Below are 72089 nucleotides of genomic sequence, written 5' to 3'. Positions count from 1 at the left end.
AGAAGGTTGCCAGTCTCGGGGCGGAGGGGGTGGAAGCAAAAAGAAGGGGAGAGCCTTGTTGCCATCTCCAGAAGAGGGAAAGGAAAGAAAGGATGAGGAAGGGGAGACCCAGGCCTGAGCCCAGGTGCTCCCAGCTTTGTGGGTGGATGTCATGGAAATTTAGGTGCTGGGTTAGCCAGTGAAAGTCCAACCTTCCCTTGAGATGCTCCTACTTAAGACAGAGAGATGAGCCTTATGGACACTCCCTTGCACTTGGCAAGACAGAGAGAATCATTGCATGACCCTGAATTCTCCTGGTGACCTCAGGATCCCCATCTGTACCTCAAAGTGTCAGGTGACTTAGCCTGGGCTGAGAGTATGTCTCAGTGATCCCTATCTTTGTCATCTGAGAACAACTGACTTCAGGGCAAAGGCTAGACTGTTCAAGACCTCATCTAAAACTTGCTGCCTTGGTTAGAGGGAAATAAATAACATGCTTCTTGAGTTTGGGGGGGAGAATGAAAATGAACTGAGAGGACCCCAAATTACACAGGTATTGAGACTTACTCAACTTGGAAGGACTTCCAAACAGGAAAGATAAAAAGACTGTGATTTTTTTTTGTTAAGAAATTCACAATGGGACCAGAGAGATACTACTACAAGGGTTAAAGGGCTGACTCTGGTCCTATACCCTGAGCACTTCCAGGAGTGATTCCCAAGCACAGACCCAGGAATAAATCCTGAGCACTGTTGGGTATGCCCTCCTCCCCCTGACTCCCAAACAAACAAGCAAACGAACAAACAAACAAACAAAAACCAACCCCAAACAAAAACAGTTGCACCAATAGAGAAGAGATAACTCTGGACGCTGAGAAGTTCCAGCAAAAAATTTGTGTTGGAAGTTTCACTTGGAGATTGTCCATCTGGGAGTTTAGTAACTATGTTGATGGGGACCAGGAGCCCATGGGTCAGCAAGTATGACCCCTCTCCCTGCATGGTGTACATAATCATAGTATCACATGATGTAGTAACCCACAGGATGTGACCCCAATCAGTAGGTTCCATGATGTGAGCTGTGAATGAGTAGGCAGAGGGTGGATGAATCAATGGACTAGGGGATTATGGGATGCTATGTGAACTGGGGGAGCCCGGCTACCTTCTGTAAGAAGATAACACCGAGGCCATAAACCATTTGACAGGACAATAAAACAAAACTGAAATCCTTGGTTCTTCTAACTCGTGCTCATGTGCGTGGCCTGCATGGCCACTTCCATGCCCAATTCACTTTCTCCTGTTGCAGACTCAGCCCTGCCTGGCTGTCACCCGCGTCTCTTTGGAAATTCCAAGCCAGTTTTCTACCTTAGACTCATTTCAGTCGATCTGTATCTCTGTGGCCCTTGGGAGATATCTTCCCTTGCAGATAGTCCCATCACTGTCACCAAGTGCTGCCGACTCCATTGCAACTTCTTCTCAGAAGAACTCAGGCACCGAGCACTGATGGGGTTTCCCCAGTCTGTGTGTGTGTGTGTGTGTGTGTGTGTGTGTGTGCACTCCCAATGTGTGTGTGTGGGGGGGAGGGGGCACTCCCAGTGCCCAAATGACCTCACAGTCTGGGCTTGTCCAACCTGAGTTCTCCACTCACCTCTTGGTTTCCACAGCCTTGGTAGGCTGGATTCCAAATGCAGATTCCAAGTGAACTTTTCTGTTTCACGGATGTTCATCTTTTCTAACTTTGTACAGTGCATGGCATAAATGCTAATTTTTTTTAGGTGGGGAAAAAGTTCTCTCCCTAAGTTTTTACAATTTTATTAATAATGTAGCCAATGGGATGATATATTCAGAGGGCTTGGTCCATCCCAGGGTGGTAGGCTGAGTCTCAGAGTGCTGGTACTCTCCTCCTGCCGACTATGTCTCTCTCTCCTGTGACTTGCAGAGGCACCAAAGAGCAGAGGGCAGGGGGAATTATGCATGAGCAGAGAGAGGAGACGTTGACCTTCTGTGTTTAAAGGTTAAAACGATTTCTTGGGAACTGGAGCAAACTCACTAATCAGACGCTGTTCTGAATTTTTCTGCAAAAATTAGATCCAGTGACTCTCTTTGCAGGCTGTGTTCGGGAGGAGAGATGTGCGTCTAGGTGCCCACCAAACTCAGGAGCAATCTACCTTGGTTGGACAGTGACTCAGTTCCCATGTGTAGGAGGGAAGCCCTGCAGGCCCACCTAGCTGTCAGCTGAAACCTCTCCCTCAAACAACCAGGACATGCAACTGGAGATATTCCAGCTCCACACTCCTTAAAGGAATATGATGGTTCTTATTCCAGGGAGTTAGCAGTAAGGAAACCGAGCCAGGGGACACCACGGTGAATGCCATTCCCACTGCCCTGATGCTGGGGCAACGCCATGCTGGGGTGAAGGTTGTGGCATGCCGAGGCTGCACTAGTTGCCTGGCTGAATGACAGAGGGACAGGAATGACAGAGCAAAAGTCAAACACGCATGAAAGTATGGTCTCCGTGTCAAGTGTTGGGGGGGGGGGTCGCTTGCCATAAGTGGCTAAGAATCAGCTTTTTCGAGAGAGAGATAGAGTCAAACTCCTTCTCTGCTCTATTCCCCGACCCAGGAGCCTTGTCTGACACTCAGTAGAAACACCGGGGTGTTTGAAGAGGGAATGAATGAGCTCATAGGAGAGAGCGAGGCAGGCATAAATGCCCTCACTCTCTTGAGGTTTGTTAGAGACCTTGAGTCCGTGGGTCTGTGTGTATGTGTGCATACACATGTGGACTTTGGGGGCATACGAATGAGATGTCTGAAGAGATTTCACAGGTCTCTCAAGAAGAATTCTGACTGTTAGGTAACAAAATGAACTAGATGAAGCAGAAAATGAAACTCGGGAAAGAGCAGGGGCTCTGCAGAGCTCTAGGAGTGTAGAAATGCAAGGTGTGATGCTATGGATAAAGGAATCAGGATCAAGGGTGCTACAGAGTTATGCAGTACACAGAAGGCTTTAGTGACAGCCGAAGGACCCTGGGTCCCAGAGCCTGGACATCATTGCTCCCATCCCACCCGTGCTGCAGTGAATCCTGTGCTGTGCCTCTGTCTTCATGCTTCTGGCTGCAGATTAGTATGGGAGTCAGGTTCACCTGGCCAAGGAAGTTGAGGTCAACTCAGGCAACCTGAACTCTAACTATAAGGGAATTTTAGGAGAACACCCTGGTTGGTAATTTCCCAAAAAGTCAAAAAGTGAGGGATTTGTGGGACCTGTGGGGGGGGTATTCAAAAGTGTTCAAGGTTGGGAAGAAAAAAATGAGTGATCATTGTGGTAGATGGATGGTCTTTCATGCCCAGGATAAAGTTGAGAATATGGCAGGGAGAGTTTTATGTGTCTTGTTCAGAAGTTAGGACTGTTCCCGAGGAACAGTTGGGAGCCATGCCTGGAATTTAGTCAGGGGACTGCAAGGTGAAACTTTTATTTATTTTTTTGGTTTTGGGTCATACCCAGTGGTACTCAGGATTTATTCCTAGCTCTGTGCTCAGGGTTCACTGGTAGGGTCAGGGAATCATGTGTGGTACAGGGCATAGAACTGGGGCTGATCACTTGCAAGGCTAGTGCTTTACTTTACTTTCTGTATTATGTCTCTGGCCCAAGATTTATATTTCAGAAGATTGCTTAGGGAATAAGATAGTGTGGGGAGTTTGTGTAAGATGGACGAGAACCTGGGTCGAGGTGCCTAATTGAGGATGAGATTATGGAGAGCTGGTTTTGGGAGGCGTGGATATAGGCTTGAAATATGCAGAAACAGAGAAAATCACATGGTAGAAAGGCTATGTAAAAGGTGCCTATGGGGCTTGGAAAGAGGAGAAACAGTAATGTGTTATGCTGGGTGGGGGATGATGCAAGAATTCTAGTGACAGGGACCTAGTAAAGAGAGGAACTGATACCAGGAGTGATCCCTGAGTGCAGAGCAGTTTTGTGCCACACGGCATGTGGCATAAAACCAAAAATTAAATAAAAATAAAGACAAGAATTAGATTCAAAAAGAAAAAAAAACAACAAAAAAAGGGGACTGAGACTGTGAGAGAAAAGAAAGGGAAAGAGAGAGGGTGTGTGTGAGAGAGAGAAATAGAAGAGATAGTGTGAGAGAAAAAGTGTGTGTGAGAGGAATAGAGAGAGAAGAGATTGTGTGAGAAAGATTTTGTGTGTCAGAGAGACAGAGGGAGAAAGGAAGAGTGTGTGTTTGTGTGTGAGAGAAATAGAAAAAGAGATAGAGTGTGTGAAAGAGAAATAGAGAAGAGATAGTGTGAGAGAGAAAGAGTGTATGAGAGAGAAATAGAAAGAGAAGAGATTGTGTGTGTGTGTGTGTGTGTGTGTGTGTGTGTGGCGGGGTGGGGGGAGAATTGGGGTGTGGGAGGCGCATTCTGAGGATGGAATCCTTGAAGCGAGGAAAGTGCAGCCTTGCAAGGTGGCACGTGCCTTTCTTCCGAGGCTAGAGAAAGGAAATGGAGCTGCTGCTCTGTGTGGGTGCCTTTTCAGATGTGGGTCAGACGTGGTGCGTGCTGGATGTGAACTCACATTCCAAGTTCAGCCTTCCATCTTCCACCCTCTGCCCGAATTCTCTCACTTTCTCTCGTTCCAGCCCAGGGCTCAGCAAACCTTCTTTGTCTTTAATTAAAATGCTATTGATTTCCTATTGACCCACCGTGCTCTCACATTCCGGGAGCCCCGCTCCAGCACACCCACCACCCCCGTCCCACCGCCGTTCCCAGGATCAGATTGATCCCCTCTTTGCTTTGCCCCTTGCCCCTCCCCGCCTCCTCTGATAGCCACACACTTTTCTCTATGACTAAGTGGTATTTTTTTTATTGTGATTTGTTTGCTTTCAGAACATTTTAGTTGAGGTAGTAGATACTTTGGGCTCTGTGCATCCCGTGAGTGCTGCTGAATCTCTGGGTTGGGGGCTCAAAGCCAGCCTCGGGGGGACGTGCTCAAAGCCCTGCTCACCTCTAGTGCTTTTTCTTCATCCAAACCCAACAGTCGGTCCTGCTGTCCTCCCCGCCTACCCATATGGAAACCCAGCTTTGAGGTCTAACTGGCTTGAAGTCACACAACTGGAAACGGAGGGGCTGAGGCTGAGGGATTCTGGTCCTAAGATCAGTCTTGTGTCTTGAGCAAGTTAGAAGTCCAGTTCCTCAGGTGGTACAGAGCATCTGGCGGCCGGGGTGGGAAGGGGGTGGAGCGGAAGGCGACCTGAACTCAGTAATGCAAACTTGACATTGGCCCATAGGTTAGGGCAGGGTGCTGGCAGTGGCTGGGTCAGATTTTCCCCATGGTCCCCAATCACCTCCAGGTATATTTCTTCCACTCCACTCACGCCACCAAATTGAATGTGTGGTACACAAGCTGGGTGGAGGACCCAGGGGTGCACCACTGGTGGCAGTGCTCCCACTCTTCCAGGCTGCAGCTGAAAGCAGGGCAAAAGCACGTGAAGTGTTATGGTTTGTCTCTGGGGTCTGGAGTGAGCAGCTTTCTGCACGTTGTTGGTATGTGATTCACATTGCCCTGGAATCAGGTTCTGTTTTGAGTTTTTACTAATCTTCTGATAGTAACACTTCGAAATAGGCACATTGCTAACTTGTCTGGATCTTAACTTCCTTCCTTCCTTCCTTCCTTCCTTCCTTCCTTCCTTCCTTCCTTCCTTCCTTCCTTCCTTCCTTCCTTCCTTCCTTCCTTCCTTCCTTCCTTCCTTCCTTCCTTCCTTCCTTCCTTCCTTCCTTCCTTCCTTCCTTCCTTCCTTCCTCAATTTGCAGTTACCAGAAGGGGAGGGATGGCTAAGTTGGCAAAAAGGTCAATTTTATGGTGAAGGACAGACCTGCAATATTTTGGGGTTGGGGTGTCCTCAGGGATCACTGCTGGTACTACCTGGTGGACCATAAGTGGTGTCAAGATCAGACCAAGTCAGCTGCATGAAAGGCAAGCACATTTATCACTATTCTATCTCTCACATCCAGAATTGCTCTTTTAGTGGTGAACATAAGATAATAAATACATGTTGATTTATAATAATACATACTTAAACATATGTTATAATGTAATGATACTTCAAAAATATTTAAAAACAGAAGGAGGCTTGAAAAAGAGTGCAACAGTTACTCGATCTTGCCTTGTATGTAGCTGACACAGGTTCATATGGTCCCTGAGCACTGTCAGCAATGATCCCTGAGAACAGAGACAAGAGTAAGCCCTGAGCACTGTTGTATATGGCCAGAAAAGGAAAGAGAGGATAGGAAAGATAGATCAATTGTCAAAGTGTGTGCTTTGCATGCAGGAGATCCGGTTTCAGTCCCTGGCACCATGTGGTCCCTGGGCATCATTGTGAGTGAGCACCTGAGTATAGAAGCTAAGAGTAGTCCCCAACCACCTCCAAGTATATTTCTTCCACTCTACTCACTCCACAAAATTGAATGTGTGGCACACAAGGTAGTTAGTTCTCAATCTATCTATAGCAAACTATCAGATACTTCATTGATCTTGATAACAAAAATTTTAAAATGGTATGTGAAGAGGCATTGATAGAAAAGGAAGGTAGCCAAGTGGAGTAAGGAGTTGCAGTACAGTCAAGAATTGTTTTCAATGATTTGTATAGATCGGAAGTACTTAGGCTTTTGTGCATTCTAGAGAACAATCTTAGGACTGGTGCAGAGAAATATCATGGTGAGTGATTTGGTTGGGTTCAAGTGAATAGTTTTTAATATGTGGGACTGCAAGCACTGTTTTGCGATGTTTTGGTGGGCAGTGAACACTTATCAGCCTGTATTGTAAATTCTTTAGAAGGAAGTCTTTACTGAGTTTCCAAGTAGCGGAAACACTCTTGAGACTCTTGTGTGTGTGTGTGGTTTTTGAAAATCAATGATAAACCCCATGTTTGGAAATCCATCAGCTGAGGGACTTTGCTTGGGACTGTTTGAAGAGGCATCACAGTGATGCCTCTTCAAGTGAAAATGCTCCTGGGAGTGACATGCCTTGTCACTGATCCGAGAGCTCACATCAGGACCACTGCCATGGATTAGAAAGATGCCAATGGGAGTGTGGATGGCATGAGGAGACAGTACCACCCTAGGAAAAGGGCCCAAAGCATTTCTCCTCCCATATTTATGAAAGTTTCCCTTCTCCCCAATTTTTCCTTCTCTTTAGCTCTATGCTTTGCTCACCAGAATATAGCAATTTCATGTGTAGTGTGTGATATTTGCAGAGGGAATCGAATACACATTTTAATATTATATTTTTATAGATGTTTCCCATGCCCAGAATACCAAAGAGAAAAAGAGAATCAGGTGTCCACTCCCCCAATCTCTACCCTGAATTAGGGAACCAAGAAACCTCCCTGGATTTGTGAGGAACTGGGGGGCAGAGTGAGAGAAATAGAAGAACTTAGTGCTGGAGTAACTTCAGGTGAGAAGGAAACTGGTGAAAGAGGGTCTTAATAAACAATCACTCTGAGCTTATGGTAACTATTCTCCTTGAAAAATTTGAGGAAAGAATAACATTAATTTTTGTTGAAAAAAATCTTAAACTCAGTGGTTCTGGGATGCTTGGATCCAGCCTCAGCAGCGCTGGAAGGGGTGGAAGGAGTGGTTCTCGAAGTGTCCCTGTCACTCAAGCCATTTCCTGGCCCTGAAATTACTTTTAAGTTTTCTTGGTGGTAAAAATTTGATAGCACAGTGGGTAGGGTGTTTGCCTTGCACGCGGCCGACCTGGGTTCAATTCCTTCACCCCTCTTGGAGAGCCTGGCAAGTTATCGAGAGTATCTTGCCCGCATGGCAGAGCCTGGCAAGCTACCCGTGGTGTGTTCTATATGCCAAAAATAGTAACGACAAGTCTCACAGTGGAGACGTTACTGGTGTCCGCTTGAGCAAATCGATGAGCAACGGGATGACAGTGATACAGTGATACAGTGAATTAGACTCATTTGGAGATAGAACCTTCTGCTTCCAAGTAATGTAGAACATGTTATCATACCACACATTATGTGGAGATGAACTTGATTTCCAAGGATGGTTGATCGGGATCAAGGGAAGATACAACATGGTAGAATGTGTGTGTGTGTGTGTGTGTGTGTGTGTGTGCATGTGTTCCCAAGCACAGCAAATGTCAAGAGAGAAATGGTTGCACATCTCCAGAAGGAACCTGAGGCCTCTGATCCAGCCCCCAATCTCTCTGAGAGATGTCCTTCCTTTACCGAGGCTTGCTTCTGTTCTACAGAATGTTCTTTACAGAGACTCAGCCTGCAGTGATGCGTGGCGCAGGCCTCTCTCACTTCCTGGCTGAAGTCCCACTCATCTCTCTTTGGCGCTCACCAACTGTGGTGCTACCTGACACTCACTTCCTTATTTTCTCTCGTCCGAGGCTCCAGGTCTCACAATGAGGCTGATTTCCTGAATGACCAAGACATAGTTGCAGCATCACATTCCTCGATGAAATATGTATGATGGATCTGAGACGCCAGTTTCCTTGCACGCATCTCCAAGTGTGTGTGGGGGGTGATATTTGGAAAGCATGGCACACATCACCAACGGTGTTAGCTTCAGTAGGGCTACAGAGGTGCCTGCGGTGGGGCCAAGCAGGGGGAAGACAGCAGCAGGGAAGAGAGAGAAGCAGAGCCAGAGAACAGAGGCATTTTATTCCAGTAATTTTCAAGCCAGGCTGCTCGTGAAAATCTCTTGGGGAGACTTAAAAAAAATACCATTGCCAAGTCCTCCTTCAGACCAATGTATTTTTGAATAATTTATGTCTTAGAGTGAACTAATTCAATTAGATTGCTTCCCTTCTAAACTAGAATTGGGACCACTGAATAAACAGAAGTTTTGCTGGGTGGAGTTAATTAACCTCGGAGCAAGTATTGTTTCATTAATTAATTAATTAATTAATCGAGCAAGCATTGTGTATTCTATTTCTAGGCACTGTGCATGAATGAGATTAGGGAGTCCTGGTCCCATACTTTGAAGTACTCACCCACCAGTGGAGAATACATATGCAAATAAATAAGCATATATTTTAGGATTCTTCTCTAGTCTCAAACAAAAGTTAATTCTCTATCCCAGGAGAACCCTGGGTCCTTCCAGTGTGCTGCCTTTTGCAACTGACCTATCTGTTTTTTTGAATGACTCTTGAACACAAACCGTCATCCTTGAGTTTTGAAGGGCCCTGTTCTGATTAGATGGAGTGAAAGCACTGAGGGCCTTCACAGAGGTAGGGCAGTACATTATGTTTTGAAGAAGGAATGAAGCCAATTGCAGGAACTTGAAAGCATCTGACAGTCAAAATGAACATCAGAGAGAATCAGACTGTGGAGAACCTCTTCCAGTGGAAGATGGGGTTCTGTTTTTTGTTTATGTTGGGGGTTGGGCCACATTTATGGTGCGTAGGGGCTTTCTGGCTCTGAACTCAGGAATGACCGATGGTCGTACTTATTCCTGGGACTCAAACCAGGGTTTTAGCCACCATGCAAATACAAGGCAAGTGCCTTGTACTTTTTCTCCAGCCTCAGGATAAAATGACTTGTGAAGGGGGACTGCTGATGTCAGCAAGGTAAAATAAAAAAGCTAGAGATATTCCTCTATGTTTTCTCCTCCTAACTTCTGGCATGGAATTGTCAGGCACGTTTAAAGGGCTGAAATATAAGGAGCTTGAATTGCCACGTTTGATAACATTGTCTCCTTGGGAAAATGCTTTTTGTATTAGGAAAGAAAGTAAGGTGGAAGCTAAAGACATTTCGATTTATAAAAAGGTGGCATTATTAATACTTTTCTGTTGCTTCATCAAGTAAAGGGAATGACAAGGTACCACGGTAATATGATTACTTGACTTTTCTGCTCATAGGCAAGAAAAAGAGAACTCATTATTTCAATTACCATTGGAAATATTTCAAGAATATGTTAATCTACTGTTCTGCCTTGGTAATGGAATGTAGTGGATAAAATAGAATATTTGTTTCTCTGATCCTCAGCAACCTCATATTGATGTTCAATTCACATATCTTCTATGTTATTATTGCATATGAGTTTTGTCTTCTTGTTTTGATATAAATTTTTGTATTCCAAATTCACATGCTTAAATCTTAACCTTCAAGGTATTATAACTTCAGGAGATGAAATCTTTGGTAGATGATTAAGACAGAGCTATCATTGTAATTTATATTGATGCCCTTATAAAAGAGTTACCAACAATTAGTTGGATACTCACACTATGTGCAAGAACATCAAGAAAAAACATTTGTGCATCAGAAAGAAGGCCTCACAAGATACCAAAACTGTGAGAGTAGCACAAGGTACCCAAACTACTATAATCTTGAGCTTCCCAGACACAGAGTAATGAAAATGTTGTTTCTTGCCCATCCAGTTTATAGTATTTTTATTAAAGCAGCCTGAGTGGATTAAGACACTGTCCAAAGTAGAACATATTTCTTATACTTTCGCCTCACCCACAAAATCTAGTTCCTTGACTTGGATTTTAGTAGTGACCCACAAAGAATTGTGAAAGGAACTGGAATGGCCAAGGAATGCCAATCCCTTGGTTCTTGCTTATAGTCCGAATGTTTGTAATAACCCCTGTTTCCTGCATACACACATGTGTGTTGAAATTCTAATTCTACCAAATACTACTCATAGGAGTTGACTAGGAATTCACATGGAATTCTCCTGACTGAGATTAATGCCCTTATAAAAGAGTTCTCACACAGCTCCTTGCCCCTCCCACTTTGGGAAGCACAAGGAGAAATCTATGATATGATCTGGTCCAGTGGTGTCCTGTTCATGCTGGCACTGTGATCATGGTCTTCCAGTATCCAGAAATGTGAGCAACTCATGCCAGCTAATCACTGACTCTATAAAATTTTATTTCAACAAACAGACTAACGTAGCTGTTTTAGTTTCTTTACAAGTGAGGATATTTGTCAAATAAGGATGGTCTTCAGTGAAAGGGGGTGGAGCTAGTGCATTAAGCATAGTAATCACCACACATTAAAGACAAAAGTTCCTTGTCAAGTCATGAGGAGTGTCTCAAATGAGTTTATTATCTGATCGACATGTGTGTTTTTCTCCAGTTTGAATTCACGTCTCTGAAATCTGTAGACAAAAGAGCTCTACATTCATAGGTGAGCTACAGTCATTCGTGATTGCAAGCTAGTGACTAAGAACTCAATCATTGTGCAGTTATGACCCACCCTGAGGGAGGCCACTTCCTTTCCAGGCTGAGGCTCACCTACTGCAGTTCTGTCACTGCTAACATTAGAATCAGTAGCAATGTGAGACTCGTGAATCTTAAAAAGGGAGGTTGTTTGTGAAGGAACCATTTAGCTTTCTTTTTTCCCCTCCTTTTAATTGAGGTAATATTGATTTACAATAGCACAGTGGGCAGGGCATTTGCCTTGCACGGCTGACCCAGGTTCAATTCCTCTGCCCCTCTCGGAGAGCCCCGCAAGCTACCGAGAGTATCCCGCCCACATGGCAGAGCCCGGCAAGCTACCATGGTGTGTTGGATATGCTAAAAACAGTAACAACAAGTCTCATAATGGAGACGTTACTGGTGCCTGCTCAAGCAATATTGATGAACAATGGGACAAATAGCACTGTCATCCCATTGTTCATCGATTTTGCTCATTGTTCATCGATTTTGCTCGAGCAAAATGTATATATATATATATATACATATATATTTATTTCAGAGTCCAAGTTCACATTGCTTCAAGTGTATCTTATTCCACCATTCCTACCAGCACAGAACCAATGTTCTTTTATCACCAGCTCTTGAAAACTATCCCAGGTTTTCCTTTCCACCTCTAAAACCCTTGGTTCTATGGTAAGAACCCAGGAGTTTATATTGGTTTGGTTTTGTCTCTTGCCTGTCTTTTATTGTGTAACATCCACAACTGAGCTAGATCATTCTTTCCTTGTTTTTCTCTCTTCACATTTCACCTAGCATCACCTCCTCCAGTTTCATTCATGTGGTCATACAGAGTATCTCATATTTTGTTATAGCTGTACTAAGCCTTTCATGGTGCATCTGAAGACCACATTTTCTTTATCTATGTAACTGGGTACTTGGATTGTTTGGTAGGATATTTTTAATGTAAATTCGAATGTAAATTTTTACATTAAAATTCTTCTGGTGAAAGGAAGTGGACAAGTGTAACTGACCTGCTCAAGTGAAAGGTTTGGTCACTAATCTGTGTCACAGACCATGTTGTGCAGGGCACAGAAAGGACACACTCTGTGGGCCCATGCATAAGTACACAACACAGGCACATTTTCTCTCTAGAGTGAGTGTGATCAAATTGTCTTTGGCTATAGGCAAGAATTGCACTATGGCCTGGCCTTCACTAATCTGTTTGCCATTCCTTGAGTAAAGGCTTCAGCTGTTCAATTTAGTTTTGTTTACTTGAAATGTTGTGTTTGAACTTTGCCTGCATGCCTAGAGGCAAGAAGGCCAAGGAAAATGTGCACATTCTAACTTCATTCAAAAGCCCAATCGCATCAACTCAGACACAGACAGCTAGGGAACTTGGTTTTATTCTGAGAAATAAATTAGAAAGCTCTTTCCACACATGAAAGGTGAAAAAGGAAAAAAAACATGTTTAGAAGTTAAAATTCACAAAACTTTCCATCCAAAAATACAACACAGTTTCCTCTAGAACACCATAAGTCAGCATACTTTTGCCTAGTTTCATTTCAAATTATTGTGTGTGACCTTATACAGTTGCTTCCTAGCTTTAGTTTTTGTTAAATTAAGATTATCTTTTATTCCCCTTGGCTTTAAGTGAGAGGAATCGGTGCTTTAATTATACCGAATGAAAATTTATTGTGATGAAAAGGGAGGGCAATCAGAGAATCTGTTTGTTAGAAACATTCAAAAGGATTGGTTCTTCTATCTTAACAGCATTGCTGAGACAGTGTTCCAGCTGAACAAAAATGATTAGCTTTATCCTAAAATGCTTTAAACAGTTCCTAGAGTTTGAGAGTGCAGATTACTTTACGAAGTGATCATAAAATGACTGCGGTTTACCAGAAGAAAAGCTTAATGTAAAGAAACATTAGTTTTTGGTTTCCATAGTGTAGAAAACATGGGGAAGATTTAAACCCATTCTTGAGAGGTAAAGCAAATCATTAGAATGCAAAAACAAAGACAACCAGTGATAAAATATTTTAGATTTGATGGACTTGGTGCAATATCTAGCAAACCAAATATACTTAATTTTTGAATGGTATCAGCACTATTCTCTTGGTGCTGTTAGAGAATTAATGGTATAATTTTGAATGGTTTTATTAACCCTTTAACTATGATTATTTCATGGAGTGAGGAGGAGAAAGGGGACACTGCTTTGTAGCAGCGAGATTGAAATGACACTTGTTCCCACAATGAACAGATGCCTTGCTTCTCATTGGGATAATCGATTCTAATAGTATTAAGCACAAGCCCAATAAATCTACCCTTGTATTTTTCTGATACAAATACAATATACCTACCACTGCTCAATATCTTTCATATGTGAAGTAATAAAACTGATTCAATATGAAATCTTGTACTTTACATGTAAATTGGATTGCTATGGGCCATTAGATTCTTTACATAAACAATATATTTTGTTTAAAAGAAAACTGCTCAGTTTAACATTCTGAAAGTTCATAATGTGCAAAACCACATTAGCAGAGTAAATGGGGTCGGGAAGGAAGCCGGCATGGCCATCAGAAGGAGAAAGAAGAAAGGAGCTTTACTTCCATTCCCCCATGGGTGGTTTGAACAAGATGGCTGCCAAAAGGGTCAAGAGTATCAGATGTCATTATAAACCTTAAACCCAGACCCCTTTGCTAAAGCATTTTCAGCGTTGCATGCTCAGGGGCCGAGGCAGGGAAGTCTAACCCAAATAGCAGATGATTTGCTTTTCCAAGAAGATAGAAGACGGTCATTGCAGCATGAAAGGTGATGACATATTGAGGCCATGTCTGACAATAGAATATGCTGTCACAGTATCCATTTTTGATATTAGATAATAGCCTTCATTCTGGTAGGTCAGTAGCTCATTCCTCAGCTTATTTATCTCCATTATGTACAAAATCTGCAAACCAGAATTTGTAGACAAACCTTACCCAAGTGTACTGCGATATTTGCATCTTGGCCTCCTTTACAGCACTGTTCCTCGTGCTCTGCCACAGCTGTCAGAGTAATGGCTTTTTTCCCCCTTTTTATCTGGGTTGGCTTTATTCCCAGATTCCAAATGAAAGAGACAGCATTTTACTTGACCACCCCATTCCAACCGTTAAATACTGTGCCTTCAGGCTCCGATGCTCTAATGGTCGATTAAAGTTGATAACAGTCTGTCCAATTTCCATTTTTTAACATTCAGCCTGCTGAAATTGTAATATTGTGAAAATCTGAAGTCTACAGGACCTGCCTGAGAATCTGTCTGGATGTCAACACATAATAATAAACAAGGGGGTGGGGGAATAATGGCATCAGGCCGCAGCATTTGCAGAGCTAGGGTTGCTTCACAGTCCCGCCAAGTTTGTGTAGACTAAGAGTAGACAATAGATCAACTGGTCTCTTAGACAGGACGGAGCCTGGAGTCTTTCACAGGCTCACTTGTGGCTGCAGAAGGCAAATATGCTCAAAGACTCTAAGCTGCTCAACAACATATGCACATCCTTCCCATCCTCGCCTTACCAAGTGCTCAGTCCTTCTCAGCCTGATTAAATATGCTCGTTAACTTGTTTGGCAGACAGAAAACTCACAGCTCTTGACTTTGTTGTAAGAGTTGAAAGGTAACCGGAGTGCAAAGTGAACGGGAATGTATTTGGAGATCTGATTTCTCCGGGGAATGGAATAAAGTCTTTGGAATGAATCATTTTTTCACACTAGTTATTGTCTTGATTGAGTCTCAGAAGAGCAGTATTTAAACCAGCGCTTCCAAGATGGATTTGTAGACCAGTAGAATTCACAGACAAGCAATTTGGTCGTAGTCCTCTAAGTGCTAGAAAACCAAGACTGCTCATAAGCTCTGTTTGACATAGGCAGCATCCTTGGTTCCTTTCATTGTATCTGTCAGCTTGCCTTTCTTAACCATGCTTGGGGTCTTTCTCCAAATATGAATGATCTCCCAGAGTTCTCATCTTTGGTAGTCTCATCTCATTTTTTACGATCAATTGCTCAGCTCTGGGATGTTTTTATCATGTTGAGAAGCAATTGCCCATTTTCTTACTCTTTGCTGTTAAAGTAAGTGCAGATGAGTTCTTTGGAGTCTGAGAAATTTATCACTGTCGATAATATGACATTTCTGGGAATGTGGCTTCAATCTCCTTTCTCCTAGGCAGGCTAAAATGAAGTCTACAAAGTAGCAACTGTAGCAACTGTCATCCTGTTGCTCATCAATTTGCTCAAGTGGGCACCAGTAACGTCTCCATTGTGAGACTTGTTGTTACTGTTTTTGGCATATCCAATATGGGTAGCTTGCCAGGCTCTGCCTTGGTAGCTTGCTGGGCTCTCTGAGAGGGACAGAGGAATCTAATCCGGATCAGTCAAATGCAAGGCAAACTCCCTACTCACTGTGCTATTGCTCCAGTCCATCATCACTGTGGAGAGGAATGAATTTACTATTCAACCTCTGGAAGTTTTATTATTTAAGTCAGGTAGCATAAAGAGCAGACATGATTTTTTTCATTTCTCATCTTGGCAAAAAGTTGAGAAAAGTGAGTTCACTGTGTATCTGGGGTGATGTCTGTGACTAGTCTGTACTGTCCTAAGAAGGAGGCCATAGGGTCGCCTGGCCTCTGGCATTTTATTTGGTAGGCCCCTATTTCTTCCTCTGTGGGCTCCCGGGTTTCACAGACACTATTGTACGGCTGCTTCCTCTCATCGATCTGCATGATCTCCTTGACATGAAGAAGGCGGACCTCCTTGGCATTCAGAGTCTTCTTTAGTTTTTCATGTTTCTTTTCTTCATCATCACTGTCTGAACTACTTTTTCGATGTGTCTTCTTCCTTTTCTTTTTTCTCTTCTTTTAGTTTTTCCTGATGTATCTCAATAAGGGTTTGAGGAATTTTCACTGATTCTTCTTCAGTTGTATCATTTAGAATGTATTCCTCTGAATTAGCAACCTCCTTCCCAGCCTCTCCAGAATAGTAGGAATACTTGAAGGAGTGACAACACTTGTATCCCTATCTGCCATCTTTCCAGTAAGATCCCCAAATATGAGTGTGATTGTAGATCTTCACATCCTCCTTGTACCTGGAGCAGGTGACTGCCCATTCCTGCCCTTGGATGATGTTCCCATGTCTTGAGTTTTCTACGTAGTCTTCTGTTTGAGCTAAGAGCAGTTCTGCTGGAGGGGCATCCAGGTGTTCTTGGCTACCATACTTCTCTAAGATGCTTGCTTTCTGCTGCTCTTTGAAGTCTTCTTTTTTGACTTTGAAGGACTTATACAACAGTTCTAGTTTGGTAGGGTCAGCTCATAGATACACTTCTGATCCTTTGTCAGAGGCTTCCCAAGCAAACAGCTGTGTCTAAGCCATTGAAAGGGTATCACCTGGGTACCTAACGAAGTTATCGCCTGCATAGCTCACTTCGTCCAGAATCTTTTCTGCATTGGAATGGGGATTCTCTTTCATTGCTCTGGTTTTGGGATCATAGTAGGCAGAATTTGGATCTAAGTTCCCCAAATATTTTGCAATATCTTCTCGAATCCTGAGATTCCGGACAGTGATCCATCTCTTGGAATCAAAGTTCTGTCCAGCATGTCAATGTCATCTGCATATTTATCTTCATCCTCCTCTCTACTGTTACGATCCTTTTCTGCCTGAGAATTTGGTTCCTCTTCTCCCCGCTGGTGTTTTGGAGAATTAGCCTTTTCCACTAATTTTCCCGAGGGTAATTCTTCTTGGAGTTTTTGCACTTCCAGTGTTCGCTTTGCTAGATTCACTTTGGCATATTCTTCTACGATTTTCATGTGTTCCTCTGGCTTGTAGCCATTCCACCAATCCCGCTTTCCATCATGATCAAATATCAACTGAGGCTGACTATGTTCATTTGGAGCTAGATTAGTCCCTGTAAATTTTGCTCCAACTAGCCTCAGTCTCTCAAAGCAGTCTTCTTCTTCTTCTTTTTTTTTTTTTGGTGTGTCATGGCCCCACAGTTTTCACATACTCCCTTGCGGTATTTGGTAGTTATGGAGTTCTCTTTTACACCCTCTTGTACCATTCTCCAGATGAGCTATACTGCTTCTGTTTCTCGTTTCTCTGACTGTGGTCTCTGGTGCTTTAAAGTAGGTCTTTTTGCTGGATCAGTATACCATGGCACTGAAGATATGTACTGAGGAATATGAAGGTTGATGTCTTTTCCTTCTTCATCAACTTTGGCAGGAGCATTACCCAGTTTCCATTGTTCTTCCAGCTCCTTCTTCTTTCTTCAGTCCTCTCCAGTCATTTTCTTTGGTTCCTCCAAACTAGGAAGTAGAAGACCCAAATATTTAATTCTACATGTTTTTACCACATCACAGAATCTGGGCTTACTTTTCTAAAAAAATCACCCTTTAATCTAAAAACACGGATTTTTTTAAAATAGAAAAGGACTCATCCTAACCCTCTCTGACAATCTGAACTTTAACTTTTGGCCACTTCTTCTTGGATGAGGTTGGGGGGAGTTGAGAGTGGGGGTGCTCTTCCACGTAAGGAAACATTATCTTCTTGTATGCAGCAAGATAAAAGGAGAACAAGTAACAATTCAGCTTTGCAGGGCCAGAGATAGGACAGCAGGTAAGATGCTTGCCTTGCATGCAGTCAACCAGATTTGATCCTGGTATCACATAGTTTCTCAAACACTGCCAGGAGTGATTCCTGAGGTCAGAGCCAGGTGTAACCTCTGGGCATCACTGGGTGTGGGCCAAAACCCAAAAGCAAAAAGAAAGAAGGAAGGAAGGAAAGAAAGAAAGAAAGAAAGAAAGAAAGAAAGAAAGAAAGAAAGAAAGAAAGAAAGAAAGAAAGAAAGAAAGAAGAAAGGAAGGAAGGAAGAAAGAAAGAAAGAAAGAAAGAAGAAAGGAAGGAAGGAAGAAAGAAAGAAAGAAAGAAGAAAGGAAGGAAGGAAGGAAGGAAGGAAGGAAGAAAGGAAGGAAGGAAGGAAGGAAGAAAGAAGAAATGAAGGAAGGAAGGAAGGAAGGAAGGAAGGAAGGAAGGAAGGAAGGAAGGAAGGAAGGAAGAAAGATGTTTTAAAAATTCACCAAACATACATACTTTTTCTTCCTTCTACTTTTTCGACCATGGCAGCATATCAGGTCATCATAGCAATAAGCTCTGGTGATATTTCTCTTTATTGTTCTTTTTCTTTCTATACTGAATATGTTGGTGCTTAATTTTTATTGCTAAAATGTTTATGAACTCTGGGAAGACATACTCCACAATGTTTGTGAATTAGAGAGAAATACTCCATTTTCCAGTACTGTCCACAGTCTCCAGCATTAGCTATTGATGTTTGCCTGGTAGAAGCTTTAGATCATAAACTTTTTGCTTCAAAAGTCCATTATTATTTACATATTTTCTCTAGTTTTGTCAATTTTCTCATACCTTTCGAGAACTTTATAAAAATCCAAACACATTAGTTGATAATGATTATGATGATGGGGATAATAATATTAATAATAATAATGATAATAATAATAGCATCAACTAGCACTTGTATATCACCTTATCATGTGTCGATAGTTTTTAAAGGATTTTATAAAAATAAGCTTTAAAAATTTTATAACACCACCATAAAGTAAGGCAATTAACTAGACAAGAAAAAGTGAGGAAATGGTTCCTTATGTTAATTATCCAAAGTTATATGTTTAATAAAGGGACAGGTGAGATTTGAATCCAAGAATATAGCTTGAAAGTATTTCAATGATTATGGGGGGGTAAATATATTCACTTGTTTAAATTATCATAACAAAGAAAGACAGAATAGCTTATTTAAAGCAGTGTTTCTCAACAGTTTCTCAACAGATGCCCCCTTTAAGCCCCCAGGATACTCCAAGGGGGAAATAGGTGAAAATTATATAAGTGGGAGATAAACCATGAAAGTAGGGTGTCAACAGGAGGATGGGTGGAGCAACAGGCAGGAGACAAAACCGGAAGGGGGCCATGGTCAGAGTGGCATCACTGAAGGGACTTTTTAGTTCTTTAAGGTAATGCTTGATAATGCAAAGTGAGTGGGGAAAAGAAAAATTACAAGAGGTTGGAAGACAATAGAAAACAATTAGAATGATAATTAGAAGAAAGCCCCCCAAAAAATAAAAGAAAAAAGAAAAAGCCTATTTTACACTATGTCTTCTGGATTGGCTAATTCATTGACAGGTGCTTGCAAAGCCTTCAGTGCTCTCCTGTGGGAGGTGGCATTATTATCATTATTATTATAATTGCTGCATTTATTTTATTATTCTTACATCAAAATTTGTATTTTTGTATTAGTTGAACAGAGAACTAAATCAGTAGGTGGATTGAAAATCTGGAGCACAGAGGTAATTTGTTGAACAACTGTGGGCTTGAAACTGTTTTCTTGGGGTGTCTTGTCCAGGGAGCACCTCGAGGGGCCAGGGAACATTCTCTCCAGCCCACTGAAGGAGTAACCGGAAGCTGAAGAAAAAGAGATGATAGTGCTGTAAACAGGGTAAGCGAAGGGCCAATCCCAAATCAAGGCAGTGAGGATTCCTTCAGGCTTCAGAGGGAAAAAGTACTGGAGCTCCAAACAGGACCGTTTCAAAGGGATAAAAGAGTTACAGAGGCTTGAAAACAATGCTGCATATGCAGCAGGGAAGGAGGAGAGGCTAGAGAGAAAGAGCAAAAAAAAATAGGCCAAGCCTTAAGTGCAAACGGGAATTGAAGCTACTAGTGACTCAAAAATGGCTGAGCTACTGAACGTTTGAAAATATCCTCTTAAAAACAGGAGCAGAGAAGAAAAGTACCATGCACAGGAGTGGCACAGGGATGACCTTGAAGAATAATTAAACCCAAACCAAGTGAAGGGCTCTATTGCAGCTCGGAACCAAAAGAAATCAGTGTTGGATGGCAGGATTTCGAAAGCATTAAGGGAGCTTGTGCTCTCTAAGCTAATTAGTTCACACACTTACAGTTATTTTTGGGAAAAGTAATAGGGATCTAAGGATGCTAAGAAGAGAAGGAAATATAAAAGCTGGTTTCCCTCTTGAACCAAGACAGAAGCCTTATGGAAATGCAGTTCAACAGGGCTGATGTCAACATGTAGTGGGGGATATGAAGAAGGCACCCCTGCACCCAGAGGGTAATGGGATCATTGGCAAGAACCATGATTGATTTTTTTTTCAAGAACAAAGCAGGCCTAACAATTGATTTTTTTTCCTTGTGCACAGGAATTGGCCGAATTTTCAAAGGTAGTATAAATCTTTGAACTTTACTCATATGTTTGGCACCAGAACTCACATCATTTCTTTTAAAATTGGAACTGAGTAACTTGCTCACTGGGGCCTTTGTGAGGAAGACTGGAGCAGCCAGAGGAGATACTCTTATGCAAGGGAAAGGCAGGCAGCAGTTTATGTATCTCACGGTTGGGTGGGGAGTAAATTATTCCTGTAATGAAGCCTGATTTTCAATGGGAGGATTCTGATAGTTCCCTGGAAAGGTGACATCCTGCACAATAAGAGTATGAAAGTGTAAGATTATGGCGGTACGAGGCCAAAACTAGAACCTGTTTATTATGTAGTTGAGTTTGAAGAGTCTTGCCTTTAGACAGATGACGGGTCTATGCGAATTTGTACCTGTGGGGTGGGTGCATCAGAGTGTGATGGTGTCTTTAGGCTTCCTGATACCCCCAAATTGTCACTGTGCCTCTGGCTGGATCACAAGAACTTGGGACCAAGTTTCCCAAGAAATTATATAGCCAAATGTTAGGTATGTGGGAGCCACGCCCACAAATCACCTCTGCCTCATGGTAGCAATAGCGCAGCCTGTAGGGCGTTGGCCTTGCATGCAGCCGACCCGGGTTTGATTCCTCTGCCCCTCTCAGAAATAAATAAATAAATAAATAAATAAATTGAGATTCTGTGGTTTACAAGTCACCTCTGGCTCGCTAAACAAGCACATGTTCCTTATCTACTTCACATTTTATAATTCTACGGATGCTCATTATCATAAAATGTGCATAGTGGGAAGTAACAAGAGGCAAACCAACCATAGGTTAATTTTGACTCTCAAGGGAAGAGGAAAAACAACAATAGAACATGTAGTTTCTATTGCCCCTGCTATTTTTGGGCCATGTACTTTTAATCCTATAGCCTGACTGATTTCCAAGTACCTCTGTTGTTATTCCTAGCAAGCCTGTGTCTATTTAGATGGAGTCTTCACTGTGAAAATAGAGTATGTAAAATGCTGAGGTTATAGAGACCAAGAGGAATGTGCAATCTATGATTTGGATGCTTAATTCAGAAATCTTCATAGACAAAGATTCACAAGTCTGTAATGTTCTTTTTCACATCTCATTATTTTTCGAACCAAACTTGATCGTGCTCAGGGGCTTTTCCTGGCTCCTTGTTCAGGAATGACACCTGATGGTGCTCAGGACAGTACATGATGCTGAAGTCTGCTGCATGCAAGGACATGCATGGTGCTGGGGCCTGCTGCATGCAAGGACCACACATGATGATGGGGTCTGCTGCATGCAAGGCAAGTGTCTTACCACCTTTACTATCTCTATGGCCCTTCTTCTGAAAGATTCTGAGTGCAGAGGACAAATTGCATCCAGCTTTGGTCAAGTGAAGGACAGGCACACAGAAAGTTCTTTCCACAGTCTTGAAAGTTCTTTCCTAGTATCATTTAACTGCTTTTGAATTATCCAGGGTAAGTTTTTTTACCCATTTTTCAGATGAGGATATTGAAACATAACACAAAAGAGACTTCTATTTTTAATGTTTACATATAAATAAATGGGTACTAATCATTTCAAGTCTTATAGTGAGAAAAAGTCAGAGCAAACTAAAGAATTAATTATTGGTGATTGATTATTCTCACCAATTATTCAAAGAATGAGAAGATAGGAAAAAAACACCACTTCAAAATCTAGAGAGATAGGTAAATGCAGAAAGCTCAAGCTGAGGGGTGTGGTGCCTCGAGCAGGTCAAACTGTACCCGGGGGGCTCTAGTGCATCAGAAGCCCGATGGTGTCTTTAGGCTTCCTGATACCCAAAATTGACACTGTGCCACTCTAGCTAAACCATGACAACTTAAGACCAAGTTTTCTGAGAAAGTGTGCCCAAAGTTGGGTATGTGGGAGCCACACCCACAAGCCACCTCCAGCTCAGCTATACAAGCTCATTTATTGGCCTTGCTGCAGAGACCCATAAATAAATTTCAAAAGAGATAAAAAGCCTGTACAGTTAATCTTGAGCCCACACAAGGCTGAACAGGACCAGGGTAAATTGGAGTGGGATAGGTCTGCTGGGTGCCCACCCAAGCAGAGCCCCCAGTAGTTGCTTGCATTCACAATCCAAAATTGCTGCCATCCCTCGGCTGGACTCCACCATTTCAGAACGGACCTCACTGAGAACATTTGCTGGAAATTTGGGTATGCAGATTTAGTGATTGAAATCTCCAGGCTTTCTCGGGGCCAGGATGGGCTATCTTCCCCACCTTCTTGTACTTCTGGAAGCCTTGGCAGTCACATCTACACTTCAAAGCTGCCACTCAGATAAAAAAGCTACTACAGTCTTACCTTCCCGATAGAAATACTGAATCCCCTGAACAAACACCATGACCTCTTAGTACCTGTGTTGCAAACCATAATGCATAAAAGAAGAGAAAGAAAAAGGGAATAAAGTAGCTAAACAAAAGAGGCAGGCTGGGGTGGGGGTGGTGTGGGGTGCTGGGAGATAGTGGGAGGGAAAAGGTGACATTGGTGGTGGGAAATGTACACTGGTGAAGAAATGGGTGTTGGATCAATGTATGACTGAAACCCAATCATAAACAGCTGTGTGTGGTCTATCTCATGGATAGTCACTAAAAAATTTAAAAGAAAGAAAGAAGAAAAACTGGAAGAAAGAAACAAAGAAAGAGGAAGGAAGGAAGGAAGGAAGGAAAGAAGGAAGGAAAGAAGGAAGGAAGGAAGGAAGGAAGGAAGGAAGGAAGGAAGGAAGGAAGGAAGGAAGGAAGGAAGGAAGGAAGGAAGGAAGGAAGGGAGGGTGGGTGAGAGGGAGGAAGGGAGGGAGGCAGGGAGGGAGGGAGGAAGGAAGGAACAAAGAAAGCATAAGAGCAAAAGAGGGACAAGAAGATAGTATAGGTGTTTGTGCCCAACCGCCAGCTTGATGTCTGGCACCAAATGATCCCCCAGGCATGGAGCATAGCCCTGAAGGCATCTGTACGGCAAGGCCATGGTGGTTTCCTGCACCACATGACTGCAGTGGCACCACATCCTTGGACCCTCACATTGAACCACCAGCATTGCTTGAGAGGTATCCCCTCAATCTCTAAAAAAGAAGGAAATACAAAAGATCAACAAAACATACCATTTTATTGAAAATAAGATCATACAAGAATACTGTGGACAACTTTATGTTACTAAGTTGGAGAAACTTGAAAGAAAGTCTAAGTTTTGAGAACCCTATAGCTTTCTAAGACTGAATTAGAAGAGAGTGGAATACCTAATTTAGACAAGTTTGTTTCACAGGCACTGTATCTGAAAGTCTCCAAAAAATAAAACCCAGGCTGAGATGAGTTAAAAGTGTATTCTCCTAAACCTTCAAAGAGGACTTACTTCCCATCTTTAAGCTCTTACAGAAAGCTGGGAAATAGGAATACTTCTAAACAGGTTAGACAAGGCCAATATTAACTCTGGTGCCAAAAACAAAGATATCACTAGAACACGAAATTATAGACCAGGGTCCAGAGAGATAGTACAAGAGGTAAAGCAATTCATACAACTAACCTGGGTTTGGTCCCCGGCACCCCAAATGATCCTTTGAGTCCCACCAGGAGTTATCCCTGAGCACAAAGTCAGAAGTAAGCCCTAAGCACTGTTGGATTTGGGTCCCCCCAAAAGAAACAAAAGTTATAGACCAGTAACTCTGATGCGCATAACTGCATAGATCTTCTAAAATCTTAGTGAATAAAATTCTACAATACATTATAAAAAGATCATTCAGTACAATCATGTGGGATTTATTCCAGTGACTTAAGGATGACTCACAGGTCAATTAATGGGATGCACTACATTATTATAAGAAAAGATAAAAATCACATGGTCTATCAATAGACACACAGAGACAAGTATTCCTATAAGATATGAGATATTTATGCTCTTTTTAAGATAGAAGAAATTTGACTCAATATATGAAAGAGTACCACAAACATACAGTTAACATCATACTAAATGGCAAAAGCTTAAAAGCCTTTCCTCTAAGGTTCGGCATAAGACAAGGATGTCCACTCTCACTAGCATTATTGAACACAGTATTAGAAGTTCTTGGCACAACAAGAATGAGAGACTGAAAGTACCTAAGTTGGGGGGCCAGAGTCATAGAAAAATAGATAGGGTACTTGCCTTGCAGGTGGCCAACCCATTTATCCCCAGCACCCTACATGGTTCACTGAGCCACACCAAGAGTTTTTCCTTGAGCAAGCCCTGCTGGGTGTGACCCAAAAACAGAAAAAGAAATGAAGGAATAAAGGTGGGCCTGAGTATTAGTACAACACAATGGACCTGGGTTCAATCTCAGTGTCGCATATAGCACCCTGTACATTTCTGAGTGCAAAGGCAGGAGTAAGTCCTGAACAAGATGCCTTACAACTCACATTAATGGCTGGTGGGAATGTTGGCTGCTTTAGGCTCTTTGGCAAATAATATGGACATTTCTCAATAAACTAGAAATAGAGTTTTGCTTTTTTTTTTGCTTCTTGGGTCACACCCGGTGATGCACAGGGGTCACTACTGGATCTTCACTCAGAAACTGCTCTTGGAAGTGCTCAGGGGACCATATATGATGCTGGGAATCGAACCCAGGTCAGCCACGTGCATGGCAAATGCCCTACCTGCTGTGCTATTGCTCCAGTCCCAGAGAAATTGAGTTTTTATGTGACCCAAGCAATACTGCCTCTCGGAATATACCCAAGGATTCAAAAAACTCAATGCAGAAAAGGCATCTGCAGTCCTATATTCATTGCAGCACTATTCACAATAGCCAAAATGTGGAAACAACCCAAGTGCTTGATAATAGATGAGTGGATAAAGAAACTATGGTGCATCTAGACAAAATTTTGTGCAACCAGAAAGAAAAATAAAGTCATGAAATTTGTTCACATATAAATGAACATGCTGAGATAAATGAGTCAGAGGGAGAGGGACAGACAGAATAATCACACTGATTTGTAGGATATATTAAAAAGAATCATAACATGAAAATAATACCCAAAGAAAATAGAAATGAGGGCTAAGGGGACTGTCCATGGTAGGAAGCTTGCCACAAGGTATGTGTGTGTGTGGAGGTGTAGGGGGCAGTGACAGGGAAGGGTCTACTATGACAACAACAAAAAAAAAGGAAAGAAAAGAAAAAAAGAAAAAGAAAGAAAGGAGATAAAGAAAGAAGGAAAGAGAAAGAAAGAAGAAAAGAAAGGAAGGAAGGAAGAAAGAAAGAAACAAAGGAATGAAGAAAGAAAGAGGAAAGAAAGAAGGAAAGAAAGAAAGCTCACTCTGAAGTCTACTTACCTAGAACAGAGACATTTAAGCTACAACCTCAAAAGAATACTTAAATGGCTAATCTGTGTGAATTCCTGGAGACTTAGTATGGACTTGTATCAAAGGGAGAAATGCTGAAGCCCTTTGTGAGAAAATTCTGTGGTGGGTTTTACCTCTCTGAATCAATTGGATTATCAGATTAAAGAACTAAGAACTATCTCTTCATTTCTTTGACAGATAGAGGGAAAATTAAGCATCATGATGTCCAATGGAAAATCCATAACAAAGTCCCTCTCTTTAGGGATCAAACCTTTTCTAGTGTTCTAGCCCACCTCAGGGAGGATGTCATTTACCTGATATATGGCCTCTCTAAACTTTTGGACTCATCTTGGAATAAAATGCCAGCCTAAAACACTTGTGAAAAGTTTCCCAGGGACACACAATCACTAAAAGATTTAATCACATTATTTTGGGTGATTTACCTCCCCTCACATCTAACTGCATATCATCATGCCACAATGGTGGATCATAGGTGAAAGAATACAGGATGCAAGTAATGTATATGAGGGAGCTATCAGCAATAGGTGGGACAGGGATAAGGATAGTAGAAGGCTTTTGGGGAATCTGGCATCTGCATATGTATCAAATAGCACATTCCAATTTTATCCCCATTAATGTAATTCCTTACATTCAGTGTCTGTTTACGTAACTCCTGCAGCCTCAATGCATCATCACTAGCTTTCAGTCTCACATTACAAGGCATACTGGAAGACCGAAAAATTAACTGAAGGAATACAGTAGCACCAGAACTTGACTCAGATATGACTCATATATTGGAGTTACTGGGAATTAAAAATAAATTTGTTTATCATGTTAAAGGCCCCATTACAAAAAGTAAACAATGTGAAAGATATCAAAAACACTATCAAAAGAATGTTGATGATGGGATTATAAGTAGACCAGACACAACTGAAGTAAAAATCAATAAACTTGAAAATGTCAATAGAAACTTACTAAATTGACAGGCAAATAAAAGCAATTAAAAAAAAGCTTCAACAAAATAGATAGGTAAGAACCTATGGAACAGTTCCAAAGGATGTAGCATGGATCTAATTTATTTATTTTATTTATTTTTTATTTTTTGCTTTTTTTGGGGGTCACACCCGGCGATGCACAGGGGTCACTCCTGGCTCATGCACTCAGGAATCACCCTGGCGGTGCTCAGGGGACCATATGGGATGCTGGGATTCGAACCCAGGTTGGCCGCGTGCAAGGCAAACGCCCTACCCGCTGTGCTATCACTCCAGCCCCTGGATCTAATTTAAATATCAGGAAGAGAGAATGAAATAGGATAGAGTTTAAAGTAAGAATAGCTGAGTATTTTTCCCAAAGCAATGACATAACTAAACCACACAACATCAAACTCAGAGAATATCAGTCAGGACAAATTTAAAAATCTATACTTAAGCTATATTTGTATCACAGAAAACCAAAGACAAGAACCTTGAAAGAAGACAGGAAAAGAACACACTTGCTAGCAAAAATAGGATTAGAATTATAGATGACTTATTGTTGGCTATAATTGGGTATACTTCTTTGCAAGCAAAAATATAGTAGGTTTCAAGTGTTAAAAGAAAAGCCATCAATATAGAATTCCATATCTTGAGAAATTATTTCAAAAAATTGGAAGAGAAACAAAGACTTTCTCAGGCAAATAAAATCTGTGATAATTTGCTGTCAAATGGTCAGCCCTATACAAATATTTAAAAAGTTTTTCAATGATAAGGAGTATGATGTAGGTTAAAAACCTAGATCAACATAAAAGAAGAGCATCAGCTAAAGGGTGAATAAAGATAAAAAATATATGCATTTTTACTTTAAAATTTATCTCAGACAGAACTACTGAAGTGATGAAAGTAAATCTTTGACCAATGATGTGCTATGTATATGAACAAGGGAAATGAAGAATAACAGTGCCCTAAGGGACAGGTAAGAGGAATTGATAATATTCTGTTATGAGTTACTTTGACTAAATGGGAAGCAGTATACTGTTATTTGAAGGTAAGCCTATATTAATTTAAAGGTATATCAAAAGGTAGGGCAAATATAAAATTTAAAAAAAATTATTGAGATGTTAAGAAAAGAATAATATTTTCCTATAAAATGCTCAGTTAAAATCAGAAAAAAAGTTACAAAATAAACCAAGAACAGGTAAAATGAATAGAAGCAGCCACAGAAAAGATAGTAATCTAGCTATGTCAGTAATAATCTTAATGCAAGTGGCCTAAATATTCCAGTTAAAAGTAGAGATTGTCAGAGTGAACTTAAAAAGAAGTCCAACAGTATTTTCTTTCTAATAAAACTACTTACTGTTATAAGATCTATAGCTAAAAATCTACAAAATTCATGAAAAATTTAAGATCAATAAATGGGAATATATGTGTTTATAGGTTAGGAATATAAATTATGAGGCATTGTTAGGCATATTAGGAGAGGTCCAGGATTAAAATCTGTTTTAATCAGAAAGAACTAGAATTTGAGGAGCTAAGGCTTGATGTTTTCTTAATAGGAGAAATATAAAACATTACCATTGATTAAAAATTACTTTCTCTTGAAAACTATTTCCAATGAAAATTAGCAAATTGAATTTTTTAGAATAGAAAACCTTAGCTTTTTAAAGGTGATGCATGCTTAGTGAAACCTCAGTCAATATAAAAGGTTATGAAAACTAAGGCTTTCTCTGTTTTAAGAAGCAACTAGAGTTATTGATTTCTTGTGTTATTTTCCAGAAATGTTCTAATCATATAGTCTTTCAGAAGGCAAATCAGTACCCGTAACTAAAGACGTTAAGGGGAATGCTGATGCTTTCTTTTATGAAATATCTATAAGCCAGAAATATGTGGGACCTCATACCTTCTACTTATCAGGATTAGATTTTTTTTTTACAATAGCACTGTACCACTGTCATCCCATTGTTCATCAATTTGCTTGAGTGGGCACCAGTAACGTCTCCATTGTGAGACTTGTTACTGTTTTTGGCATATCGAATATGCCACGGGTAGCTTGCCAGGCTCTGCCATGTGGGGGGGATACTCTTGGTAGCTTGCTGGGCTCTCCGAGAGGGATGGAGGAAATTGAACCTGGGTTAGCCACGTGCAAGGCAAATGCCCTACCTGCTGTGCTATCACTTCAGTTCTTCTTCTTTTTTTCCCAATAAATACTTATTAATTTCATAGTTAACTAACCCATAGTTAACAAAAAGCTACATTTTGTTAGTCAGCATATACAATTTTGGGTTTCTTATAATCCCAGAATGGGATAAGGGCTGGTGAAATGCTCTTTACTCCCTGTCCTTTGTGTATATTCTCTGAGTATAAATACCTTGTGGGGTCTGGGAAGTAGAAAATACCTAGATAAGATGGGAAGCAGAAAAGAAGAAAGGACTTTCCTTCTCTTGCCTGTCTCAAGACTCTCCTGCTCTTGGGGATGTCCAAATAGCCATTCCCAGGCCTATAGTTTACATCTGTGGTCACTGCTTTGGAGGCAAGTTTGAAGCAGGAGTTAGAACCTGAGCTTCATCAACTTTTTAAAACCAAGGATGGGGGCGCTGGGGAGATAACTCAAGTGGCTGAGTACAGGCTTTGCAGCTCTGCGTGGATCTCTGAGCACTACCAGGAATGATCCTGAAGCACTGAGTTAGGAATTTCCCAGGAGCATTACCAGGCCTGGTCAAACAAACTCAAGCCCTAACCCTAGGGCCATGATTAAGAGGCACAAGCTCAACAGCTGTACAGTTTATAGAAAAGGACAATCTCTATGCATTTAATAAAAAAAGGTGTATGTGTTCTCCCTCACTTCCATTCTGAATCTTCAACTCTTCTTTATTCAAGGTAGTAAGTGAGAAGGAAGAAGGGAGCACTCCCTGAGCACTAAGTATCAGCATCACAAATAATCTGTTCCTGACTCACATGCATGCTGCCTTCCTATTTTCTCTGTTTTCAATTTCTTACAAACCATCAGACATATGACTTGTGATAAAGCACATTGCATGCATTAAAAAATTTATTCCCAACAAGTAGGTGTGTGACATCGCAAGTATGGACAATGTGAGAATGCTAGTATCCTATGTAGTTTTTACCAATGTCCTGTACACAAACTTTCTTGTGTAGTTTCCAAGCGCTCTGAAGTTGAAACAAACAAATCTGCTCTCAGAGCTTGACTTTCTGTTGCAATTGAGAAACTGAATATTCAGAGGGAGGCAGAATATCTTCATGCTCCATTTTTTCCCATTTATTTATTTATTTATTCCAATTTTCTTCTTACACTTTATATTACACTATGGTTTACAAAGTTGTTCATGATTGAAATTTGCTTATAAGTGGATAGACATGGAGAGTATTATGCTAAGTGAAATGAGTCAGAAAGAGAGGGACAGACATAGAAGGACTGCACTCATTTGTGGAGTATAGAATAACATCACGTGAGGTTGGCACCCAAGGACAGTAGATACAGGGCCATGAGGATTGCCCCATAGCTGGAAGCCTGCTTCATGAGCATAGGGGAGAAGGCAGATGGAATAGAGAAGGGATCACTAAGAAAATGATGGCTGGAGGAATCAGTAGGGATGGGAGATGCGTGCTGAAAGTAGATAATGGAACAAACATGATGATCTCTCAGTGTCTGTGTTGCAAGCCATAATGCCCAAGAGTAGAGAGAGAGTTATGGGGAATATTGTCTGCCATGGAGGCAGGGGGAGTATGGGAAAGGGGGGAGTGTATACCGGGATATCGGTGGTGGGGACTGTGCACTGGTGGAGGGATGGGTGTCTGATCATTGTGTGATCGTAACCCAAACATGAAAGCTTGTAACTATCTCACAGTGATTAAATAAAATAAAATAAGTAAATAAATAGAAACAAATTTATTCATGATTATTTGTTACAGGCATTTAACCAAATCCCACCACCATTCCACAAAATAAACCTCAAAAGAGATCAACAAGTTCCAGAAGTTCACCACCTTCCTTCTACTATTGTCTCCAATTTTCCCAACCACTCCTTAAAGCCTGCTCTCATAGAAAGCACTCAATAATCAGTTTTATATTGCTTGTATCAATATTTTGCTAAGAGAATGATAAAAAAAATTCCTTAGGAGAAAGTGAAACTTTCTGTATCTCACCTTGAAGCCATTAAGTCCTTGTATAAGAGATTACTGGATTTCCCATTTTCCAGTAGCTAGGCAGTCACACCCAGGGTCTGCCCCTGGCACCATGTAATGCCACCAATGGCCAAAATCCAGAGACTTAAAGCCAAGCTCCCAGAAGACATCTTATAACCTACTTCTCCCTCTGGGAGAACCTGGCAAGATACTAAGTTTCCTGCCTACATGGGAGAGCCTCGCAAGCTCCCCATGGTGAATTCATATGCCAAAACCAGTAACAATGCTGGGTCTCATTCACTTCACCCTGAAAGAGCCTCCAATGTGGCATCATTGGGAAGGACAAGTAAAGAGAGGCTTCTAAAATCTCAGGGCTAGGATGATTGGAGACATTACTGAGACTGTTCGAGAAATTCGACAATCAATGGGATGATGATGATAAGAGATTACTAAAATGTTACAGATTAAGCCTTCGAGATTGGTTGCCTTTTATGTTACATCCCATTCAATCTAGTGTGTTATACTAGTTTATCAGTGTTACAGAGTTTGAGATGTCACACAGCCTTGAACGTGGCTATGTGCTTTAGGAAGTCCAAAAATTTTAATGGTGTGATACAATTGGAGTTCATTTTTCAACTGGGTAGCATCTTTGGGGTTTGGGCATGACTGCCAGGGCTTCTGGAAGTATGGGGAGATGCAGGGAGGTAGCCCATCCCTACTCTGTGAAAGCCTTGATATTTTAGCCACAAAATCTGCATACCAGAGTTTTTCAGATATATTTATGCATGGTGCTTGTCATGATCAGTGGAGTCTGGCCGAGTTCATAGTTGCAGTTAATGGTGTGTGGGAATTTTCGGCTACCTGGGTTCTGTTTAGGCAGGTCCTGGGTTGACCTGCTCCCCCCCCCCTCGACCTCGTGCCTTAGATAACTCAGCTTTGCTTGCATGATCTTAAAAGAGTGATTTCAATAAAAAACAAATGAGTCTCCTTAATTTGGAGACCTGGAATGGTGCAGGAGTCCATGTAGGAGGAGAGGGCAGCAATAAGATGGGGTTGGGTAGTATCCCTGGAGGGATGTCAATGATTCGATTTCAACATTATCAGCAGGTTGTCCTCAGTTTTCTACCTTGGGGTACCATGTACCAAGGTCAGGTTTCCAAATATTCTGTTTTTGTTCAGCAAGCTATTCTTACTCATTCTGTGCAGAATTTATTGGATGCTGTTTGTGAGCCCATGACTTAATGCTTTCACCCTTTTCTGTGGCACTCCATGGCCATAGACCTATGAACCCCACTGATATGAGTCCCAGGGGTATCTGTGGTTCTTATGTTTACCCCTTGTAGAATTGAAAAAGACCCCGTGTTTCTTTCTGGACAAGACTGGTTCTCATCTTTTCACTGCTTTTGTCTTAGTGAGGATGACATAATTGTTATTTTTGGTTCTCATCATTTCTCAGTGGAGTAATTGTGTTTTCATTGCCTTGTGAAGAACACTGGATTGCTCTGGAAAAGCACTGAAGCCAGTTGTACATCAAGTCTTCAGAGCTGTGTGAGAGCAGGAGCTCTGAGTCAAATGCCTCCTGCCACCAAATGAATCACCTGGAAACCTTGTTAGAAACTTGCCAGTGGTCGACTCAGATATATTTACTTGACATTACTGGATTTTTTGTGACATTTGCTTGCTCATCTCAAAAAGCGGCAAGGAGATGCCTGCTGCTGCCAATTGTATTTCTGTGACTGCTGGCAGAAGGGTGGCCTAGAGCCCTGGAAGTGTTGGTCAGTTACTGATGCCCTGCAGTGCAAACTTCAGAGTCGGAGGGGAGCTTGTTGCTGTCTAAAACATACGGTAGCATTCAGATCTTAAGAAGATCATTTCTTCACCTCCCCCACAAGCAAACATTAGGCAATGACGTTGTTTATCCTCGGTGCCAGGCACAATGGTTTACCTATAATTAGACCTTGCCTGTAATTACTCTGTTCAACTCACATTAAACTAGGCTTCAAGTTATAGGAAGGAAATAGATGTTTAAAGAATGTTTCCTAAGTTAATTCATCCATAACCAGAATGTGTCGGAGCTATGACAATACCTATTCTGTTTCCAGATGAGATGCTGGCCTCCGTTACTTCGGGGGGAGCCCTTATGCAGTGTGGATTCATTTCAAAGAACTCAACTCAGGCTCATTAACCTCAAGAGAGATGTGCTGGGTACAGACTGAATCACCTTTGAAAATCTCTAGGGACTAGATGATTGAGTTCTGACTCACTAGTCACTTCTATCTTGAAAAAGTTGCTTTCTATCTTGAAAAGTGTGGACTCATTTCAGCTAATTTACCCACCACCTGTCACTGTCATCCCATTGCTCATCGATTTGTTCGAGCGGGCACCAGTAACGTCCCTCATTGAGAGACTTATTGTTACTGGTTTTGGCATATCCAATATGCACGGGTATCTTGCCAGGCTCTGCCACGCGGATGTGATACTCTGGTAGCTTGCCGGGCTCTCCGAGAGGGACGGAGGAATCGAACTCAGGTCAGCTCTCACCCACCACCTGTAACTGTACAAAATATTTGTCATATACAGTTTCCATTTTTAATTTTTCATACCTAGTTTGTAAATGTAAGCCCACATATAAGTATTCCTCCTGCATTTTACAAATCATGGACTTGTTGTCTGCTGCCAAATGACCCCAAAGGGTCATTCAACAGTTTTTACATTCATGAAGATTACACTGGAAAATTAATTTTTCCCTTCTCATGATGTTAGTAAGTATAAACTGTACTTGGAGGTAAGTACAAATAAATAACAGCGTTGTTTTTCCATCACTAAGATTTTCATTCTTGAATGTTTCCGCTTTAATTAGGTGAAATCTAGCCTTGTGTCAATCTTTTTCATAACCCAACCCAGCCAGTTCTTAGTTGCTACCTTTATGGGAACACTTAGGAATCAGATGCATCAACATGATGTGAATATGTGCTTCCAGGCCTTGAAGCTATGTAAAAATGCAAGGTCTTATCATGTTGAGTAATACTGATCTTTGTCTTTTTGCTATCCATCACCCAGGTAGTCTCTCCAACTCATACTTCATTTGTGACTTGCTCTACTCACGTATCAGTCTGTCAGAGCTGCCATATTAAAGTACTACAGATTGGGTGACTGAAATGACAGAAAAGGAAGCCCTGATTGTTCTTAGCCAAAGTGTCATGGTATCAACAGGGTGGGTGTCTTTGGAGGTTCTCATCCCTGGCTTTGTAGACAGCCATTTGCTTCTTGTATTTCTCATGGTCTTCCCTAGTTACCCATGTCCTAATCTTCTTTCTCCATAGGGATACCATTATATTGTATCAGTGTCACCTTGAATAATTTCATCTAATAAAAATCACCTCCTTGAGGTCTATTGACAAGTATAGTCAAATTATAAGGGTTAAAACTTCAGCACACGAATTTTAGGCTGAGGAAATTCAGCCCATATCACCTCATATTTTTTCATTTACAATTCTTTCCAGATGCCCTTTTTCTTTTATTTCTCAGTATCCTTTAATGTCCCCTGTCATGGACCTCATCCCTGTGCTAATTTCTTATTTACTTATTTATATGCATATTCAATTCTGATACATTTGAATATATTATTGCTTTGTTTTCCAGTAGCTACTGTTTCTTGAATAAATATATTTACAATTAATCTTTGAATAGTTTTTGGAATGATTGAGTTCTTGCTACTACCTCTAACTGTGAAATAGATAAATTATTTATTCCATATTTATGTCTTAGATAATTTACATATCCTATTTTATGTAAAAATCACAAGAGTCCCATGAGATAAATGTTACTATTAATATTCTTGTTTTATAGTTGAGGAATTTAAGGTACAACAAGGTCAAACATCTTACCTAAGGTATAAGAGCAAATAGTATAGGAAAAGAAGGATTTGTGGCCCAGGATGAAGGTTTTGAGAACAAGCCTGCTTAAAAATAACTTTCTAAAACTTCTTTTAAAATTAAATAGCCATAAGATACAGTTACAAAGCTTCATGATTGAATTTTGGTTATACAATGGTCAAATACCCATCCCTCCACAGTATACCTTTTCCACCACCAATGTCACCAGTATCCCTCCCACCCTACCCCCAACTCTCTATCCCCTACTTCTGTGTAGACACTTTTATTTTTACTCTCTCTCTACTTTTGGGAATTATGGTTTGCAATACAGATACTGAGAGGCCACAATGTTTGGTCTTTTACCCGCTTTCAGCATACATCTCCTATCAGAGTGATCCCTCCAATCATGATTGACCAAGTGGTCCCTTTTCTATTCCACATGCCTTCTCCCCCTGCTTAAAATAGCTTAAGGGGATAAAACTGAAAAATATAAGCCTCCTACACAAATGGTGATGAGAAAACTGATTAGCCACATGCTAAAAAGTAAAATTAGACCCCTATCTCACAACAAACATAGACGTTAACTAAAAATGTATGCAAGACTTAGGTGTTAGACCTGAATCCATAAAACACTTTGACAACAGCAACTATTAAAAGTATTCGTCATGATTTTGTCTTCACTTTTTATCTTTGATGGTTTGAGTCCATAGCAAGAAAATCAAATCAAAAGTAAAGAAATGGAATCACTTCATGTTGAAAAGCTTCTTCAATGAGAACAAAACTATCATTAAAAAATAAATTCTACTGAATGGGAGAAAATATCTGTTTATGTTATGTGTGATAAATAAGATATACATATCTATCAAGATATGTAAAGTACTCACGAAACAACTTAAAAGAATTCTGGAGTTACTTAGAAAAATAACAGTATGGTTGACCATTTTCTTAGCTGCCTACTTGACTCTAGGTCACTTCCTGAGATCACTCCTGGTCTTTCCCTAACTCATGCCTTAAGTCAGTGATTTAATGATTGTTAGAGAGTGCAGACAGAATGAGGAGAGAGAAGAGAGAGAGAAAGGTTTTGGACCACAGCATGAAACCAGGTTTAGAGAAGGGAAACAGTGACAGAACTGTCAGAGTAAAGTCCAGTGACTGTATTCACTACACTGTCATCATCTCTTCTTACCTTGGTGATGAACAATTTAGAAGTTTTTAGGGTATTTGAAACTCGTTTTTATATCATATTGTATAAAAGTCAAAACAGTGAGCTGACATCAGTTGAGCAGTTGTTATTAATATCTATATTTTATTGGTAAGGAAGCAGATTCAGAGGTATATATACACTGCTTAATATTGCTGAGCTAGTTTTTAGAGGCCTCTGAGATGAAATTTTAAACCCTGAAATAGAGGGTTTCTATCCCTGGGATAGAGTTTGTTATGGAAAGGGAGTAAAGAGAACACCGAATTTCAGGGAATACCTTCAATCAGAAGGCGGGGAGGAGAATGAGTGGTATAAAAGGAGACTAAATTGGATTGCCAGTGCACTGTAAAAGAAAGTTAAGATGAGGAACCAGAGAGTTTTGGGTAGGGTGTTTGCCTTGCACGCAGCCGACCCGGGTTCTACTCCTCCATCCCTCTCAGAGAGCCCGGCAAACTACTGAGAGTATCCCCTGCCCCCCCCCCCACATGGAAGAGCCTGGCAAGCTACCTGTGGCATATTCCATGTGCCAAAACCAGCAACAACAAGTATCACAATGGAGATGTTACTGATGCCTGCTTGAGCAAATTGATGTGCAATGGGATGACAGTGATACAATGATACAGTGATTATCATGTGATATGACTCAGATGACTGTTTCATACACGTAAATGTTCAGCACTTGACACTGGCAGGGCATTTTCTAGAGTGTAGTACAATGTGAACACATCTTAATTTTTCCATAAAGACAATTTTTTACTCCTTTTCCCCACTCTTTTGATGTTGTTGTTGCATTGACTAGGGGTTGCACAACTTGATTGTGGTGCTCACACACTTTTAGTTGCAGCTCTTGCTGGAGGTCATGCACTTTAGCTGTGGGGTTCAAAGACACTTTGGTTGTGGTGCCTGTAAGGGACCTCTCACTTGTTTGTGATCCTCACAGGGGGAACACGTTTAGATTTTAGCGTGGCACTCATGCACATTTGGTTTCAGTGTGCCATAGATCATTTATTGTGGCACAGGGATTCTCAGAAGGCATTGTCACTAAGATGGTCCAGAGGTGTTGGTAGGGACTGAACTCACAGCCTCATGCTTGCAAGGCAGCCACTCTACCCTCTTGTACACAATTTTGCTTGAATAATGTTTTTTTGCCATCTCTAGATTTTCCATAAGTCACATAAAGCCAAATTGCTAGATACATTTTTATTGTCTTTATTTTATCTGTCAAAGGTATAAGAGTCTCTGATCTTTCCTCAGGACGGGTCACCAGAGCAGACTTGTTTTCAACACCAAAGTACATATGAGCTCCTGCCCCATTCCATTTCCTTACCTGAGATCCCCTTGCTATAATGCCAACAAGACTAAAGTGGTTTTCAATCACTTTCTGTGAGTTGTAGCATCTTGACTTATGTCTGTTCAATCTGAAGTAGAAGTAAAAATTAGACATTATTTAGAATCATATCTAGAACAAAGTTGAGATGTTTCCTCCCTTATACTCTAAGATTTTCACAACTATCCTTTCTATTTCTAATGTTTTCTGAATTTGTACATTGTGGCCCCATGGAGGAGATTATATGGAGCTGTCTAACTGTGACATGGAGGTGATGTACCTTGCTGAAATGCTATTTTGCAATAAGGTCACTGAATACAGTGCAATGCAGCAGAAGTGGACTTGTTTAGTTCCCGAGAGTCTGTTTGTACTCTATTCTTCCTGTCAGAATTAGCTCTCACTACCAGGTTTTCTTGTTAGGATGAGAACACATTAATTTGAGGAAAAAATGCTAACTTTACAGAGAATTACCTCATTTCCCTTATTGTCATAATTTTATTAACGTCACATACTTGGTTTCAGGGAGTAGTACTTGATTATGGTACTTACACATTTGGCGCTTGTACACACCTGGTGTGTCAGGATTGTCTATTTGTGGTACCAAGGGTCACACAATGATAGTGTCAGATATGGTACTTAATATGAGGTATAGCTGGGGATCAAACTCATGGTGTCATTCCTGGAGGGCAGCGGCTCTGCCACTGAGACGTGTCTGGGTCCTATAATGAAGTCTGTTTTAGAGATAGCCATAAGGTGTGAGAATGTCTGATCTGGATATTTCTCCTTACCTTCCCAGGATTATACTATGGCCAGAAATCTAGTTTAATTTTGACAATGTAAGTCATTCCATTTTTAACAAGATGCTTCAGTATAGCACAGATATACAATCTTAAGAATTCATCGCTCCCTTAATACTCTCTCCCTTGATGTGGAGAGTCTGGGTACTATAAAGCGGTTCTGGGTTATGAATTTCACCCTACATAGGCAAGTTATCCAAATATAAATGACTTATTCCTAATCCCAAACTTTATAATTCCCTTTTCCTCAAGATTTGTACCCCATATTTTATGCCTGTGCGAATCCCAACTACTTTTAAAATTTTACTATGGGTGCTACCTTCTTTAGAAATGCCCTCTGAGATAAAAATCAAGTTATCCCATGCACCATTTGCTCACGTTATCTCTAGTCATTATCTAACACACATACCTAATTTGCTTTATGCTTGCTGAATGTTTGACACTAGATTGTAAGCTTCCCAAGGCCAGTGACTCAGCCCTTTTCAATCTTGGTGTGATCTCCTGCATCTTTCTACCTCAGGCTTGTTTACAGTAGGTGTGAAATAAATGCGGGATGTTGGTTGATTTATGAACATGGTCTCTAACACAAGACATATGGAGTTCATTGGTGTGGTGCTTGTGTGTCACCACCCCCACCTCACAACCTTTTCTCCAAGTTATCCTCTTGGCCTGGCCCAGCTAAAGCTGTAGAAAGTAGATAAATCACCAAGCTCCTAGGTCAGACAGCTCAGAGACAAATGAACACAGCAGGTCGTTGCCACTATAATGATGCAGTGGCTGTGCTGTTTGCCAGTTTCTGGACAACAATAGATTGCCTTCTTCTCTTAACTTTAATTCCATTTCTCATAAGCCTGAAATTGCACTTGCTGTTTTCCAACTTCTTTTCCTCCCGCCACCCTGCCCTAGTTCATGTCAGTGTTTTCTTAACTAACATTTTTATGGCTTGAAAATCAATTCTGTACCAGATATAAAGACATACTCTGTCTCCAGCCTTTGTTCTCAGCCCTGGCTCAGCACCCCCCATTAGCCCAGTGCTGTGGCGTCTGACCCACTTGAGGATTTCTCGTCTCTGGTTTCTCTCTATTTGAACTATGTTTGGATTATGGACGTATGTTTACGAAATAGGCTTTCTCATGCTCACATTTTTCTCTTACTTATCCCCAGATAATGAAATACTGGAAATTGTCTGAGAAAGTGCTTGTTTGAACAACCTTCACTAATTGGAAATCTCACTTATTTTCCTCTATTTAACTTGAAGACTTTGAGAGAGAGGTGTGATTTACAGGTTGTGTCAGAAGGATTGGGAAATACCCTACTAATTCCTCATGGCCAGGATCATAATTGTATTCAAAATCTATTACAATTTAAATTTAAAGAACACTGTTTACTTTTTTTATGCCAACCACGTAGGTCTTCTAGTTCAGCACCAAGGACAGAGGAGAGGTTCCTTGCTGGGAATGGTTGGTACAAAGAGCCTGGGCAGCTAAGTTGGACCTAAGAAGACAACATTCTTTCTTGGGTAGCCTTATTTAAAGGCACATGCATTGTGAGTGAAACACTCCAGCAAGAGATCATTGATCCCAGAAATGATCACCTTCGTTTAAAGTCTTAATTAAAATCATGCACTTTGGAATCAAAATATCACAACTTGAATTCTTATTTACAAAATATGAGGCTTTGGGCCTGAAATCTTCTCCTAGAAACAATTTCTTTATATGGACACTTGAGAAATGACTATTAGAAGATGTGGGATGTATTTTAAGCTCTGGGTTTGACTCTAATCTCTACTAACTTGGGCAAGGTCTTTAAATTCTTCATGACTTTTCTCATCTTTTTTTTAAAGAGGAAGATATGTTTTAATCTTTTTTCTGATTATATATTTTTATTTTTATTTTATTTTTTTAATTTGGACTGGAGTGATAGCACAGCGGGTAGGGTATTTGCCTTACACGTGGTCAAACTGAGTTTGATTCCTCCATTCCTCTTGGAGAGCCCAGCAAGCTACGGAGAATACCCACTTGTACGGCAGAGCCTGGCATGCTACCCGTGGCGTATTCGATATACCAAAAACAGTTACAAGTCTCACAATGGAGATATTACTGGTGCCCACCCGAGCAAATTAATGAACAATGGGAGGACAGTGCAGTTTTTAAAAATTTATTCTTTTTTTTAATTAATGAATCATGGTGAGGATACAGTTATAGATTTGCGTATTTTCGTGCTTGTGTTACAGTCATACAATGCTTGAGTACCCATACCTCCATCAGTGCCCATTCTCCTCCACCAATGACCCCAACATCCTTCCCCTCCTTCCCGTCTCATCCCCTCCCACCCCGCCTCTGTGGCAGGGCAGTCCCTTTTGTTCTCTCTCTCCTTTTGGGTATTGTGGTTTGTAATAGAGGATGGCAAACCACAATTGGGTGGCCATCGTATTTAATCTATAGTCTACTTTCAGCACAAATCTCCCATCCCGAGTGAGTCCTCCAACCACACTTTACTTGATGTTCCCTTCTCTATCTGAGCTGCCTATTCCCCCACATGTGAGGCCGGCTTCCAAGCCATGGAGCAAACCTCCTGGTACTTACAAACATAGACAGATTGCACTCATCTGTGGAATATAAAACAATAGAATGGGAGACTAACACTCTCATCTCTTTAATGGGTAGCACTGTAGCACTGTCGTGCCATTGTTATCAATTTGCTCGAGCATGCACCAGTAATGTCTCCATTGTGTGACTTGTTGTTACTGTTTTTGGCATATTGTATACACCATGGGTAGCTTGCCAGACTCTGCCATGTGGGTGGGATACTTTCAGTAGCTTGCTGGGCGATCTGAGAGAGACGGATTTTATAGTGTTGACAGGAATAATAACTGAGATGATACATATAAGATTCTTAGAAGGGTACCTGTAAAATAGTAATTAATTATTATTACCATAAGTACCTAATACAAATACTGTTACAATATGTAAAATAATTTGTATGAAATATTAGACAGGGAATGATGTGCAATAAATTCTGGTTATGCTTTCTTCTCTTACCACTCATGTTATAAAATCACTTTTACAGGTGTTTTGAATTGAACATTTTCTTCTACATCTTAGGAGGTACCTTTGGAAGAGTATATTTTCTTAAAGACACCTGTGCATAATTGGATTCGGTTATCACTGTGGGTCAGGAAAACATAAGGTAATAGGGTTGAGGAGAATGACTTAGAAAAGATTGAAGTTTACTGTACTACCTTCTAGTTTATCAAAGAAGTATGATATAGAAAAAAGTAGAGGATACGAATCCTCTTCATGGTTCTATGCAAAAGGTTCCCCAATCCTGCCTCATAGCTGCAGGCTTTTTGTGGTTTGCTACAGGAGACTGCAATTTGGCCTATAGTGGAATAGGGCTCAAGTAACATAAAATAAATTCAGGATTCTAGCTCAATGGGATGTGGAAACTATGCCTATAAACAGGCGTCATTTTTGCTATATTCACTCACTCACTTACTCAACTCATTCAAATACTCATGCACTGATATATGAATTCCCTTAGATTCAATAAGCACTCAGTCATTTACCATATCTAGGCATAATGCTAAGGGTTGTAGCAGAGAAAGATCAATTAGATGGAAGCTTACCATCCAGAATGCAGGAAATAAAACAGAAGAAAATCATTAATTAAGTAAATCAATGAATATTAAGTAGTGCTTACTGTTATGCTTAGAAAATATTAGGGATTTAAATGTTATTAAATGGTTCTATTAGAGTTACTAATTTCTGTTTTTCTATTTCTGTTATTATTCATGCTATGAAACTTAATGAGCTCAGATATGGTGTTAGAAGAGGGGTAGGAAATTTCTTTCATCGAGGATAATAGGAGACATAAGAAGTACCGTTAGTAATGGTGTAGGTATAACTTGGCCATGGACAGATGGAGAACAACTGCCAAGTATGATGTGAACCGATAATTTACAGAGGGCAATTGAGGATTGTTTACACAGAAATGGAAAGTACTTCGAGGTGGTAGGAACATTATTTATCAGTAGTGAGACCTGAGATTTGGAAGGTTAGACATTGATCTTAGTGTTGTTGAATGCAAGATTGTAGGTTCTGTTTTTTTTTTTAACTTTTTTTCTTTTTATATTGTGGACTTTAGGTGTTGTGGTGGGAGCAGCAGGGAACTATGCAAACTTTAGCTTTTCTCCAGAAGGGTAACCAAATTATATTATTTATATATTCTATGGAGTTATATTATTTATAACTTTATTATTATTTATAACTTATTATTTATAACATTTATATTATTCTATGGAGTCTCTAGTTTTAGGGTGTGGGTGTAAGAGAGGCTTCTGTACAGTGCTTGTAGAGCACAGAAGGCAGGGGAACTTCTTAGTTCCAATGTGAGGAGGACCCAAGGATGTGGAGCTGTTTATGTACTGTAGTTCTAGTGATCAACCAGAGTCACCAAGGAAGTAGCAAGGAACATCACCATCACACTTGGTGGTGCTGGGGGATGGTGAGGGAGTGGTGATTTCTATAGTGTATAATGGCAATTGATTTGATTTCTCAATTGCACTAACATATGCCTCAGAGACCTGGGCCCTATGCAAGCAGGATGAGAATGCTATTAGGGTATCCCAAAGAGGAATCGAAAGAGCTATGCTGGGAATATCAGGTCTCACTCAAGTGAGAGAAGGAATCCGGAGCGCTGACCTCCATCGATGGTCAAAAATCAGGGATGCTGTCTCGTTTGCTAAGGCATCAAAAATCAGATGGGCCGGTCATGTCATGCGATTCAGAGACGACCGCTGGACTAGAGCTGCTACCGACTGGATCCCATGGGACGTCAGAAGACCTCATGGCCGCCCACCAACTAGATGGTCAAATTTCTTCGTCAAATCTCTGAAGGAATGATTTGAGGCTCTTCCTGTTCCTGGAGTGAACAGGTATCATTGGGCTACACTAGCTCGTGACAGGGACAAATGGAGATGTTACTGGCACCCGCTCGAGCAAATCGACGATCAACGGGACTACAAGTGATAGAAGTGATAATGGCAATAGTAAACAGTAGCATCATAGTTCTTATTCACTTGCATAAGAATTCTTGATGCACACATGATTTTTTTCTCATTTTGTTTTTCTTTTTGGGTCACATCTGGCAATGCACAGGGGTTACTCCTGGTTCTGCACTCAGGAATCATTCTTGGAGGTGCTCAGAGGACTATATGGGATGCTGAGAATCAAACCCGGGTTGGCCACGTGCAAGGCAAATGCCCTACCCTCTGTGTTATTGCTCCAGCCCCGCACAAACAAACATGAATTTGTATCTTCAGCCATTTTTGGATAAATATTTCTCAAAATATTTTTGGCTTTCCTTTTATTGAAATATTTATCCGTATTTTAGAATCCAGCTGGCTAAAGTTTTCAGGTCCTCGATTGTTAGGGTTGGAGTGCTGACTTTGTGGCAGAAAACTGCTGTTGTGTGGGAAGAGAAAATTTCACTTTTGTTTCATCATCTTATCTGGAAGAAAGAAATTGAGCTTATATGATTTCGGGTTTTACCACCTGATACTGATGAAACAAGGTTCTCTGTAGTTGAAGGGGCAGAAGAATGATTGTATCAAAACAAGTGAAGTAGGAGAAAAGGTGATTATCTGTTCCGTTTCCCCTTGCTCGCAACTCACCCTTCCACCCATCTTTCTCTGTTTCTCTCAACACACAGCGCACATAAAGTGTTAGGAGCTCAGCCTGAAAATAGGCAAATTTATGCAAAACTCAACTTTGGCTCACAGTTGGTGTTTCATTTAGCTTCAGCACCTGGTCCTGTAATAGACAGAATAGCCTCTCAGATCCTTTCAAATAAATCCCAAGTGGTTTTGATATTGGTTTTATTCGCATTGTGTTCACAATTGGGAGACAGGCTCCAAAACAGTTCATATCAGCTGTCTCGTCAATTTGAGCATTTTTGGAGATGAATAGAAATTATTAGGAAAAGGAAGTGTATAGCATCTACAGGCAGTGGTTGAACTGGGAAGGTGTTATGGCAAAGGTTTGTGTCCATTTAAGCTACTTTTAGTCAACTTTATTAAAGACAAGTTTTGTGTGAAATGTTGAACCCCAGAAATATATGTCTTTATGCAAGAATATTTTTTTACTTAGTCAGTATTTGAGTACTGCCCATGTGCCAGGACAGAACAGGAATCTAGAAAGACACAGAAATCCCCATATTCACCTTACTTTGTGGAATCAACACAGCTTTGTTTTCATAATTTGCCTTCTACTACATTTTCCATAGATTTTAGTGCTACCTATTATCCCAGAGATGACAGATAAGATGCTCTTGCTCCTGTAAGGAATTCTAAGTTCTAAATTCTATTCCACCCATTGAATTTAAGTAGAGTGACAGGCTCTCTGGTGATAAAAAGGCCATTTGGCTCAGTGGTGGGGAGGACCGAGGTTCCTGATGTATCTTGACATTTTTCTTTTCTTTCTTCCTTTCCATCCTTTCTTCCTTCCTTCCTTCCTCCCTTCCTTCTTTCCTTCCTTCCTTCCTTCCTTCCTTCCTTCCTTCCTTCCTTCCTTCCTTCCTTCCTTCCTTCCTTCCTTCCTTTCTTTCTTTCTTTCTTTCTTTCTTTCTTTCTTTCTTTCTTTCTTTCTTTCTTTCTTTCTTTCCATCCTTTCTTCCTTCCTTCCTTCCTCCCTTCCTTCCTTCCATCCTTCCTTCCTTCCTTCCTTCCTTCCTTCCTTCCTTCCTTTCTTTCTTTCTTTCTTTCTTTCTTTCTTTCTTTCTTTCTTTCTTTCTTTCTTTCTTTCTTTCTTTCTTTCTTTCTTTCTTTCTTTCTTCTCTCTCTTCTTTCTTTTTCTTTCTATCTTCCTTCCTCTTTATCTTCCTTCCTTCCTTCCTTCCTTCCTTCCTTCCTTCCTTCCTTCCTTCCTTCCTTCCTTCCTTCCTTCCTTCCTTCCTTCCTTCTTTTCTTCCTTTTTTTTTGGTTTTAGGCCATACCCAGCAGTGGGCAGGGCTATCTCCTGGCTCTGTTCTCAGAGATTGCTACTGATGGGGCTTGGGGGATCATATTGGAATCCACCTATTAAATCTCGGTAGGCTGCTTACAAGGTAAATCCCTACCTGTTTTATTATTGCACTAGGCCATCCTACCCATTTTGAGTTAAATAGAATCTATTTGTAGACAAAAAGAGAATCCCACATGCAGGTGCATGTATGCAAACATGTATGCGCATGCACACACACACACATACACATATGATTACAGAAGATTTTTTAGGGGCAGTGATTGAGTAGATTCATAGAGTATCACTGTCCCCCAAATCTAGGATCATTGAGTACACCAGTGCAGGCTTGACTGAAAACTGGGTTGACTTTGGTGATAGCACATTGATACCTAAGAAAGTCACCTATCATAACAAGATAGAGCCACATTTGCCTGAACCATGATAATCTCTAGTCTGTGACTTTGTCTAGCATTTGTTTCTTCCCTTATGCTCGTGCTATGGCACTGCTGCTTGCACAACCCTTACTCTCTTTTCGGGATCTGCTTTCTGGCCTGTCAGTTCCCAAATGCTGCCAGATCACAGAATAACCCAATGTCCATATCTGGTGCTCACCTGACACGGTCCAACCTTGCTGCACCAGATGCAATACAAACACATCTGTATTTCCCGGAGATCATGAGGCAGTCCAAGGCACTGGAGGCCTCCTGAGCATGTGGAGCAAGGCCTGCTGGCTCCTGTGTTCGCATGCACCAAATCTAAAATGAACTTTCATTAGCCAAATGGAGAGCAGCTGTGCTAACTGGGAACGTGTGCTTCCTCATGTCTGTGGACATGCTGGAAATTATACAGCCAGGTAGTCTGCCTCTAGGGTCCTCAGGGACATGTGAAACAGCCTTACTTAATGTCTCATATGAACCCTTTTCTCTTTGACCTGGTATTTCTTTGGAGGGCCCAGTAATGAATCTTTCTCTCCTCTGAGAATTATGCCTTTGGGGTGAAGTAGGGTTTTCCCTTTTTAAAGGCAAGTCCCACTAGCGAGATGGCATATTAAGCAATTCCCAGTCAGTAACACCTTCTATAGTGTGAATTAAGGGCAGGGAACTTTCTCTAGAAATTAAACACAGACAAGGAAAGGATCCATAAGGGAGAAAGAAGTTCAGAGTACAAGTCCCCTTACCTGAAGGCTACCAGGGAGAAGGGCATGTTCAGAGGAGGAAGAAAGACCTGCCAAAGATCAAATCTGCACACTGTGAAATGGTATCAATTCTACTTCTTAATATTAGTTATTTGGGATGGACATAGTAAGAGATACATTAAGCTTGTAGGGTGGCTCTCCTGGAGGTATCTCACTATAAATCTGAGACTACAGTGCTCAGGTCAGATTAATCTTTCCTAACCCTAGCAGGGTCCTAATCCTAATCAGTGTTGTGTGGGGCTGGAACCAGTTGAACGTCCACATGTTCTTGCAAATGACTAAACACAAGGTTATATATGCTGATAGCCTATCATTTCTTACTCTTCTTTCTGTTTTCCTTGCCTATTTTAAGGTCTTTCTTTGTAGGATAACATTGGTTTGTCCTTTCTGCTTTGCCACAGGGAGCTTAGGTTTATTGGGTTACTCCCATCACAGTGCTCCTGTTGCTCTGTGTTTGTTTGTAAACTCTTCCTTTGTGTTCTTCTTCCCTGACTGGTGAATTGCCTTTATCTCCTAATCAGACTCTGTTAACTTGAAAATATTGCTTTTCTCTTCTCCTTAAGTCCTTTGCATAGTTAATTCAGAGGAATGTCCTTTTTGTATAGACACAGGAAGACAGTTAATGCTGTGCTTTTGTAACTTGGGAGTTAACTGACTCTGAATGATATTCACTCCTGGGCATCTGTTATCTCAACTTGAGCCTCAGTTGCCCTTACTTCCTAGCACCTCAAGAGCAGGATACCGACGAGGGACTGGATGGGACCCAGGGCAAGCTGGTATCGAAATGGGCCAGGCCAAAGTGCCATAATACTTAACTATAAGTTAAGAGCATGGTCATGGACAAATTCTGTCATGATCCAAAAAGTAATAGCTGGATTAGGACCCTGCTAGGGTTAGGAAAGATTAATCTGACCTGAGCACTGTAATCTCAGATCTATAGTGAGATGTCCCAAGGAGAGCCACCCTAGAAGCTTAATGTATCTCTTACTATGTCCATACCAAATAGCTAACATTAAGAAGTAGAATTAAGATGTTAATTAAGTTATTGGACTAAGGAAAGGAGAAAAATCCCTGAGTGGTACTTTGTCCTTAAGCTTGATTGGCAATCAAGACGGGCTTTCATATGTTGATTCTGCTACCCCCAATGTGGGGAGTTGGGGAGAGACTAGAGAGAGACCAAGGCAGCAAGTCAGAGCACGGAGAGATGAGTGAGAGAGACAGGAGGAGACGGGAATGAGGGGCAGTGTGAGACTAGAACGGGGAGCTTAGTGAGACTGGAACAGGCACGTGGGGAAAATGGAATAAATCGTAACTGATCATCAACCAGCCTGGAGGCCTCATTTCCTCCTTTTTCCGCCCATGGCATTGGCCATCCGGGTGGGGAACCAGCTTGAGACCACCAAACGGAGGTGGGGAGAATGAGCCACGGGTTTTTCCTAGCCGCTTGGTGATTACACATCTCTCTTCTTATATTGTCTTTATTCTTAATGGTCCCGCATCCAAGTCATCACAAGGAATACACAAAATATGTTTCCCATTCATTTCTAGACATGTAAAAGTGATGTGTAGAGACATAACTTCTCGAATGGTTGTGCGAAGAGCTCTATGGCTCTTCTCCCCCGAAAAACACATAACCTGGTAAAAATCAAATATGTAATTCAAAATCTTTGAAATTTGTCATCAGAGTATATAGCAGATGGAGAAAGGTTATTCAATAATATGTACCGGATCTTGGTATGAAAAGTTAGAATCTGGCATTTGTGTCACAATTTACTCCTTTCTTTTTATATTCTCACACCTACCCCAGAAAATTTAGTGAGAATGCACTGTAGCACTGTAGCATTGTTGTCCTGTTGTTCATTGATTTGCTCAAGTGGGCACCAGTAACATCTCCATTGTGAGACTTGTTACTGTTTTTGAATTATTGAATATGCCATGAGTAGTTTGCCAGGCTCTGCCATGGGGGCGGGATACTCTCGGTAGCTTGCTGGGATCTCCGAGAGGGACAGAGGAATCAAACCTGAGTCAGCCGTGTGCAAGGCAAATGCCCTACCCGCTGTGCTATCGCTCCAGTCCAAGGTTTCATTTTTAAATTATGGTTATGGACTCTCCTAAGTGGTTTCATTTTAAAATTATGGTTATGGGGTCTCCTAAGTGGGGCAGGGCATCAGCACTTGACATTCTTTTTTTTTTTTTTTTTTTTTTTGCTTTTTGGGTCACACCCGGCAATGCACAGGGGTCATTCCTGGCTCATGCACTCAGGAATTACCCCTGGCGGTGCTCAGGGGGACCATATGGGATGCTGGGATTCGAACCCGGGTCGGCCGCGTGCAAGGCAAACGCCCTACCCGCTGTGCTATCTCTCCAGCCCCAGCACTTGACATTCTAACCTCCACTTCCATATCCATGTCCCAGAGATTCTATTCCAGGCAAGAGTGATTGAGAAGTAAGAAGTTCTATTCCTCTACCCAGCCCCACTTAGAGGGCATAAAATAAAACGAAGCTATATGGCCTCACCCTAGCTTAGTTGTAGGGCAAAATCTCTATTCCAAGAAATTTGCAAAGTTCAGGGGCAAAGGGGGCAAATGTATGTTAAAGGACAGAATCAAACTTCCAAGGAGGAATTACATGTCGTATATGCACATATTGATTTTTACGGATGCCCACTTGAAAGTTGCATAATGGTATAATGCAGTTACCTGTGCACAGGAAAGAAAAAGGGGGAAAGGGAATGATGTATTTAGGATGATATAACTTAGAGAATTAGGTCACTGCTGCCTCAACCCCCTGCAGTGGATGAGTGGTGCAGATTTGTTGCTCAAAAGCAGAGGCAGGCACTAAGAACAAAGAGCTCTGAAGTTCTCCCCTAGAGAACTATTTAAATGACAGTGTGAGGAAGTTTTAGTCCTAGAGTGCTCTTAGAAACAATGGAGATTTGGGGGGATAAGCAATTAAGGAGAGACTGGTAGCTCCCTGAGAGCAATAAGCTAAACCTTAGGCCATTTGGAAGTATACCAGAGAGAACTGCAGAAAGAGACAGCTCGGAAGAACACGCCTAGGGTTCACAGCAACCTCAAAGACTGGCTTCAGAGATAACCCCTGCCAAGGAACACTTCTGGCAATAGACTGTGGGTCAATTTAGGCCCCAAGGCACTATAAAAAATAATAAAACAATCAACCAGCAATTAGTGGAGGCTAACAATGGGCATGGTCTCTATGGAGGCAGACAACCTAGATCAGGAAAAGGGTCAAAAGAGAGCACAAATGAAATCTCTGCAGCCCAGAATGGCACTATGTATGCTCAAGGCTGTGTGTTCTGGGCAGTGAGGTCAAAGGCTGCACTCTTAGGGGGACAAAATAGCCAGGTACTTCCCAACCCAATAAGAAGGTATGCAATAACAAGTTTCAGAGGATGTCAATACTGAGATATGATATTATATTATGCATATTATATATAATATTATATGCTATAGTATTTTCTAAAATGTCTTTTTTTACAAAAAAAAACAATTTAAAATGATTAATATGGATAGAACAGATTCTGGAAACTGCCTGCTCTGGACCCACGCATCATACTTAGTACACAGAGACTTCAAAAAAACCATAATGAATATTTTAGAGAACCATAGAAACTTGCATTTGTTTGTTTTGTTTGGAGCCATACCCAATGATTCTAAGGGATTACTCCTTGTACACAAGAGTCATTTCTGGCAGTGCTTGGGGGACCATGTGGGGTGTTAAGGATCAAACCTGGGTCTGCTACATGCAAAACAAGCACCCTGCCCACTGTACTATCACTCCAGCCCAAGTAAGCTATGTTTTTAAAAATAAGGAAGGTAGGAATGTATAGTGGCAATGATTCATCAATAATAATAACAAAGAGATGGTAATTATAATGAAAAAATAATTATTCTGAAAGATTAACTACTCTAAAACACTTTTAAATTCATTCTCTGTGACTAATACTCATATCATAACCAAACAAAGGCATTGCAAGAAAACTGCCATCAAAATAGTTCCTCAAGTAGAATTTAGCAGAAGAATACAAGACTGGCTCAACATATGAAAATAAGTAAATATAATATACTATGTCAATAGGATAAAAATTAAAATTACATAAAATATTATAAAAGCTTTGTTGAAGTTTGACACCATTTTAGGGTTAAATGATTTTTACTCAAAAATTTTGAAGTACATTAAACTTCCTCAATCTGATGTCAGTTAAACAAATTTGATAGTTAAAATTACAGTCAGGGCTGGAGCAATAGCTCAATGGGTAGGACGTTTGCCTCGCACGTGGCCGACCCAGGTTTGATTTCTAGCATCTCATATGGTCCCCTGAGCACCGCCAGGAGTGATTCCTGAGTACATGAGCCAGGAGTAATGCCTGTGCATCACCAGGTGTGACTGAAAAAAGAAATTACAATCAGTGGTGGAAAACTACTTTTCCCTGAAATCAGGAGCAAGACCATAATCATTTCTTCTATTCAATATTGTTAAATTCTAGGCAGGTATATAGGTAAGAAATTGAAATAAAACATTTTCATATTGAAAAGGAAGTGGAGAAGGCTATATTTATTTCAAGATAATGTGATCTTGTCTATATAAAAATTATGAGAAAATCCATCCAGTAACTAACTTCTATATCAAATAAATGAATGTAAGAAGTTTTTAGAGTACAAAATGAACATGCAAAGCTCAGTTGTATTTCCAGACACTAGTAGTGAACAACCAAAACTGAAATTATAAAAATGATTTTATTTACAGTATAATAAAAAAGAACAAGATACTCGGGAATAAGTGTAACAAACTTTGCAAACTTAAATTATAAAATACTAAAATAAAATTTAAAAGATCTAACTTAATAAAAAATAATCCATTCTAATGCATTAGAAGATGAAAATATTATACAGATTAAAACATTCTCTAAAATATCTATAGTTTTATTTTAATCATTATCAAAATCACTGCTGATTTTTTGCACAAATTGACTGATAGTCAACTCTTAATTTCATAGAAAAATAGAGGACCGAGAATAGCTAAGACAATTTTGGACAAGCACACTTTTTTAGTTAAAAATTAACTATGATGCTATAGTAACAAAGGGAGTATTGTACATGTATAAGGATAAATACACAGATCAATATAAATTATTTTAGTTAAAAAATACTTTTGTGTTCATCTCGCCACCAGTGTTAACTTCCATCCACCAGGAAACATTTTGTGTGTAAAACGCAACTATGAGTAACTTTGTAAATCATAGTGCTTTAATAAAATAAAATAAATTAAAATAAAGATAAAAATGCATTTGTAGTCAGTTGACTTTTAACAGAAATATCAAGATAACTTAATGAGGAAAGAAGAATCTTTACAAAGAATGGTTTGGGGAGCAGAACATATTCCATACAAAAGAACGTTTGATTACCTCCCCAAACAAGACACAAAAATTAACCCATAATGAAACTTGAACTCATAATGGATAACCGACCTAAATGTAAGGGCTAAAAGTATAAAACTTTTAGAATGAAACATTCTTATCATGAACTGCTCATGGACAAAACCTCCAGATATATGATGCCAAAAGTATAAGCAGAAATAGAAAAAAAGATAAATTGGACCTATCAAAATAATAAGCTTGTTTGCTTCAAAAGATAGTGGCAACATTAAGATAGTTAAAAGACAACCTACACAATAAGAAATATTTGCGAATAATGTATCTGATAAATAATTTGTACCTAAAATACATAAAAGAGTCCTACAAATCATCTTGAGAAAGATAAATAACCCACTTATTTTATGGACAAAGACTCAGAATAGAAATTCTTTAAAGAGGCCCAGTCCCAATGCGAGTAGGCTTGGAGGTCTCAGCCCTGGGTCCCACACACCTGGGTTCCTCTGCCGGTATCTTCACGCGTAAGGCGCGTCCGAACGTGTGGATAGGGGCCTTGAGCATGGCTGTGGCTAAGGCTTCGGAGGTCTTTGGCCGTGGGAGCTCTGCTCAGGGTGGGGAGGGAAGCTGGAACCCCTCCCTTCAGAGAGACCCACCTGGGGAAGACAGTTAAGTGCGAGGGTCAGAGACTCTCTGCAAAAATATGAAAGTTTCACTTTGCAAAAATATGAAAGTTTCTCAACAGTTTAAACACTGAGTTATATCACTCAACAATGCAAACCCCAGGTATATGTTATATAATAATGAAAACAAGCATTAATTAAGCTAGGAACATAATGCAAGGATGAATATATCTCACCCTGGTTTGATCCGCTGCACTGCATAGTCCCCCAAACATGCTAAGACTAATCTCAAATATATATTTGGAAATAGCCCCTGAGAACTGCTGGTCATGGCCACAGCAAACCAAAAATACTCCATCAACTGCACAAAAATGTCCATAAATGTTCGGAATTATTTTAATGATTTAAAACTAGAAATAAGTCAAATGTCCATCAACTAGTACATGGATAAGAAAAATATGGTAGATTGAATCAGATGCATATTAAATTTGCAGTGAAAAGGAATGAACTGAGACAAGCTATGATGATGAATCAATTTCAAGAACATACGATAAGTCACAACCCCACCCCACCCTCAAATCATCTGAGTCCATTATAAGAAATGTCCACAGGAATAAGAACAGGCAATTCCGTAGAGGTAGAATGTAGATTAGTGGTTTCTGAGGGTTGGAGAATAGGGAAGAGTGCTGATATATGTGGGGATTCTTTTTGAGAGGCTGCAAAGTCTCTGGAAATAATATGCTTGTTATTTTTGTACAACTCTGAAAAATTACTGAAGAACATTGGTGGTCAAGATGGTATGTAAATTATCCTATACCTGAACAAACCCGTTGTTAAAATAGTAACCTGCATTTCTGTTTTTATTTTTCTTGTTTTTTGGGGGGGGCACACCCACTAGTCCTCAAGACTTATTTCTGCCCCGGGATCCAACCCAGGTTGGTCAGGTAGAAGGTGAGCAACTTAAACACTGCTCTTTCTCTCTCTCCAGTTCCTTTTCTTCTTTTGGCTTTTTGGGTCACACCCAGCAATTCTCAGGGGTTACTCCTGGCTCTGCAGTCAGGAATCACTCCTGGCTGTGCTGGGGGACCATACAGGATGCCGAGGATCGAACCTGGGTCAGCCACATGCAAGGCAAACACCCTACCCACTGTACTATTGCTCTGGCCCTTCTCTCCAGCTCCTGACCTACTCTGCTCCTAGCTATCTTCCCAGCCTTAATAGTCATCATGAAATAGGTGAGTAATTCAGCCTCTGCCTCTCCTCCACAGTGCCTCCCATATCTAAGAACCTCACTTTTCCTTTACTCCGATACATTTTTCAAAAATCGGTTTTAAATCTATATCTTGATCAAATATCGTATGCCATTTTCTTTCTGAGAGACATTTTCCATTTCTTGAACATATGGCATTTGTCATCTGATTATTCAGTTACTACCTTAGGGAAACTTATTTTTTTCTAAATTATGGTCTGTGAAGAGAAAAGTGCACAATTAACACACAGGTAATGAATTTCTACAAAATGAGCACTGCAGAGTGACCCTCATCAAGAACAGCAGTACCAGTATCCCTCCCATCTTCTTCTACCTCCATTTCCCCAGTTATTAAACTCTCCCAAAGGCAGCAATTCCCTGACCCACGTCCATTAAAAAGTCTTCGGTGTTACATTGTGAACTCTTATGGTATTTAGTCTCTAGGGACTATCTTCTTTCTTTTAACATAATGTATATGAAAGTCACCCAGGTCATTGTATAAGATAATAGTGTTTTTAGTTTCAAAGTGTGATGCCACAATTTATTTTTGCATTCTATAATTGATATAGGGTTTGCATGAGCTTTAGGTTTTAATGGTTAGGCTTCCATAGATATCCTTTCCTATAATTTATATGAATATTCATAGATATTTTGTTGGATATATATCCAGAAATGAAATTTTTAAGTCAATTATTATGCAACTTAGTAGTCCCCCAAAATCAGTAAAGAAATTGTACCATCCTGAGTTTCAACCAGAATAGACATTGTTCTTGATCCTTGTCTATATTGATATTATCTCTTCCAGGCATTTTCACCATGCTGATGGGTGTGGAGTGCTATTTCACTGTACTTCTAATTTTGCCTTTTCCATATGACCTCCTGTATATTTATAGCTCATTTGGGTATATTATTTATAAAGTGACTGCCCTGTCTCTCTTTATACTTTTAAGGGTTATGTGATTTTTTTTTTGTGATTTGAAGGAATTATTTATACCTCTGTGTATAAACTCATTGTCAGAGTGTATTGCAAAATCTCCTCCCTTTTAATGGTGTTCTATGATGAATAGTTATTCATTTCAATAGTCAAATTCATCCATCTTTTCTCCTGATGATTCTGCTTTTAACATCTCATTTAAAAAATGTTGTCTATCCAAGGTCAAGAAAATATTCCCTTGTTCCATACACATTATTGTTTTATCATTTCCATTTAGAACTACAATTCATCTTGAAACATTTTCTTCATGTAATATCTAGAAATGAAAATTTTGAGTCAATGAATATGCAACTTAGTTGGTTCTGACAACAAAGAAACTGCACCTTCCTGAATTTCCACATGGAGAGTCAAATTTTCTCCCTTCTATAGGGAATATAGTCATAGCAATTTAGACTTATTTTTAACTCCATGATTAGACAGAGCCTGGCAAGCTATCCGTGCTGTATTCGATATACCAAAAACCGTAACAAGTCTCACAATGGAGACATTACTGGTGCCCACTCGAGCAAATCGATGAACATTGGGACGACAGTGCTACAGTACAGTGAGAAGATTAGCATTTTTCTTGTGCATTATAGTGATACTTTGTTGTAATCGAAATGATTATGTGCAGGTGTCCTGCTTCTGGACTTTATTTTCTGTTACATTGATCATTGTGCTGCAGTTTATGCCAGTACCAGAGTTCTAGATTTTATGGCATTATGAGAGATGTTGGTGTCAGATACAGAGAATATGAAGCTTTTTCCACTTGCTCTTTGGTAGTGGGTTTATCTTTCTCAATCCATTTACTTTTAACCTTTCTTCCATTTCTATCTGTACAGCCCCTGAGGCTGCCCGAGATTCTGCCATTTCTTCTGCCCCTTAAATATATCTCTCTGCCAGTACTCATTCTAGAAATTCTACTCTCCACATCTATGATCAGAAATGTGAACAGGTGACCTCTGTCTGCTTCCCTTTCCTTGGAGATGTTGGACTCTTGATTTCCGAGTTGATTTATTTGGTATTATTTTTCTGAGTTTTCTAATTATTCAGAAGCCTCATTGATGACTCTGCAAATGTTTATTCTTGCAGTTTAACTAAAGAAGATATTCTAGATATTCTGCAACCCTGATTTGAAATTATTAATTTAAAAATGGATTTCACACATCAAAAATGATCAGTGTAATTTACTACTAAAGAAGAAAAGAAACACGTTACTATTTCAATAATACTGATAGAAGGCATATAGTAAAGTTTAACAGTGATGATAAAAGCTCTCTGGAAAGAAGAGAAAATTTTCTCAATTTGATTAAAGTTCTATATTTTAAAAAGTCTGTATTAAAACAAAGTATCCATCTTCATTTATTTCCTGTGAGATTGTGAATAAGATAGGTTCCTGTTCTTATTAAAGATTGCTATAATTCAAAGAGTTGTAGAGGTCTTGGTAGATGAAGTTGCACACAGAGAAACAAAGACACACATACAGATGGATTTAAAAAGAAGATACAAAATACCTGCTAGCATCTTTTTTATTAATTTTTTTGGCTATATCCAGTTGATTAAGGGCTTACTCCTGGCTCTGCACTCACTTCTGGTGAACTGAGGAACCAGATGGGATGTTGGGGATAAAACCCAAGTTGACTGCTTGGAGGGTAAGCACCTGAACTGCTGTATTATTGCTCCAATCTCTGCCTTCCTATAAAAACTTCCAGAATCAACAAGCTGGGAGAAGCAATAAAAGAGTAGAGTTATAAAACAAAACATAAAAACATAGTATGTCCTTTAATATCAGAATTAAAAATATGAAGACAAACTAGAATTTAAAGTAACATTTGCGGGGCTGGAGAGATAACACAGCAGTCAGGGTGCTTTCCTTGCACCTGGCTGATCTGGGTTCCACCCCCAGCACTTTATATGATCCCCCAAAGCACTGCCAGAAGTAATCCCTGAGTGCAGAGTCAGGTGTAAGCCCTGAGCACTGCTGGGTATGGCCCCCAAACCAAAAGCAGTTTTAAAAATGTGCAATGGTATCAATAAAATGCCTTATGATAGATAAGAATGAATAATGCAATGGGAACTGGGAAGTGGCACAGCACTTGCCATGTATGTATGAGACTCTGAGTTTAGTTCTGGACACTGAATGGTCCCCTGGAGCACTGTGCAATGTGGCCTTGGTCCCTGAGCATCACTGGGATGAATACTACTGGATGTGTCTCTGGGCCCTCAGAATACCAGAGTGTGACCAATTAAAAAATGACAATGCAGAATGATAAAGCACCAATAAAATAAGTATATCGACGGTCATGTAAGACCTTATGAGGGGGAAATACATATAGTAGTTTTGAGTGGGAGATTTCTGAAGAGAAGTCCTCTAAATTAATCTATGAATGTGACCTGCTCCCAGAAGACTCAAGTGACAGGCTGTAGCCTATTGATGCTGGCAGACCCGGTCTCATCCCAGGGCATTCCACACTACACAACAAGAACCAGGGAAAGAGACAGTGAGGCAGTGGCTTGACTGCCAGGCCACTAGTCGTTCTGTTGGGAGGCTGGGAAGAGTGTGCTTAGAACTGGAACGCTGGCCACGCAGTGAGAGCAATCACCAGCAAGGAGTGCTCGGGCAACACTAGGGTTTGGAACTAGGATCAGGTCTGTCCCTGCCTCATCTCTGACTGCACACTACTTGCTGGCTGACGCTGAAGGAGGTAGGATGGCCACAGACACAGGATGGTTGTAAACTCCAGGAGCTGAGTGGAGCATCCATTGAAAACTTTTTGTCAGAGCAGGGTGTGGTTTTGCCATTCTATGGCAGCTGTCTTGCTAAGACTCACAAAGATACACTACATTTCTAATCACTGGATACATTTAGGTCTGGCCTCCCTTTTGTGTCATTTGTTGGTGCTGAGAAGGACTTGGAACCAGTGACCAATTTATTCATACTTTCTTAATCTCCAATTTAGCAACACACCCATGAGGCATTACTCCTGTAAGTGCAATAGAGGAAACTTGCGACAACCTCTGTCTGCTTTGGTAAACCCAGTTCGATCAGGAAAAGAATAAACAGGAACCTTGCCTTCTGGGCTGCATGCATGCTTGGATAGAATAAGATTATGAAAGAATTCATCCCCACCAGGAATATAGGATCCTAACTTTAGGAGGGTTCATGCCTGGGTTTTCAGGGCATCTCTCTACCCCTATCCCATCAGCAGACTGAGAATGGTGAGACCCATGGCAACTCCATGAACACATTTTAGACTCTATACTGAGGCCCATATAAGGCCTCTCATGGGGATTAAATCAAGACACCAGGATGAAAGGATTTCATAGAAATCACAACTTACATAGAGAGGTTGCTACCCTCAGAAAAGAAGAAATCCAAGGAGATAAAGTCTGATGCATCAGTGTGATTGACCGGTGTTTATTTGTAAGTATGGATTGATTTCTTCTTAATTGTTACGACTTTAAATCATCTAGGTTTAAATATTTGAAACTCCATATCTTCAACCCATTAAGGTAAGAGCTCTTAAAGGGTTGTGTGGGTGATCATGTCTGTTTCTGATGTACTAGATGACCCATTCTTTAAAATAATTTTTTTAGTGAATCACAATGATAAACACATTTACAAAGTTGTGCTTGATTAGATTTTAGTCATATAATGTTCTAACACCTGTTCCTTCAGCAGTGTACTTTTCCCAACACCAGTGGTCCCCATTTCCCTCCAGCCCTCTGCCCCCCATCCCCACCTGCCTCTATGACAAGCACTTCTCTGTCTTTCTCTCTCTCTCTTTCTCTCACTCTCTCTCTCTCTATCTTTCCTTTTTGGCCTTATGATTTACAATATAGATAATGAAAGATTATCAGGTATATCCCTTTACCACTTTCAACACTCAGTTTCTGTTCAAAATGATCACTTCCAACTATTATTGTCATGCTAATCCCTTCTCTATCCTAACTGCCCTCCGCACCCCCCACCTCTCCACATACACTCATACTTCTATGGCAAGCTTTCAACTATTGATCAGTTCTACTGGCCCCTGTTTACTCTCGCCTTGAATATTACTCTCATACTACGTACGTATTTTTTATATCCCACAAATAAATGCAGAAAATGAGCAATTCTTGCAGGAAGCCAGCCTTGCCTTCTCTAGAACACATTGGTAGTGTTTCCAGTATATTGATTACATGCCTTGTCCCCACAGAACAGCACACTGGAATGCTTTTAAATAGTCTCAAGGGCATGAATGTTGTTGGGTGCCAATGAGGTGAGTTTAGTTTTCAGAGTTTGAGATGGGGAACACTTGCTGAGACGCCCATAGCTTAGCCCGGGAAGCACAGCTTGGCTCCTGCTGTCACTGAAAGACTAGCTCAGTCCTGAGCAGGTCCATGGATTTTGGATGGAAAATTAGCATACAAGCTCCTGATGTTTATGACATGAGGATTATTTACTTTGCAACTTTAAGAAGATAGTTTTAAGAGGTACCCTTTTAAAAGCTACCCAAAGTAGTTTTGGGTCCCCTGATGTTCTAAGTCCAGGATTCACACTGCTTTGTTGTTGTTGTTGTTTCTATGTGCATTGTCTTTGGTCTGCACTGGGCCCTCACTGGTTAATTCTGTCCCTTGAAGTCCATGGCTGTCCTCCTGGACTGTCACTGATTCCTTGTGACCTCTCTTTCCTGGCCAGTTCTATCTTCTTTTTATCTCTTAGACTTTCCTTGACTCTCTAGCCATGTGCTCCTTTGCCTACCATTTTCTAGGACACTGTTGTCCATCTAGACATGGACATAGGGTTTAAGAGAGGCTACTGTGCAGGTCAAAAGGAGGGCTCAAGAGAGTGTTACCTGCCCTCTAATCCCCCTTTTAATTGTTCTTCTTCCCACTCCTTAGCTATTATCTGTTTCACTGGCTATACCTCACATTGGTGAGATTTAAAATGACAAAATTTTCACTAGATTACCTGATATCACTCTTCGACCCCTGCACTATGGTTGGGTGACAAAAAGCTTCTTTCTTTGGTCATGAAGGTCACTGAAGCACATGGAATCATTCTCAAATATCACTATCCACTTCCTGCACAGACACCCACACTTTTTGAAGGCCAAATGCCTTTTCCACTGATATACAGGTCTGTGTCTAATGATTTGTCAAGAAGTAAGACTCCAAGACAAAGGTTTTTGCTAAGTGAAGGTGGGCTTTTCTTGGTGGTCAGAACCCTAAGGTAGATAGAGCCAAGGGAGCAGCCATCATCTGACTGTTTCTTGAAACATGTTTGGAAGAAATACCAGGAAGCTAGGGCTGGAGCGATAGCACAGCAAGCACAGCAGTAGGGCGTTTGCCTTGCACGTGACCGATCCAGGTTCGATTCCTCCATCCCTCTCAGAGAGCCCGGCAAGCTACCGGTGGTGTATTCGATATGCCAGAAACAGTAACAAGTCTCACAATGGAGACATTACTGGTGCCCGCTCGAGCAAATGCACGAACAACGGGATGACAGTGACAGTGATAGTGACAGTGAGCAGGAAACTATTTTCTGTCAAAAAAAAAAAACACCAACCAACACCAAAACCCAAAAAAACAGTTTGTTAGTGTCCCATCAAAAAAAAAGGGGGGGGGAACAAAACCAAAAATTCTTGATCGGACATCCTTAGGGCTGCTTGTGGATGGGAGACTTGCTTTTCCTGAATGAGATGTCAAAGAGGCAAGAGCACCCCATGTTTTCAACCAAATCCTTCCTGGTTTCAGCTCTGTTCCTGGATTCCTCATTTGGTGCTTTAGTCCGTGAACCAGAGGGTAGGCATAGAAGCAAAGGAGAAAGAGTTGTAGAGGGAAGGAACCCTATTTTCTCTTTTAGTCTTTATTGGTCCTGGAAAGATTCCTCCTTCATCCTTGATTTTAATTTATTTCTTATTTGGGGACCACGCACTGGAGCTCAGGGCCAAGCGGAGGGCTCTGTGGTACCAGGTATGGAACATGGGACTCTGCAAGCAATGACCCTTCTCTCTGGACCTTTGGACCATCTTCCCAGTCTTTCCTTCAGCTTGAACTGCGCTGGGTCTGGGAGCTGCACCCCACCTGCTCTTTCTCCAAAGCCTTTGCTCAGGCTCCCTGGGGCCAGGAAAAGGAGGTCAGCATAGCAGGGTCCATTCCAGTGCAGCTGCTCCTGAGCAGTGCCCGACTCCTGGCTCTTGGGGTGGCATGCCACCTGGCTGGGTGCTCGGCCTGTCGGGGCTTATCCTGAGTGCATGTGGCAGAAAGAGTGTCCGGGTCTCAAGGAAATGATACTTAGTATGTAGACGCATGTATTCATTTATCTGACTCAAACCCCATGTCATTTGCATGTAAACCAATTTCAGGAATGTTCTCTTTGGGACAGGGTGAATCTCAATGGATGAAGACATTTTCAAGGCTGGGGGAGCCCGGCAGTGAGGACAGGAAGGTGTCAAGGCTGAGGTGACCGAGAGGCCAGCAAGAAGCCCCTTGTCCCTGAATCTGTGGCACAGCGTAGGCAGCCCCAGCGCAGTCAGGGAGGCGCCTTCCTCTACAGCTTCCTCTCTGGCTCAAGACTATAATTGGGGTACCCTGTGGGCGGGGGAGTGAAGTGTCGTGATATGACCTCAGGGTCCACACAGCAGTTGATAAATGGGTGTGAGTTACTAGAAAAGCAGATTTGTGTGTTTCTCTTTATTTTTTGTCAATCTGGAGATCTTTCCAGAGAGGATTACAGCCCTGAATGCTCCGATTTGCCTCCCTCACTCATTTTCTGCATCACCAGTGCTTGGAGGTGCAGGATCACTGGGTGAAGAGGAAACAAAGAAAAATGGTGGGGTCACTGTGTTTTCTAGACAGGCACAGAAGGAAAGTAGAAGGAGGCTGTGAACAAGATACCCACCAGGCATTTGATGTCAACGGGACTTGCCTTCGGGGACCTGCACTAGGTCTGCACTGCTTCCCAGTGACTGTCAAGGGTGAGTTACGAATCAGATGACACACCCAGAAAAACCCGGGTAGGCAAAGAAAACCCTGTCAAATTAGAGAAAACTTCAAGTGAATATTAGAATTTCACTAATTTAAATGAGACAGACAGGCAGACTTTTATTTCAAAAGGTGTTTTTCAGAACTATTTCTTACATGAAAACTTTTAGATTTAAACCATGCTGTTTAAAAACTGTATTTTGGGGAGAATTTTGGACATGTCCTGGGGCTGACAGACTCTATTAGTGACCCCCAGGTATGCTTCACTCACCCCCCCATTGACTGTTTAGCTGCTCCACCTACTTCCCTCACTCACCCTGCAGCTCTCAGCCCCCAATATTATTTTTTGACACAAATCTTATAAATCACATTATTTTATCTATAAATATCTGTGTGTTTCTGAAAGATGAAGCATCACTCCTTTAATAAATGAAATGGACCTGTTTGCTCACTCATCCAGCCCCGGCGGGAGATGAGCCATTTGACAGGTGAGGTTATACTTAGGTAATCTTGGCTCCTCTTGTGATCGCCACAGCCCAGCAAGCTCTGCGCCTCCTTCCTAGAACAGAATGGAAAATGAGACGGTGTGCTGTGAAGTGCCCTCCTCTGCGTGCGGAGGGTGTTGCTTCCACAGTCAGCCCTGTCCCCACCAGGCTCTATTCCTTGGCTCATTTAGCTTCAAGCAGACTGACACTCCTGACTGCAGAGCGGAGAAGGAGAAAGGAGGAGGTTTCACACGGTCCAGGGTAAAGAGATGGGTTTTCGCGCACAGCAGGCTCTCGTGGTCTGGATTGGGCTGGGCATTGTGGGCACTGTGAGCAGTGAAACACAGAAATCAGGTGCTTCTGGGTTCAGAAACACACACACACACACACACACACGCACGCACACACGCGCGCACACACACACTCACACGCATGCATGCACATGCACGCACACATGCGCGCTAGAGCCTGGCTGGAACTTGGTTCTGAGGCTGGAGGGAAATCTAAATGTGAAGGTTCATGTCATGTGTCAATTTGATGGGGTGAAGAGATGCGCAGATTAACTGGCCAGCTATTCTAAAAGATTCGTTCTGGGAACAGAGCTTCTGGGAGAGTAGGGCGTCTAATAAGCAGCGTGAATAAAGGAGATCTGCCTTCGCCAGTGTGGCTGGGCTCTCTCCAACCGGGACTCCCCACGATAGGGAGCAGGGTGGAGAGAAGCAAAACGGAGGAAGACCAAACTTCTTTGGTTTTCTTGTGTTGGGACATGCATGTTGTCCTGCCCCTGAATGTCAGCACTTCTGGCTCTCAGGTCTTGGGCCTCGACTTTTCACCACTCTCTCCTTATTCTCCAGCTTGCCTAGAGGAGATGGTGGGACTTTTCAACCCCGATATCTATGTGAGCCAACTCTTAGGATTAAGCTCTTCTTATCACTCTCTGCTGTCTGGCTGGTTCTGTTTCTCTTGAGAACCCCAAGCTAATACAATGGGTATTGAATTCTTGCTTTCTGTCCTATGAGCTTTGGGGTTCCAAGGTCAGCGGTAAGGAGAGAAGAAGCAGGAAAGTGCTCATGCTCAGACTCATTTCTCTAAATGAGGGTGCACTGCATGAACACGCGCTTCTCCAGGTGCTATTCCCAGGATATTCTTTAACTGCCTGTAGATGAACTCATTCAACTCCCTTTCAAAGTGAGGGCTCCAGTGCTGCTCACAGGTCAGAGGTAGATTCTGTCTATGGCAGGTTGTTGAGGCTGCCTCTTGGAGATTTAATTTCAGAAATGGGGCTCTCTCTCTGATTCTTGAGTTTCAACTATAAACTGATCTCTAGTGGGGTCGTTGGGTGGCCCACTTCCAGGCTGAGCCTCTCTGTGGCTGCCCGGAGGGGCCAGCTTCCCCTCCAAGCCAGATTTGGGAAGGGGAAGAGTATCAGGTTGCACATCTTCCTGGAGAGAGGGAACCTGAGGATCTTACTAATACTGGATTTCTGTGTGGGCTGGGATTTCCATCATAGCAGCTCTCATCTGGAAATAAGAACCTCCATGGTATCCCAGATGTACAGGAATATTGCTTTTAGAAATTTCTTCAGGCCACACAGGAGAAAAGCACAGAGGTAAAATGCACAAATCTGAAAATCTGCTTTGAGTTCTGGGTCCACTGTTGGTGAAACTGGGGTCCTTTGTCTGTAGAAGGGGAAATAAGAGTCGTTCTTGCAGGGCCACTGTGTAAGTCAAATAAGATCTGGTAAATTTTTATCACTGTCATCACGATCATCCTGTTGTTCGTCGATTTACTCGAGCGGGCACCAGTAACATCTCTATTCCTCCCACCCAGCTCTGAGATTTTAGCAGCCTCTCCTTATTCATCTTTCCCAAAGATTGGAGGCTCTTTCAGGGTCAGGGAAATGAGACCTATTGTGTTTTTGGCATATTGAATATGCCATGGGTAGCTTGCCAGGCTCTGTGTGTGTGGGTGGGATACTCTCGGTAACTTGCCGGGCTCTCCAAGAGATATATTTATATATCTCTCATATAAATCCATATATATATGATTTGTTTCCTACTATCTGAACTCTATCAAATATGGTGGTGTGGTAATTATGGGAAATGGGTAGGAAGTGTTTTATAATGTGTTGTGTGGCCGCTTCGCGGCTGCATGGTCCGGAAAGCAGCCTGGAGTGTGGCAGCAGTTGGGTAGTGGAGGTCGTCTGCTGGGGCTGGGTCCCTTGGGGCGGGGAGGGTTCTCACCTGCCCCTCTCTGGGGTGCCCAAGTGAAAACAGCCTGGCAAGGAGTCCAGTAGCATGGCTATGGGGGCCTCACTTTATACTCTTGTCTGGGTTAAAAACACTATATGTTTTACAGCTTATGCGATCATTGTTTATACAATAGTTATTGTATATATATGTTAAATGTGACTCAGAAACATAACAATACTATCTTTAATAGCTAAAAAAGGAACATACTGGTCCTGTTCACTGACTGCTGTAATTTTAATGAAGATTACCATTCCTTCCTTCACCCTTAAAAATTAAAAAAAAATGTATAAAGAATCTGTCTGATAATTAGTTCCAGCAACACCAATGCTAAATTCATTCTCTTTTTGATTTTCTGGCCCCAACCCAATTCTTCCTGAGTGGGCTGGCTGTAGTTTTCCTTTCGCTGGCTTTCTTTTTCCCCCTGAGGACACAATATGCACAAGGCACTACATTTTCCTTTTAAAAGATTTCCCCTAAATCCAAATGTTATTAAGGGAGTTCCAGTCCCTCCTGGAAGACAATGACCCAAATTGCAGACACAATTGAAGCACCACACAGTCCTGCCACAGCCTTCAAAGGTGAAGTGTATTTCCTGTTGGCTCATCTTGCTGTCCTTGGCTATGGAGATGTATTTAGAAAGTCGCATAATCGTGTCTAGTTGTATCTGACATGGCATTGTTTTATATTGTGTTGCCAATTTGATGATGGATTAGAAGGGATAGAAGCTCATTTGTGAAATCCTCAACTATTTCAGCATAAGTAATGTTCCTTAAAAAATGGGGTCAATTTGTTCTTTTAGTCAACAATTTGCTGAGTGTCTGCGTAATGGGCCAAGTCCTTCTCCCTTGCTGGGCCTGGGAGGGAAGACAAAAGTGGGAAACTCAGGCTCATGGTCTCAAGCAATTTATCTCTTAGAAGCATGTGGGGGGAAAGGTAAACCTTGTGAGGTGACAAAAGAAGAAGTGGTGCCTTTGGCATGGAATGATGGAGGAGGTATCCTGGCAGTGGAGATGACTCTCTCCTCACTGCTCCAAGAACCACCCGGTCACTGTCTTCAAGCAGCTGCCTCTAATAGCTCTTGCTGGCCTCATTTATAAGTCTTTGGAGGATAGACATACCTACATATCCACAGGGTTGTGACACTGTCAATTTTTTTCATCTGTTCTGAGTAATTAGCATGTTGTTCCAGGAATGTTTATGAAAACAAAGGCCAAAGGTTCACAGATCTAACTCATCTCATCTCCCACCCATCTCTCTTTTTGTGTGGGCTAGAAGATGAGTCCCACTGGTGCTGGAATTTGACTGGGGAAGTGTGAGATTGTGGATCCCCTGGGCCTTCAGATACAGATCTTCACTTAGAGCCTAATATGAGCTTCTCTTTCCGCTTAGCCAAGCTGAACCTCCCTGGAGGGAGGGAAGAGCTAGGACTGGAAGTGTCCCTGGGAAACCAGAAACAATCAGACAAAAATTTTAGGTATTTGGCCCAATCCTAGACCTGTTGAAATCTGTGGCTGGGGGGCGGGGGGATGGGTTGTGGTCTTCTAATTAACCTTTTCTTTGAGCTGTACAGGTTCAAGATATGGGATTCGTGGTAGAGTCAGACAAGCTAACAGTCCCCAGACTTTGAGCCAAAGGATAGTCAGAGGTTGGCAGGGCTGAAGATTCTTAGAAGCCAAGATTCCCAAGTCTTCAGTGATCTGAGAAAGTTCTGGAAGGAGTTGGGCAGAAAGGTAGAATTGAGGATCAAAGATTCTGAGGGATTTTGATGAAGATGAGGATTAATGATGCCCTTTTTGTATCCCCGAACTTCCGCAGTTTTAGAGAGACTGCCTTATATATGGTCTTAACTGGTTGGTCCCATTAGTTTTGCTTTAACTCTGGCGTGAATTCTAAAAAGATTCCTTTTCAGTTTATTTAATTTTCTCATTCTAACTTTTTGTCCTAGAGACATTAGATAGTGTCTATGTTTAAATTGAAAGTTCATCATCATCATCATCATCATCCCGTTGGTTGTGGAATTTCTCGAGCGGTCTCAGCAACCTCTCTATTCGTCTTATCCCTGAGATTTTAGAAGCCTCTCTCTACTCGGCCTTCCCAACGATGCCACATTGGAGGCTCTTTCAGGGTTAGGGGAATGAGACCCAGCTTGTTACTGGCTTTGGCACATGAATACACCATGGGAAGCTTGCGAGGCTCTTCTACAAGGCTCTCCCATGTGGGCAGGAACTCTCAGTAGCTTGCCAGTTTCTCCCAGAGAGAGAAATAGGTTTTAAGATATTGGAGCTTGGTTTTAAGTCTCTGGATGTTGGCCATTGATGGGATTACACACACCTGGGTTCCTCTGCTGGTATGCGAGACGCTTGTCGGAATGTGTGGATAGGGGGCCTTGAGCATGGCTGTGGCTAGGTTCTGGAGGTCTTTGGAAGCCGGGAGCTCTGTTTGGGGTGGGGAAAGAAGCTAGAGCCCATCCCTTCCGAGGGGCCCCAGGGAAGACAGCCAGAGAAGACGGGCAAGAGACTCTCTGCCAAATTGAAAATTAGTCTTTAAAAATACGTACAATTATTTTGAATAATTTTTATATAAAAAGTATTGGACACAGGATATTCTAAACAAAGGCTTGCAACAGCTACTTTTGTGTTAATGGGTCTCCACATAGGAGCTCTAGTCGTATGTTTTTAGGACTGTCCTACGTCTATGTATCCAACTGTTTGTTGAATTTTCATCATAGACACTTCAAATTAATATCCCCAACGTCTTTAGTCATATCTATCAAACTCAATTCAACTTTCATTCTTCCAAAATACTGTAATCCAAACAAAAGGATCAACTCTGCCTTTCTCCTATGCCTTCCTCACTTTCTACCCAGAGGTGTCTTAGTTATATCTTTCTAGATTCTAAATTACTTTTCATTCCATTCCTTCTTCTCATATGTCACTATAATATTAGCCAACACCCCTAGAAGTATTCAACTGGACATGAGTTTTGTTGTGCTTTCTCTAAAGAGAAAAACAACAACCCCTACTCCTGACCAATAAATCTCCTGCTTAATCCTTAGCTGGGCTGATCTATAAGGTGAAAAGCTTCACATGCTTATGTGGGTCTTGCATTTTTCTCTTCCTCCTTCCCAGCCTCTCTTCCTTATTCTTTGGCAAATTCCTTGTGTCTCTCCTGTCTGTGCAAATGCCTGTTGTAGCTTGTGGTGTGGCCCTTCCCTAAATTCTAGAGCTGAAAATGTAGCACCTGCCGTCTGCCAAATTTCTTTTACTAAAGCCTTCTCTGACAGCCTCAGCAAAGTCTCCTGCCTCCTCACTGTACATGAATTTCTGTGCCATACTGAGTTACTGCATTTTAATACAATTTAAAGATATGAGTATGTTGAGTGAAGTTAGTCAGGAGAGGGGCAGACACACACAAAAAATCTCTCTCATATGCAGGATATGAAGAAACCGAATAGGGGAATAACAAAGGCCCAAAGGTAACAGAAACTGAGAACATGTCTTCAGAAGTTTACCACAGAGTGAGAGGGTGGGTGAAGGACACTGGACAGTGATGGATGGAAGCAGGCACCCGGGTGAAGGACTTGGTGCTGAAATAGATCATGTATGAAATTCTACTAATAGCAGTTTGTAAGCCACAATGCCAGAAGTTAAAAATATACACAATAAAAATTTTTGGAGGGCGAGTCTTATAAACATTGCAAATGAGGTCTCGGGTATCCCCTTTGGGTGAGTCTCTGGCAACTGGGAAGAAGTTCAATGTGGAAGCTCAAAGAGGGGGTGGCACTTGGGACCTGAAGTCCCAGAGATGATCTGGGCCACCCTGGTGGTACTCAGAACATTCTGTGGCTGCACCTGGCAATGTCTAGGTCACCGCAGACTGTTGGGGGTCAAACAAAGATGACCTACATGCATGACATTCTCCTTGTCCCCTGTGCTATTTCTCTGTCCCCATAGATTAATTGGTATTATGATTATGTATGAAGTATTATGATGCCCCCCTTGACCTCTCCCCTGCCTGCCCCCCACACACTCAGTTTCATCACAATCCTTGGCTGTGAGGGAGGAGATAGATGTTTTATCCACAACAAAACCTCCTTTGCATCTTGAATGTTCTATATGTGCCCGTCAATGGTTAAAATCAAGGAGACTTTAGCTCTAGGGCCAGAGAAATCATACAGCAGGTAAGGAAACTGTCTTGCACACAGCCAACCTGGGTTCAATCTCAGGCATCCCATATGGCCTCCTGAGTCCTGCCGGGAATGATCCCATAGTGAAGAGCCAGGAATAAGCTCTGAGCATTGCAATGGATGGTCCCCAAACAAAACCAGACCAAAAACAAAAACAACAAAAATGAAAAGATCTTATCCCTTAAGAGTCCTCATTTTTATATTCCTCTAAATTCACTAACTTATTCATTCATGCCCTCCTTGTGCAAATATTTGCTAAGAACCTGTGACTTGGGATTACACACACTCTCCTTAGACAACAGAGCCCTGATTAAATGGACAGAGAAGACAAACAGCTGCCAACCTTTCTTCCAGGAAGCTCTCTCCACTGGCCTTTATTTCATAATCCTGGAGCTCCAGTTTCCTTTCGTCAGCTTTTTCCTTAATGGCCAAACTCATGGTGGCAGTGACAATGGATTCTGCATTAGTATTAAAAATTTATTCAATAAATAATGGATTAGAACCTCTGTTTAATAATTATTAATGCACTGCAATTTCAGTTGCCCAAATCTCAAGATGTTTTAAACATAACTAATTGAAAACACAATTAACGGCAACTTGCTGAAATAAATCTGAAAGGCAAAACACCCTTGGAAGCCTTAGACTCTGAGGGGGAGAATTCAAAAGCACCCCTCATGCAGTGCTGAATTCCCAATGATGTAGAGTTTATGCTGGGCACTGGGGGGAAATATGGGTAGGTAGGTGGTAACACCTGTTTTCTAAGGTTGTACTCACGGCAGTTTCTTGGCAGCTACATACTGAAGCTTTAGGTGACTACTTTATTATCTGGGGCAGGGCATTTGTCTAACTGCAGGTTCCCAAAAATATTTGGCTTATTGTCCCCTTTTCAGGAATAACAAGTCAGGCAGCATCCCCTAGAATTCTAATTCATTAAAGTGAACAAAGAGAAAGTTCTCCTCAATTGGCTTGGAAGTGACCGCTGTCCTCCTGGAGCTTGTCCAGTGCCCCCTAGAGTGGTATCATCCACTTTGGAAGGCAGCTGTGCTACCCACGATACCACCAGTGCATTCACTACACTGGGAAGGGGTGACCTAGTTCAATGTTTGTCAACCTTTCCCTGCGGTGGCCCACTTCCAACCTTGCTTCCTTCCTGTTGCCCCAGCCCCCATCCTACTGGTTAATCCCCTAGTTTCATGCCATGGCCATCCCTTTTGCTCAATTTTTCACCTGTGTTCCCTTTGGACTATCTTAGAGGCTCTTGCTGTCCTAACTGATGTGCTTAGATATTTGCATCAGTTGGCTTGTCAAAGAGAAACTGATGTCATCATGTGCTAACTCAACCGAGCGGTAGCCAGTCCAATTGGGTCTAGTAGTGCTCTGATGGGGCACGGTGACAAGTCATGTGATGAGCTGAATAAGTGGCGGGTGTCTCAGAAACCTGGGCTCCCAGATGAGGTTCATAGATCAGCCCTGGTACATACCAGGTTTTAATTGTTGAAGGGTTCTGTGAATTATGACTTGGCAAACATGGTGCAACTGGTCTTTAGATCCAAGATCTGTGGTCAGTACGTGGTGAGTGTCCTCCTGGCTTTTTTGTTTCAACAGCACTGAAAAAAGGTAGAAAAAATATATTCAGGTATTTCTCACATGGAACTGATCAGAGCATCCAACAATATGGCACGATCCTAGGAGGGCAATCAAGGGAGAAAGGAGGCAGGTTCTCTGGGCTAAACAAGAATATCTTCCGCTTACCTGCTTTTGACACTTCTTCCTACTCTGTTATCTATTCCAGAACAGTTGCTGGCCTCTTATTTCAAGCTTCCATCAATCTTTCACGTTCATGTTCTTTTTTCCTTTTTTTTTGGTGAGAATTCAATAAGATATTGTAGGGAAATTCATCAACAATAAGGTTGCCAGTGGTGGGCCCTCTGCACCTAGTGACACCCCCCACTCCCAGCCCTGTCCACAGTTCCTGTCAGGTTAATTTATTCCCAGGATCCTAGCCTTGCCTGTAGGGATGCTTTCTACAATAATATGGTTGTTATTCCTGGCGGACAGGAAGTAACTAAGGAGAAAATTGTCTCATTTCGGGGGTTAGTCTGGAGAGCAGCTTGCAGAATGGATAAAAGGAGAGTGACGTGACCCAGGTACAGGATGGGCACAGATTGCAAAGTGCCTGGAGAGCTGCTCTAGTGAATTTGACCTTCATCTTAAGGGACACAGGGGAGGACTCTTTCTGTTTGTTTGGGGGGGGTGACACCTGACAGTACTCAGGGCTTACACCTGGCTCTGTACTCTAGTCACTTTTGGCAGGGCTTGAGGCTCATATGTGCTGGGATTGAACCTGAGTTGGCCTTGTGCAAGGCAAGCACCTTACTAAGCTGTACTACCTCTCCAGTCCCTGTGAAAGGTTTTAAAGCTAGAGAGTAGTGTGGACTTTTTTTTTTTTAGCTTGATCCATGTATCATGCAATACTTTTCAAATTGTACTGTGTAGAAGGATCATTAGGAAGGCAGGCTAGAACTGTAAGAGCTGGAATCCACCTCCAAAGTGTCTGATTCAGTAGTTTGGAGACAGTCTTGCTAATTTTCACTGCTAATTTTGATGTTCCCTGAGGACTGGAGTGATAGCACAGCAAGTAGGGCATTTGTCTTGCACATGGCCGACCCGGGTTCAATTCCTCCCTCCCTTTTGGAGAGCCCAGCAAGCTACCAAGAGTATCCCACCCGCATGGCAGAGCCTGGCAAGATACCTGTAGCATATTCGATATGCCAGAAACAGTAACAACAAGTCTCACAGTGGACACATTACAGGTGCCCGCTTGAGCAAATCTATGAACAATGGGATGACAGTGCTATAATGCTATGTTGATGTTCCAGATGATATTGATACTGCTGGTCGTGGATCTATGCTTTAAAAACAATGATGTGGAGGATAGCCCAGAGGTGGAGGTCCTATGGTATGGAGTCATTCACCAGACTGGCACATGCATCCCTAAGATCACGTGGATCCAAATTAAAGCAGGAGCTGTGTCTCTAAGGAGAAGGCTTCCGATGAGTTGGGCAGGTTTGGAGAATTAACAGGATGAGTGGAAAGATGAGAGAAACTTCCTGGTGCTCTTGGCTGGGAGTGTAAAGGCAGGGAGAGCGTGGGACAGGCTTCTGCTCAGGATGGAGGCCACTGTTTTACTGATGCATCTAAAGGATTACAGGTGCAGGTGCAGAAATGTGAGGATCAGCCAGTGCTTCCTGCCTGCAGTTCTTTGTGGAGCAGGGACAATATTTCCAGGAGAGACCTCAGCGTGAGGGCTGGAGTGGAGTGAAGCAAGATGGCTAGCACACAAACTTCCAGCAGGCATTGCCCAGGACTGTGCACATTTCGCCTGTGTCCTAGCGTGAGCCCATCAGTAAATTTTATACCCCAGCTGCCTTGCTAACTCATGCTAGCTGCAAGGTTTGGAGGAGCTGCGGTTATACTTTTCAAGCCTTGCAGGAGTCTGGCGAGGTCAGCAGCATGGAAGAGGACTGCATTAAATTTCAGGTCTGTATTAAATCCTGTGACTGGACCTTCAGTCCCTACGGGAACAAAGGCACACACAGTACCTTGGCCAGAGCCCCAACCATGCCCATCTATGCCTTGGCTGGATCCACATTTTGTGTCCACAGGATCCTTGAGTGGAGCTGCCTGCCCCTGGGGGCCTGGACACCCTCACGGATCTCCAGCGCCT

The 72089-nt window shown here is 41.6% G+C and overlaps 1 pseudogene; it reads right to left on the bottom strand.

Moving 5' to 3' along the window:
• Positions 1 to 15713: 15713 nt before the first annotated feature.
• LOC101549983 (pre-mRNA-splicing factor SLU7-like) lies at positions 15714 to 68800 on the bottom strand (annotated as a pseudogene).
• Positions 68801 to 72089: the final 3289 nt, after the last annotated feature.

Source organism: Sorex araneus, chromosome X, assembly GCF_027595985.1.
Source record: "Sorex araneus isolate mSorAra2 chromosome X, mSorAra2.pri, whole genome shotgun sequence".
NCBI classification, from domain to species: Eukaryota; Metazoa; Chordata; class Mammalia; order Eulipotyphla; family Soricidae; genus Sorex; species Sorex araneus.
This window is presented reverse-complemented; position numbering and strand designations above follow the sequence as displayed.